Source organism: Anolis sagrei, chromosome 11 (assembly GCF_037176765.1).
Source record: "Anolis sagrei isolate rAnoSag1 chromosome 11, rAnoSag1.mat, whole genome shotgun sequence".
Taxonomy (NCBI): domain Eukaryota; kingdom Metazoa; phylum Chordata; class Lepidosauria; order Squamata; family Dactyloidae; genus Anolis; species Anolis sagrei.
This window is the reverse complement of record NC_090031.1, coordinates 31,992,547-32,064,635: the sequence shown is the minus strand read 5'-3', so window position 1 is coordinate 32,064,635 and position 72,089 is coordinate 31,992,547. Positions and strand designations below refer to the sequence as shown.

Here is a 72,089-nt window from a genome sequence, read left to right as displayed (position 1 = left end):
GTTTCAGGAAGAATTTTGGCTGGAGGGCCAGTGAATCAGAACGGCACCGCTTGAAAGCAGCCTACGAGGTCATCCAGAAGGAGTATCAGACTTTGGGGGCTATGAAGTTCTCTGAAAGCATCGTTTTGGGCCTCTTCGTGGTCCTGGTCCTTCTCTGGTTTACCAGAGAACCTGGTTTCATGCCTGGTTGGGCCGGAGTCCTTTTCAACAAAGGCGGGAAGAGGTCAGAAAGGGGTCTGATTAAGTGGATGGGTTATCGGAGGTTGTCTAGTCTAGTTGTGCCAATGGAGGAAGACTCAACCCAAAGCTTCATGGAGTCCTTCAAGTCGATGTTAATGGAGGTCTCTTAGAGGTCATTCAAGTCAATATTATTTAGCATTTCCACTTCTACATGTTCCTGGATTCCAGCTCCCAGCATCCTCAGTCACTGGCTTCCAGGCCAGTGAGAGGGATACTGGGATATGTAGTTCCATCCTTGGAATACACTCAGTTGACTAGATTCTAGGAGATGAAGTCTGAAACATTGCATTGAGGTCACTTTGAGTTCCCTCAAATCAATGCTGAATGATTCAGGGTTATCTCTTCTGACTCTGATTCCCAGCATCCCCAGTCACTGGTTTTCAGGCCAGAGAGAGGGATCCTGGGCGAGGAAGTCCAAAACATTGCAACATAGAGGTCCCTTTGAGGTCCCTCAAGTCAACGCTAAGTGATTCAGGGTTATCTCTTCCGAGTATTACCGGATTCCGATTCTCATCATTCTCAGTCACTGGTTTCTAGACCAGCGAGAGGAATACCGGGAGGTGGAGTTTCATCCTTGGAACAGACTTGGTTGACTAGATTCTGGGAGATGAAGTCAAAAACATTGTAACATAGATGTTTCTTTGGAGGCCTTCAAGTCAACGCTGAGTGATTCAGGGCTATCTCTTCAGAGTGTTACCAGACTCCGATTCCCAGCATCCCCAGTCACTGGTTTCTAGGCCAGTGAGAGGGATAGTGGGAGGTGTAGTTTCATCCTTTGAACAGACTCGATTGACTAGATTCTGGGAGATGGAGTCCAAAATATTGCAACATAGAGGTTTCTTTGGAGGCCTTCAAGTCAACACTGAGTGATTCAGGGTTATCTCCTCTGAGTGTGACCAGACTCTGATTCCCAGCATCCCCAGCCACTGGTTTCCAGGCCAGTGAGAGGGATACTGGGATATGTAGTTCCATCCTTGGAATACACTCAGTTGACTAGATTCTAGAAGATGAAGTCTGAAACATTGCATTGAGATCACTTTGAGGTCCCTCAAGTCAACACTAAGTGATTCAGGGTTATCTGTTCAGAGTGTTACCAGATTCCGATTCTCATCATTCTCAGTCACTGGTGTCTAGACCAGCGAGAGGAATACTGGGAGGTGTAGTTTCGTCATTGGAACAGACTTGGTTGACTAGACCCTGGGAGATGAAGTCAAAAACATTGCAACATAGAGGTTTCTTTGGAGGCCCGGTTTATTTGCTGACTCAGGGGTATCTCTTCAGAGTGTTACCAGACTCTGATTCCCAGCATCCCCAGTCACTGGTTTCCAGGCCAGTGAGAGGGATAGTGGGAGGTGTAGTTTCATCCTTTGAACAGACTCGGTTGACTAGATTCTGGGAGATGAAGTCCAAAACCTTGTAACATAGATGTTTCTTTGGAGGCCTTCAAGTCAACACTGAGTGATTCAGGGTTATCTCTTCTGAGTGTTACATTACTCTGATTCTCAACATCCTCAGTGACTGGTTTCTAGACCAGCAAGAGGAATACTGGGAGATGTAGTTTCATCCTTGGAATAGACTCGGTTGACTAGATTCTGGGAGATGAAGCCCAAAACATTGCAACATAGAGGTTTCTTTGGAGGCCTTCAAGTCATTGTTGAGTGACTCAGGGCTATCTCTTCCATGTGTGACCAGACTGCAATTCCAGACATTGGTTTCCAGATCAGCTGGGGGGAGATGGGAGAGGAAGTGCCATGCAGGAAGATACAACCTGACCATTTAGGCAATCTTAACAGACCCTTGGCCTTGAGGTCTTCTATGTGATGTCGTTTCAGATATTTACATCTCCATCTCTTCTTCGATTTTCCACAGTTATGTGACAGACGCCACTGTGGTCATCTTCATTGCGCTGCTGATGTTTGTCATCCCTTCTGAGCTCCCTCGTTGTGGTGCCTCGAGAACGGAAGGTGAGGAGGAGGAAAGGTAAGGCAGATGAAGGGACAGTGGGGCCGTGGTCCTTGTCCTCATCTCACAAAGGGTCTTTGGGGATTTCAGGGAGCCCCAGGGCCATTCCAGCCCTTTTGGATTGGCCAACTGTCCACAAGAATATGCCCTGGAACATCATCATCCTTCTGGGAGGAGGTTTTGCTTTGGCCAAAGGCTGTGAGGTCAGTGCCTTGCTTGTGAGGAGCCAGATATATCTATATCTCTATCTCTATTTCTGTCTCCATCTCTATCTCTGTCTTATAGCATTCCTATGATATCTGTTACATGTATTGCATTCCTAAAATATCCCTTACAAATATTGCATTCCTATGATATATACTATATATATATACTGCAATCTCACGACAAATGGTATATAGATTGCATTCTTATGATAAATATTATATAGAGTGCATTCCTATGATATATTGTGTATATATATTATACAAGCTTGCATACCTAGTGTTGCTCGGTTTATTTGAAAAAGTCAAGTTTTTTACAAAATGCATAAAGTTGTGGGTGAACTACAACTCCCATCATGCCAGGTTAACCCCGAGAATTTTCATCAGTACTTAAAGTTGGTAATGTTGGGCAATTTTGCTCTAGTCTAGATGCATCATTGGTGGGGTTCAGTGTACTCTCTGGCTTTAGGGTAAACTACAACTCCCACTATGGCAAGTCAGTCCCTTCAAAACCCTCAAATAGGTTGAGTCAGTCATGGAGTTCTGTGTGCCAAGTGTGGTCCAGGTCCATCATCAGTGGAGGTCATAGTTTCTCTGGTTGTGGGTGAACTACAACTCCCAGAAAGTAAGGTCGGTTCCCTCAAAATAATCCAGTAATCAAATTTTGGCATATCAGGTCTGTGTGGTGTTTGGGTTCACAGTGCTCTCTGGATGTAGGTGAACTACAACTCCCCTCAAGGTGAATTTTCCCTAAAGACCACTAGTATTTTTTGTTGGCCATGGGAGCTCTGTGTGCCAAGTTTGGTCCAGTTCCAAAACAACAACAACAACAACTTCCCGCTTTTGACTGAGACGCAACACGGCGCATGTGCCACCTTTCCCAACCACGAGGGGGCAAACCAGTGACACTGAATGGGAATATTCTACATGTCTTTGTATATGTTTGTATGTGTGTGAAGGACAAAAAATCAATTGCACTACATTGGAAAGAACACTACCAAAACCTCCTGAATCACAGCTCCAATGTGGCCAAAGAGGTTCTCTCACAAATCCCACAACAACAAGGCAGGGATGAGCTTGCAGGCACTGCCTAGTTTGGAAGAAGTCTGCAATTTTTTTTTGTCGTGTCAGGAGCAACCTGTGAAACTGCAAGTCGCTTCTGGTGTGAGAGAATTGGCTGTCTGCAAGTATGTTGCCCAGAGGACGCCTGGATGATTTGATGTTTTATCATCCTTGTGGGAGACTTCTCTCATGTCCCCGCATGAGGAGCTGGAGCTGATAGAGGGAGCTCATCCGCCTCTCCCCAGATTTGAACCTGCGACCTGTCGGTCTTTAGTCCTGTCGGCACAGGGGTTTAACCCACTATGCCACCGGGGGCTCCATGAAGTCAGCAATGTCATCAGCCAACAAAAAAATAACAAAGCCAGCGGACCTGATGGGATCCCTGCTGAAATCTTTAAAGAGGGAGGATCTGAGCTGTAGTGTGTATGCTTTGGATAGCCTAGGGAAAGGTTAACATCCCTGTGGAGATCTTCCAGGGATGGATTTCCCTTCTTTCCACGGGTAGATTTCTCTCCCTTCCTGTTGTCTCACCTCTGTTCTTAAGTATGAGTCGTTTGTAAGTTGGATGCTTGCAGCTGGGGGGATGGTCTGTATGGGGATGTGTCCATGTCTCGCTCCTTCCTGGTAGGTCTCTGGCCTCTCAGATTGGCTGGCGGGCCAACTCAGCCCGCTGCAGAGCATCCCACACCCGGCCATTGTCTTCCTGATGTGCCTCCTGATCGCTGTCTTCACCGAGTGCACCAGCAACGTGGCCACCACCACCCTCTTCCTCCCCATCCTGGCCTCCATGGTGAGTCCGGGGACCCAACACAGACAGACCACCAACCAGATGCTGTGTTGACGAGACTGACCTTCCTTTGGCTGTCTTCCAGGCACAGGCCATCTGCCTGAACCCGCTCTACGTGATGCTGCCTTGCACCTTGGCCGCCTCCTTGGCCTTCATGCTCCCGGTGGCCACCGCCCCCAATGCCATGGTCTTCGCCTATGGACAGGTCCGCGTCATCGACATGGTGAGCAGGCCCTTCCACATTGTGCCATTACAAGGCACCAATTGAGTTCAAGGCATTGAATATATCCGTTGAGTCCAATGGCTAAAAGATACTGATTGAGTTCAGTGCACCCATTGAGTTCAGTGCATCTCTTGAGTTCAATTTATTAAATGTACTCATTGAGCTCAAGGCATTAAGTGCATGCATTGAATTCAATGCCAAAAGTGTCTAATGGAGTCCAGCATCTAAAATGTACTCATTGAGTTCAGTGCACCCATTGAGTTCAATGCCAAAAGTATCGTAATGGAGTCCAACACCTAAAATGCACTCATTGAGTTCAGTGCACCCATTGAGTCCAATGCCAAAAGCATACTAATTGAGTTCTATAGCTAAATGTGCTCTTTTTGTTCAATGCACCAATTGAGTTGAATATCAAAAGTGTACTAATGGAGTCCAACATCTTTAATATGTACTCATTGAGTTCAATGCACCCATTGAGTCCGGTGCTTAAAGTTTACTGATTGAGTTCAATGAATCCCTTGAGTTCAATGTGTTAAATGCAGTCAAAGAGCTCAATGCATTACGTGCACCCATCGAGTTCAATGACAATAGTGTACTAATGAAATCCAATGTCTAAAATGTACTCATTGAGTTCAGTGCACCCACTGAGTTCAATGTACCGATTGTGTCCAGTGCCTATAGTTCACTAATGGAGTCTAACACCTAAATTGTATTATTTGAGTTCAGTGCACCCATTGAGTTCAATGTATTAAATCTACTCATAGAGGTCAATGCATTGCATGCACCCATTGAATTCAAGGCCAAAAGTGTACTAATGGAGCCCAGCACCTAAATTGTACTCATTGAGCTCAAAGGTACCCATTGAGTCCTACGCACAAAATGCACAGATGGAGTCATAGAGCTCAATGCATTACATGTACCCATCGAGTTCAATGACAATAGTGTACTAATGAAATCCAATGTCTAAAATGTACTCATTGAGTTCGGTGCACCCACTGAGTTCAATGTACCCATTGTGTCCAGTGCCTATAGTTCACTAATGGAGTCTAACACCTAAATTGTATTCTTTGAGTTCAGTGCACCCATTGAGTTCAATGTATTAAATGTACTCATAGAGATCAATGCATTGCATGCACCCATTGAATTCAAGGCCAAAAGTGTACTAATGGGGCCCAGCACCTAAATTGTACTCATTGAGCTCAAAGGTACCCATTGAGTCCTATGCACAAAATGCACAGATGGAGTCCAGAGCACCAACTGAATTCAAGACTACAAAGACCCCAATTTTCAGTAGTTCAGTGCGCAAAATGCGCACTATGGAGACCTGGGACCTTCTCTGGCCAAGAGTGGTCGGACGTCAGGCAACTACAAGTCCCAGGATCCCCTGGCATAGATGCGCCCCTCACTCTCTCGCTCTCTTCCAGGTCAAGGCCGGCTGTATGCTCAACCTTTTGGGCATCGTGACAGTCTCCTTCGCCATCAACACCTGGGCCATCCCCATGTTTGACCTCCACCGCTTCCCTTCCTGGGCCAATGGGACCAGTGGTCAATGCTGATTTCTCTGGTCATGGACTGAGACTGTTAGGACTCCCTTTTGGGAGGGGATTCTGAGTTCGAATCCAGCCTTGTAACAGCTGCAGATGACGTATCCGGACATACGTGCAGAGTGCAAATGGTTTCCATGTCCAGCTGCTGTGCTGTCTAGACTTCGGACAAACTACAGAGCCCATCCTCCTGTTTATTGGAAGGTTCGGGTTAGGTTCGGCGGGGTTTGGGGCAGGGGGATCTTGTAAGGGATGAAAGGAACCATATTTTGTATAATAAATATTATTTTGGACGACGAAGGTGGCTGAGACTTCTATGATTTGGGCTCCAGATTGTGATCTTGAGTTATTTATCCCTGCAAAAGTCCCAAAAAGATAACTTTGCCAAGCTCTGTTGTCTATATGAGACACAGTCTTGGATGCTTGTTTCAGCAACAAATCCCAGAATCCCCGCAACAGTTATGGAAAACTGCCCTTTGGAGCTACAAGTCATATACAAGTCCTATAATACCCATGCCAGCTAAGGAAATATGCTTTTATTCCACAGGTCATGCCAACAATAGAAAGTTAATTTCGGATTATAGATCCCAAAGTCCCTACATATGTATTACATGTGTTCATAGAGCTCAATGCATTAAATGCACCCATTGAGTTCAATGCACCCATTGGGTTCAGTGTCAAAAGTGTAGTAATACAGTCCAACGCCTAAAATATACTCATTGAGTTCAGTACACCCATTGAGTTCAATGTCAAAAGTGTACGAATGGAGTCCAACACCTAAAATGTATCCATTGCGTTCAATGTACCCATTCAATTCAATGTCAAAGGTGTATTAATGGAGTCCAATGCCTAAAATGCACTCATTGAGTTCAGTGCACCCGTTGAGTTCAATGGCAACAAACAATGTACTAATGGAGTACAACACCTAAAATGTATTCATTGACTTCAATGCACCCATTGAGTTATGTCAAAAGCGTAGTAATACAGTCCAACGCCTAAAATATACTCATTGAGTTCAGTACGCCCATGGAGTTCAATGTCAAAAGTGTACTAATGAGTCCAATGCCTAAAAAATACTCTTTGAGTTAAATGCACCCGTTGAGTTCAACATCAAAAGCGTACTAATGGAGTCCAACGCCTAAAAAGTACTCTTTGAGTTCAATGCACCCACTGAGTTCAATGTCAAAGGTGTACTAATAGAGTCCAACATCTAAAATGTATTCATTGGGTTCAATGCACCCATTGAGTTTAATGCATTGAATGTACGTATAGAGCTCAATGCATTACATGCCCCAATTGAGTTCAATGCCAAATGCGTAGTAATGGAGTCCAACGCCAAAAATGTACTCATTGAGTTCAGTGCCACCATTGAATTCAATGTCAAAAGCATACTAATGGAGTCCAACGCCAAAAATGTACTCATTGAGTTCAGTGCCACCATTGAGTTCAATGCCAAAAGCATACTAATGGAGTCCAACACCAAAAATGTACTCATTGAGTTCAGTTCACCCATTCATTGAGTTCAATGTCAAAAACGTACCAATGGAGCCAATGCCTAAAATGTACTCTTCTTGTTCAGTGCACCCATTGAATTCAAAGCCAATGAACCGTGTATTAATGGAGTACAACACCTAAAATGTACTCATTGAGTTCAGTGTATTAAACATACTCATAGAGCTCAATGCATAACATGACCCAATTGAGTTCAATGCCAAAAGCGTAGTAATGGAGTCCAACGCCAAAAATGTACTCATTGAGTTCAGTGCCCCATTGAGATCAATGTCAAAGTGTAATAATGGAGTCCAACACCAAAAATGTACTCATTGAGTTCAGTTCACCCATTGAGTTCAATGTCAAAAACATACCAATGGAGCCAATGCCTAAAATGTACTCTTCTTGTTGATCCCAAAATCCCTACAAAAGCTTTGAAAGCAACCATTGTGGACTATGGTTCCCATCATCCCCATGCCAGCTGTGTCAACATGGATTACAGATGCCATCACCCCCATGCCAGCAACAGAAAGCTGCTTGGCGTGTCGGGACAGCTCTGTCTCTTCCCCAACAAACCCCTTTCCGTGCCAAAAACCATCCGGGGCCCTGCCTTTGCTCGCGGGTGGGATCCAAAAGCACACAGCACTCCCCATCATCCCCGCCCCTCGGGGCCTGATCCTAATCGCGGCAGGTCAGACGAGTAGGAATCTGGCAGAGGGAGCGTGCCCAAAAGGGAAGAAACAGGTGCCTTCGCTTCCTCCTAATGTTCCTTGCCCGTTAGAAAACCTATTCCTTTGTCTCTTGACTCCAATAGCTGCCAGCATTGGCCTAGACAGGTTATAAACATCTGACTTACAAACAACTCACAGTTAAGAACAGGATTGAGACAACAGGAAGGGAGAGAAATCTAACCCTTGGAAGGGAAATCCACTCCTGGAAGAGTTATTATTATGGGGGGAAAGGGTCTCCACTGACACTGAAACTTTAATGGGATCCCTCGGAACTTCGCGGTTCGCTTTTCGCGGACTCGCTGTTTCGCGGTTTTTCAATATGGACTTAAGAGCTTTTGTCTGTACGGAAAGGCTGCCTCTGCAGACAAAGCCAGAGCCGAGGATTATGTAAACAACACGTTCAAGGAGGGTTATGTAGTGTGTAAGTGTGTGGGGAGGGTTTATAAAGATTTAAAATAGTGTATAACTACGAAAATCTATATAAATAAAAATGTAATGTTCGTTTGTGGGATTAACAGAACTCAAAAAACACTGGACAAATTGACACCAAATTTGGACACAAGACACCTAACAATCCAATGTATGTCCTTCACTTAAAAAATAATGATTTTGTCATTTGGGAGTTGTAGTTGCTGGGATTTATAGTTCACCTACAATCAAAGAGCATTCTGAGCTCCACCAATGATGGAATGGAACCAACCTTGACACACAGAACTCTAATGACAAACAGAGAATACTGGAAAAGTTTGGTGGGCATTGACCTTGAGTTTGGGAGTTGTAGTTCACCTACATCCAGAGATCACTGTGGACTCAAACAATGATGGGTCTGGACCAAACTCTACACGAATACTCAGTATGCCCAAATGTGAACACTGGTGGAGTTTGGGGAAAATAGAATCTTGACATTTGGGAGTTGTAGTTGCTGGGATTTATAGTTCGCCTACAATCACAGAGCATTCTGAACCCCACCAACGATAGAATTGGGCCAAACCTCCCACACAGAACCGCCATGACCATCAGAGTGGGCCACAGCAACGCATTGCAGGGGACGGTTAGTCTATATAAATAAAAATGTAATGTTCATTTGTGGGATTAACAGAACTCAAAACCCACTGAATGAATTGACACCAAATCTGGACACAAGACACCTAACAACTCAATGTATGTCCTTCACTCAAAAAAATTGATTTTGTCATTTGGGAGTTGTAGTTGCTGGGATTTATAGTTCACCTACAATGAAAGAACATTCTGAACCCCACCAATGATAGAATTGGGCCAAACCTCCCACACAGAACCCCCATGTGGGCCACAGCAATGCGTGGCAGGGGACGGCTAGTCTATATAAATAAAAATGTAATGTTCGTTTGTGGGATTAACATAACTCAAAAACCACTGGACGAAACGATACCAAATTTGGACACAATACACCTATCAAGCCAACGAGTGACCATCACTCATAAAAACACAGAAAAATATAGCAGAAGAGACTTAAAAGCCAAAAATTAAAAATACATTAGAATGCATGCGGAAAACCACAAACACACATATATGCAAACACACAAATACACATATACACATATACACACAGACAAAACACATATACACAGACTGGGCCACAGCAACGCATGGCAAGAGATTGCTAGTAATGTATAAATATTAAAATAAATATAACTTCCTACTTTGCGGATTTTCACTTTTTGTGGGTGGTCCTGGAACGTTACACCAGCGAGATATATATATATATGGGATGTGCAAATATTTGTTTTTAATTCGTTTTTTGGATCAAATTCGTTAGATTCGTCCAAGCCAAGAATGCACGACAACATTGGAAGGCTTGTTCTGATGGGCTTTCAAGTCGTTTCCGACTTCCTGAGACACTATAGTGGGCCTTGATTCGGTTTTGGGCACCCTCTGAGGTCGAGAGAGTGTGACTCACCCCTAAACCAGTCCTTCTGGGTGGCAAAAAGAAAAAGAGAGGACTTAACAGGCCTGATTCACACCGTTTTTACAGTGGGAAGGAGCCAAGGCTGGAGTGGCTAAACCGGCCGGCGGCGTGCCCTGATCCCGTGCCAAGGTGCCCAAAAATAACCCTCGCTTTATGGGCACTAATGAGTACCCTCCGAGCGGGGCCCTATTAAAAACACGCCTTGAAACGGGAGTCTTTCATTACAAATATATATATATATATATATATACACACACACACACTTCAAATTGTGCAGAAGTTGAGCTAAAAATGGCGACGAGCTCATGATGTGATGCTGAGGCAGAAGAGACCAAAACGATCCCATTTGGAAAATATTGCCGTCATAATAATAATTACACTGTATATGCACACATATATATACACATACACACATATATATTTCCATTCAAACTGTGCAAAAACTGAAAATGAGTGCATGGTGTGATGGAGTTTAGCCTCTTTTCATTTGCCCTCCTCTTTCTCACCATTCTACCCTTCCCTCCTTCTCTCTCTCCTTCCTCTTTCTCCTTCCCTTCCACCCTTTCGTCCTTGCTTCCTTCTCTCCCTCCTTCCTCCTTCCCTCCCCCCTTCTCCTTCCACCCTTCCTTCCTTCCTTCCTTCCTTCCTTCCTTCCTTCCTTCCTTCCTTCCTTCCTTATTCCCTCTTCCCTCCCCCTCCCTTCTTTCTTTTCTTCCTTCTCTCTTTCCTTCCTCCTTCCCTCCCCCTCCTCCTTCCATCCTTTTGTCCTTCCTTCTCTCTTTCTTTCATTCCTTCCTTTTCTCTTCGCTTCCTTTCTTCTCTCTTTCCTTCCTCCTCCCCTCCCTCCTTCTTCTTCCACCCTTTCGTCCTTCTTCTCTCCTTCCTTCCTTCCTTCCCGCTTCCCTCCCTTCCTTCTTTCCTTTCTTCCTTCTCTCTTTCCTTCCTCCTTCCCTCCCTCCTTCTCCTTCCATCCTTTTGTCCTTCCTTCTCTCCTTCCTCCCTTCTTGCTTTCCTTCCTTCCTTTTCTCTTCCCTTCCTTCCTTCCTTCCTTCATTCATTCTCTCTTTCCTTACTCCTTCCGTCCCACCTTCTCCTTCCACCCTTTTGCCCTGCCTTCCTTCCTTCCTTCCTTCCTTCCTTTTCTCTTTCCTTCTTCCCTTCCTTCCTACTTTCCTTTCTTCCTTCTTTCCTCTCTCCCTCCCTCCTCTCTTTCCTTCATTACTTCCTTTTCTACTTCCTTCCTTCCTTCCTTCTCTCTTTCCTTACTCCTTCCCTCCCACCTTCTCCTCCCACCCTTTTGTCCTTCCTTCCTTTTCTCTTTCCTTCTTCCCTTCCTTCCTTCCTTCCTTCCTTTCTTTCCCTTCCACTTTTTTGCCCTTCCTTCCTTCCCTTTTGTCTTTCCTTCCTTCCCTCTTTCCTTCCTCCTTCCTTCCTTTCCTTCCTTCCTTCCCTCCCTCTTTCTCCTTTCATCCTTCCCTTCCACCCTTTCGCCCACCCTTCCTTCCCTATTTCCTCCTCTCCATCCTTCCTGCCTTCCCTTTTGTCTTTCCTTCCTTCTCTCCTTCCTTCCATCCTTCCCTTCCTCTCTTTCATCCTTCCTTCTATATTTCCTTCCTTTTTTTCTTTCCTTCCATTACTGGGCAGACAGTCCTCCTTGCAAGGAGTCCTAGCATGCAGCCCCCAAGTTAGAAAGTTTGCCCAGGCCTGCTCAGGATGATGGGAGCTAGAGTCCAGGCCCAATATGGACAATTAGGTTAACTATATTGATACAGAAAGGTTTCCTTCCTAGCCGAAACACCCCCCACTCCACGCTAAGAATACCTGCTCCTGATGGGACTTGCAGGGAATTTGGGAGGGCTTTCCCCGCCGCTCTGTGTGTCCCCCGGAGCCACTTCCCAACAAGAGGGCATTCCTGCTGCGTGAAGCACTGCTGCCATAAATCTCCCTCACACCTGGTGCCTCTTCACCTGTCTTCTCAACCCCCCCCCCCCAACCCCAAAACAGCCCCTCAAGGGACCCTAGGTAGGGGAAAGGGGGGGGGGCCTTGGCACTGCAGGCCCCAGCATCCCCCTGACCCCGAGCCATGGGAACAGCCCCGAGGAGCCCTTTGTTGTGGGGAGCGCACCCCAAGAAAAGGGCGGAAAAGGGCAGAGTCTCCCCGCCTGGCACCACCAGCTCGGCAGGCCCTTAATCACAATAATTAACCCAGCCGTAAAAAAAAAAAAAAGGCATTTCACTGAGAAAGTTACAAATTGTGGCACCCTTTGAACCTGGCATTCGAACCCAGGGCTTGGCAAAGGGACAACATCCAGGCAAAGGGGTTCTGGAAGCTCCAAAAGTAGCCTGCTTTTTTCCCCTTCCACTCTTTCATCCTTTCTTCCTTCCCTCCCTCTTTCTTTCTTCCCCCTTCCTTCCTTCCCTTCCATCTTTCCTTCCTTATCTTTCCTTCCTCCTTCCCTCCCTCCCTTCTTTCCCTCTTTCTCCCACAGTTCAAAAGAGATATTGATGAGGGCAACTAAAATGATCAAATGAATAATCCCTATGAGGAGCGGTTTAAAGAACTAGTGATGTTTAGCCTCCAGAAGAGAAGGTTGAAAGGAGACATGTATAAGGATGTCAAAGGGTGTCCTAAGGAAGAGGGAACAGGCTTGTTTTGAGACTAGGTTCAAATGACAAGAAAGGAGATTCCACTGAACATTAGGAAGAACTTCCTGACTGTAAGAACTGTTCAACAGTGGAACTCTCTGCCTCAGAGTCTGGTAGGAGCGCCTTCCTTGGAAGGTTTGAAACAGAAGCTAGATGGCCATCTGTCAGGGATGCTTTGATTATACTTTTCCTGCATGGCAGGAGTTGGACTAGATGGCCCGCGAGGTCTCTTTCAACTCTAGGATTCCATTATAATAATAATAATAATAATAATTATTATTATTATTATTTTACTGGCACAAAAATACAGTATGTCACAGCAAACAAGACATATATGCTGGATTTCGTATCACAAAATCAAAAGTCGAACACTTACTTCCCAAGCGTCTAGGACTATGTGATATTATTATTATTATTATTATTATTATTATTATTATTATTAGAAACACAACAAGATGAGTCCACAGCAAACAAGATCTCTCTGCTGGCTGTTGTATTGGATCACATGTCAGACCCTTCCCAAGTGTCTAGGACTGTGTGATATATTGTTGTTGTTGTTGTTGTTGTTGTTGTTAGAAACACAACAAGATGAGTCCACAGCAAACAAGATCACTCTGCCGGTTGTTGCATTTGATCACACATCGGACACTTCCCAAGTGTCTAGGACTGTGTGATGTATTGGCAAATAATGCATGCAGATCTGAGTAGGGTGGCCTTTTGCAACTGACAGATGGTAATTTTGTCAGCGCCGATTGTGTTTAAGTGCAGGCCAAGGTCTTGAGGCACTGCACCCAGTGTGCTGATCACCACTGGGACCACCTTGACTGGCTTGTGCCAGTGTCTTTGCAAATCGATCTTTGAATCCTTGTATCGTATCAGCTTTTTTGGTTGTTTATCTTCAATCGTGCTGTCACCTGGGATTGCAACATTGATCATTATTTATTATTATTATTATTATTAATTAGTAATAATAATTAATTAGGAGTTCCCGGTGGCGCAATAGGTTAAACCCTTGTGCTGGCAGGGCTGAAGACCGACAGGTTGGAGGTTTGAATACAGGGAAAGCGCGGATGAGCTCCCTCTGTCAGCTCCAGCTACCCATGCGTTGCTCGAAGGCTGAGAAGGGCAGTATACAAATACAGTAAATAAATAAGTAAATGCGGGGTCATGAGAGAAGCCTCCCACAAGGATGGTCAAACATCAAAACATCCGGGCGACGTCCTTGCAGACAGCCAATTCTCTCACACCAGAAGTGACTTACAGTTTCTCAAGTTGCTCCTGTCACAAAATAATAATAATAATAATAATAATAATAATAATAATTTATTCTCTATATAGCCCTGATTCCACTCTTAATCAAGACTCACAGTACCAAACATGTTGCTCCTGACATGACAAAATATTAATTTATTATTCTTGACAGAAAAACACAGTATGTCACAGCAAACGAGATCTATATGCTGGATTTCATATGACAAAATCAGAAGTCAAACACTTCCCAAGTGTCTAGGACTGTGTGATGTATTTATTATTATTATTATTATTATTATTATTATTATTATTATTAAGCAGAAGCTGGACAGCCATCTGTCAGGGATCCTTCAATTGTGCTTCTCCTGAATGGCAGAAACGGGTTGGACTAGATGGCCCATGTGGTCCCTTCCAACTCTATTATTCTGTGATTCTAGATTTGGGAATTGCAGATCACTCACCTTTTCCCCTCTTCTCCTCTGTTCCCTCCCTCTATTATAATTCTCTCTCTCTCTCTCTCTTTTTTAATAGGAGGCAGGAGGGCCCCGAGGGCGAAAGGTGCTGATATCATAATCCACGGCTCTCCTGCCGCCCATCCAGAGGCCGGGAGCGCCTCCCAGGATGTGGAACGCACCTCCTTCTGCACTGCTTTGCCACGGATCTCGCATTTGCCACCAGCCACTTGCCAACACCGGTCTCCTCCGCTGCTCTGCTTAACCAGGTAAGGCAAAACCATCCCTAAACAGGTGTCACATTCGCACTCGGCACAATTCTCTTTCAGCCTCCCATTCGGCATCAGAGGTGAGAGCGAGGAATTCCACCTGAACATTTAGAAGAGCTTCCTAACTGTGGGGGCTGTTCAACAGAGGAACTCTCTGCCCTGGACAGGAAAGGAGATTTCCCCTGAACATTTAAAAGAGCTTTCTAATTGTGAGAGCTGTTCAACAGTGGAACTCTCTGCCCTGGACAGGAAAGGAGATTCCACTTGAACGTATAGAAGAGCTTCCTGACTGTGCGAGCTGTTCAATGGTGGAACTCTCTGCCCTGGACAGGAAAGGAGATTCCACCTGAACATTTAGAAGAGCTTCCTAATTGTGAGAGCTGTTCAACAGTGGAACTCTCTGCCCTGGACAGGAAAGGAGATTCTACCTGAACATTTAGAAGAGTTTCCTAACTGTGCGAGCTGTTCAACGGTGGAATTCTCTGCCCTGGACAGGAGAGGCGATCCCACCTGAGCATTTAGAAGAGCTTCCTAACTGTGGGAGCTGTTCAACAGTGGAACTCACTGCCCTGGAGTATGGTGGAGGCTTCTTCTTTGGAGGTTTTGAAACAGAGGTTGGATGGCCATGGCTTTTGTATTGGATCACACGTCAGACACTTCCTAAGTGTCTAGGACTGTGTGATGTATCAGCGAATAAAGTGCGCAGATCCGAGTAGAGTGGCCTTTTGCAGCTGACAGATGGTAATTTTGTCAACACTGATTGTTTTTAAGTGCAGGCCAAGGTCTTGAGGCACTGCACCCAGTGTGCCAATCACCACTGGGGCCACCTTGTGCCAGAGTCTTTGTAGTTTGTTCTTAAATTCCTCATATCGTGTACGTTTTTCTGGTTGCTTCTCGTCAATTTTGCTGTCACCTGGGATTGCAACATCGATGATCCATACTGTGTGTTTTTTCCATGAATGTGAAGTCAGGAAAATAATAATAATAATTATTATTATTATTATTATACAATTTAAATATGATTTAAGTCATCTGTCAGGGGTGCTTCGATGATGCTTTTCCTATGTGACAGGGGGTTGGATTAGATGGCCCATGGAGTCTCTTCTCACTCTATTATTATTATTATTATTATTATTATTAGATACACAACAATATTAGTACACAGCAAACAAGATAATTATAATTATAATTATAATTATGGCTGGATGGCCATCTGTCAGGAGTGCTTTGATTGTGCTTTTCCTACATGACAGGGGGTTGGACTACATGGCCCATGGAGTCTCTTCCGATATTATTACGATTATGATTGTGATTATTATTTGATACACAACAATATTAGTACACAGCAAACAAGACTATTATTATTGTTGTTATTATTGTTATTATTATGGCTGGATGGCCATCTGTCAGGAGTGCTTTGACTGTGTTTTCCCTACATGACAGGGGGTTGGACTACATGGCCCATGGAGTCTCTTCCCACTCTATTATTATTATTATTATTATTATTATTATTATTACTAGATACACAACAATATTAGTACATAGCAAACAAGATGATGATGATGATGATGATGATGATGATGGCTGTATGACCATCTGTCAGGAGTGCTTTGATTGTGCTTTTCCTACATGACAGGGGGTTGGACTAGATGGCCCATGGAGTCTCTTCCCACTCTATTATTATTATTATTATTATTATTATTATTATTATTATTAGATACACAATATTAGTACATAACAAACAAGATAATGATGATGATGATGATGATGGCTGGATGGCCATCTGTCAGGAGTGCTTTGATTGTGTTTTTCCTACATGACAGGGGGTTGGACTAGATGGCCCATGGAGTCTCTTCCTACTCTATTATTATTATTATTATTATTATTATTATTATTATTATTATTTATTTGATACACAATATTAGTACATAACAAACAAGATGATGATGATGATGATGATAATAATGATGATGATGATGATGATGACGGTTGGATGGTCATCTGTCAGGAGTGCTTTGATTGTGCTTTTCCTACATGACAGGGGGTTGGACTAGATGGCCCATGGAGTCCCAACTCTATTATTCTATGATTCTATGAAATAGGAGCACAACGGGCCTTTGGCACCTAGCGCTATATGTAGATGATATGGCATGGTTTGCACCAATATACAGGGTCCAATTTTGTCTCTGGAGCCTTTCTCTCATCTATGATTCTATGTAATCCGTTTCGCAAGGAAAGGAAAGATGGTATGAAGTGGAGAAAAAGAACAGAGAGATCCATTCGGGAGATACCGTTCCGGGGAGATTAGCAGCAGCAAGGCAGGGAGAGGTGTTGGCTTTGATACACCTTCCCTTCTCCCGGGGCCGGATCCCTGTGCGAATCCTCCTCTCCTCACATTCACAGGGTTATTTGGGCACCCCAGGTGAGTGTGGGAGGAATCATAGTGGGAAAGAGACTTGGGAGGACTGCAACTCCCAGCATCCCCAAAGCCATGGCCTCTGCACTCACTCGGAAAGCTGGGAAACTATTGTTTATTTTTAGATATTGGATTTAAACCTGGTCTTACCAAACATGGTTCCTTCTGCATGGGTTGGACTATATTTCCCATCGTCCCCAGCTTATTATTTACCCACTGGCTGTGAAAGTAACTTCTTTATGATACTATTTCTATTATTTTTAATGCTTTTCTTGTTTTCTTTGGTAGAGAAAGCTAAAGGTCTTGTAGAACTATAACTCCCATGGAGTTTTGCCCTTGCCTCTTTCTTTCTGAGGCTGAGAGAGTGTGACTCGCCGAAGGCCCACCTATTGACTTATAAGAGTTGTTCATCAATGGAATTGAATGGATGACCATCTTTGGAGAGCAACAAGATGATGATGATGGCTGGATGGCCATCTGTCAGGAGTGCTTTGATTGTGCTTTTCCTACATGACAGGGGGTTGGACTAGATGGCCCATGGAGTCTCTTTCCACTCTATTATTATTATTATTATTATTATTATTATTATTATTATTTGATACACAACAATATTAGTACATAGCAAACAAGATAATGATGATGATGATGATGGTTGGATGGCCATCTGTCAGGAGTGCTTTGGTTGTGCTTTTCCTACATGACAGGGGGTTGGACTAGATGGCCCATGGAGTCCCCTCCAATTCTATTATTCTATGATTCAGGAGCACAATGGGCCTTTGGCACCTAACGCTATATATAGATGATATGGGCATGGTTTGCACCGATATACAAGGTCCAATTTTGTCTCCCCAACACTTAATTTGGGGATTATGGGGCGGGCAATGACGCAGTAGGGGAAATGTAGTACAGAATAGGTAAAGAGGCAGTAAAAGAATGTCTGGCCATTATTATAGAAGTGGATTAAACTAGATATTTTTTTCAAGAAACTGCAAGTTGCTTCTGGTGTGAGAGAATTGGCTGTCTGCAAGGACATTGCCCAGAGGATGTTGCCTGGATGTTTTGATGTTTTCCCATCCTTGTGGGAGGCTTCCCTCATGTCCCCCAAATGGGGAGCTGGAGCTGACAGAGGGAGCTCTCCCCGGATTTGAACCTGCGACCTGTCGGTCTTCAGTCCTGCCTGCACAAGGGTTTAACCCATTCCTGGTTAGACTAAATGGTCCTTGGAGATACATTTGGGGAAATATAGTGCACAATAGGTAAAGAGGTAGTATGAGAATATTGGGCTATTCTCTATGGCAGCATATACAAGAATGGCTGGAGTCACTGAGTTGTTGTGTATTTTCTGGGCTGTATGGCCATGTTCCAGAAGCATTCTCTCCTGACGTTTCACCTGCATCTATGGCAGGCATCCTCAGAGAGGATGCCTGCCATAGATGCAGGCAAAACGTCAGGAGAGAATGCTTCTGGAACATGGCCATACAGCCCGGAAAACACACAACATACCTGGCGGTGACTGCAGATACAATATGTCCCTTTGAGTGTCCAACCCAAATGGGATGCCCCATGTTGCACATCCCATGTTGACCTTTGATGGCATGACATTTTAGGGGAAAAGCAGCATTATACAGGTAAAGAGGTAGTGCAAGAATATCTGGCCACTCTCTATGGCAGCATTATACAGGTAAAGGGGTAGTACGGGAATATCTGGATATCCTACGTGACCCAATGAATTTGGAGATACAGTATTTGCCTTTGATTATCCCAGCTAAATGGTCCTCTACAGACTGTGTGTGTGTATGTATATATGAGGTTGGATCAAAAAGTTTTGCCTCCTGTATAATTCAAAATTTTCTGAATGAACCTAGAACAGTTGAATTGGCTCCAGATCCTCGCCTGAACTGTCCTCGACACAAAACTACCATTCAGCATAGTCACCATCCATTTGGACACATTTGCACCATCGCTGAACCCAGGCGTCCAAATCCTTTTGGAAAAAATCAGGGTTTGGCTTCGCAACCCATGAGTTTGAAACTGACATTTAATATGGTTGTCCTTCAGTGGCCCAAACAGGTCAAAGCCAGAAAGGGCCAAATCATAAGCATGCTTCAAGCGATAATGGGATTTCCTGAAGTGCACAACTTTCCATTCAATGACAACTCTTTCTTTTAGCATGAGATTCATGGTTCTACTCGGTCAATTGGAACAAGAAAAGACTCTGTCAAGAGAGTAAGGTTCCCTCTATCATATCATGCAGAGATAGTCCAGTAGCTGGGAGAGAAAGAAAAGTTAGAGCCATGAAGGCGTAACTTTTTGACTCACCCATACACACACACATACATATACTGTATACACACAAACACACACACACACCAGGTATGGGCAAACCCAGGCCCAGGGGCCGGATGCAGCCCCTTGGGCTCTTTTCCCAGGCCCTCCTCTCTCTCACCATCCTATCCTTCCTTCCTTCTCTCTTTCCTTCCTTCCTCTCTCCATCCCTTATCTTCTTTTTTCTCCCTCTATCTTTCCCTTCCTTCCTTCCCCCTCTCTCTCCCTCTTTCTCCTTCCTTCCTTCTCTTTCCTTCCACCTTTTCATCCTTCCTTCCTTCCTTCTCTTTTTCCTTCCTCCCTTCCTCCCTCCCTCCCTTCCTCCATCCCCTCCTTTCTTCCCTTTCACTTTTCCCTTCCACCCTTCGTCCTTCCCTCCTTCCCTCCCTTTTGTCTTTCCTTCCTTCTCTTTTTCCTTCCTCCTTCCCTCCCTTCCTTCCCTCTTTCTCCTTCCATCCTTCCTTTCTTCCCTCTCACCCTCTTTCTCCTTCCTTCCTTCATTCCTTCTTTCCTTCCTCCTTTCCTTCCTCCCTTCCCCTTTGCCTTTCCTCCCTTCTCTCTCTCCCTTTCTCTTTCCAACCTTCCCTTCCTCTCTTTCATCCTTCCTTCCTTCTCTCTTTCCTTCCTCCTTCCCTCCCTCCCTTCCCTCTTTCTCCTTCCATCCTTCCTTTCTTCCCTCTCACCTTCTTTCTCCTTCCTTCCTTCCTTCCTTCCTTCCTTCCTTCCTTCTTTCCTTTATCCTTCTTTCCATCGTTCTCTTCCTCCATTCCTTCTCTTTTTCCTTCCTCCTTTCCTTCCTTCCTTCCCCGTTTGCCTTTCCTCCCTTCTTCTCTCTCTCCCTTTCTCCTTCCATCCTTCCCTTCCTCCCTTTCGTCCTTCCTTCTCTCTTTCCTCCCTCCTTCCCTCCCTTCCCTTTTTCTCCTTCCATCCTTCCTTTCTTCCCTCTCACCCTCTTTCTCCTTCCTTCCTTTATCCTTTCCTTCTTTCCATCCTCTTCCTCCATTCCTTCCTTCCCTTTTTCCTTCCTTCCCTTTCTCCCTCCCTCCTTCCTTCCTTCCTTCCCCTTTGCCTTTCCTCCCTTCTTCTCCCTCTCCCTTTCTCCTTCCATCCTTCCTTCCTTCTCTCTTTCCTCCCTCCCTCCGTCATCAGGAAGCCAGTCCTCCTAGCAGGACCGCTAGAATGCAGCCCTCAAGTTAAAAAGTTTGCCCAGGCCTGAGATATACATACACACATATATACATACACACACACATACACACAACAACAACAACAACAACAATTGTCTATCCCATGTTGATCTTTATGACATGAATTCAAAGGAGAAATGCAGCATGGAATAGGTAAAGAGGCAGTGTAAGAATATCTGGCTACTCTATATTGCAGAAGGGGTTAGACTAGATGACCCCTGGAGATCCCTTCCACGTTTATGATTTACGAAAGCCTCTTCCCCAAAGCCTCTTCCCACTCCTGGGGTGTCTTTTCTACGCCACCGTCTCCAGCCACCAATGTGGTTGGCAGATCCCTCGACAGATGTCTCATCCCAACGAGGCGCATAACCCACGACACCAGTGTGGCTGCCTGGCTTCTCACCGCCAATGTGCGCTCCCGTGCTTCCCTCGTTTTGAACTCCCACGCGTAGGGAAAATGTTTTCATCCTTCCACAGGCCGGTGGCTCCCAAATACAAGGCCTGCCAGGACAGGTCTCGACAACATGCCCGGCTATACAAGCGAAAAGGGAAGGGGGGGAAATCCCGAACCTGTTCTCCAGGAATACGACAAGTCACCTGAGGATGGATATTGCTCACCATTTTCATACGAGAAGATCTCGTCTTATCCATTTTGACACATAGAAGTAGTAGGAGCATAACAACCAGGAGCCCTTTCCTATGTTTTGTTCCCCTCAAGGAACAGGATTTCAAAGCAGAAGCTGGACATTCTCTGCAAACTCTGCATATTCAGAAGACTTACAACATCTGTTATAGAACTCCAATATGCTGATGATAATGTAGTCTGTGTGCATTCAGAAAAAGACCTAAAACGAATATTGAGTATTTGTGCCAAATTTGGTCCATCTGTTATAGAACATATGCTAATGATAATGTAGTCTGTGTGCATTCAGAAGAAGACCTGCAACCTCTGTTATAGAACTCCAATATGCCGATGATAATGTAGCCTGTGCACATTCAGAAGACCTACAACATCTGTTATAGAACTCCAATATGCTGATGATAATGTAGTCTGTGTGCATTCAGAAAAAGACCTAAACAAATATTGAGTATTCGTGCCAAATTTGGTCCATCTGTTATAGAACTCCAATATGCTGATGAGAACGTAGTCTGTGTGCATTCAGAAGAAGAAGACCTAAAACATCTGTTATAGAACTCCAATATGCCGATGATAACGTAATCTGTACACATTCAGTAGACCTACAACATATATTTATATACTGCCTTTCTCAGCCCATATATACATATAGTATTGATCATAACATTATAATACAATATAGAAAAAGACCTAAAACAAATATTGAGTATTCGTGCCAAATTTGGTCCATCTGTTATAGAACTCCAATATGCCGATGACAACATAGTCTGTGCACATTCAGAAGAAGTCCAACAAGCCACTCTAAACACCTTCCCAAAAGCATACAAGAAGCTCGACCTCTCATTGAACATCGAGAAAACCAAAGTGCTCTTTCAGCAGTCACCATCCAATCCCTCTGAAGGAACATTGTCCCAAAGTCCTAAGATCACTGTCTCCCAAAGCAGTTACTACACTCTCAACTCAAGAACGAGAAACGTAATGTTAGTGGACAGGAATAGAGATTGAAAGATGGGCTTAAAGCCAACCGCAGTGTGGCACAGACACTAAGAACTAGGAAGCCCTGGCCCTTGAGTGCGCTAACTGGAGGTCAGCTGTGACCAGCAGTGCTGCGGAATTTGAAAAGGCACAAATGGAGGGCAAAAGGGGAAAATGTGCCAAGAGGAAGAAGGCGCATCAAGCCAACCCTGACCAGCACTACCAAGACAATACACTTGGAGGGCCATCATCCTCGGGATACAAAGGATTTGCCGAGGGTAAGGTAAAGGGATTCTTGTCCTGCTCTTTTGCCTATTGTGTTCTGCGTTTCCACTCCATTATCTCTTTCGGGAGAAGATCGAGGCAATGAAATATTGAAAGTTGGGTATATGGGGAGCAATCTCCTATCCTTTTCTAAAACGAGTTTGTCTCCTGCCTCTGGTTCCAAAAGCCATTTGCAGAGCCCTTTGGTAATTACGGCCTAACTGGGACTCATTTTCTTTCACCTCTAAAACTGCCTTTCTGTAATCTTGATTAAATCAGTACTTAAGCTGCATCTAAGAAAACCCATTAAGATCCTTCCTCTTGATTCAGACTGGCTCAAAAGACAAAATCATCAGAAATCGCCGTTCCCCAAATCATTCCCTTGCGCTCTCTCACTCTCAAAACAAAGACTTCTTACACCAGCGTTTCTCAACTTGGAGGTCCCCTCTGTCACCAAAGACCATCAGAAAACACAGTATTTTCTGCTGCTCATGGGGTCTCTGTGTGGGAAGTTTGGCCCAATTCTATCGTTGATGGGGTTCAGAATGATTGTAGGTGAACTATAAATCCCAGCAACTACAACTCCCAAATGTCAAGGTCTGTTTTCCTCAAACTCCACCACTGTTCACATTTGGGTATATTGAGTATTCGTGCCAAATTTGGTCCATTAGCATAGCACAATATTAGTATTATATATTAGAAAATATATAATATTTTTGCTACCTTGGCAGCCCCCTCTCCACCAAAGTTAACACTGACACCGAAATACAACAGCACCTGAGCTCTGCGAGTGCAGCATTTTTCCGAATGAAGCAGAGAGTGTTTGAGGACCGGGACATCCATAGGGATACCAAGATGCTTGTTTATAAATCTATCGTTCTCCCAACCCTGCTATACGCCTGTGAAACGTGGACTGTCTATAGACATTTTTGCTACCTTGGCACCCACCTCTCCACCAAAGTCAACACTGACACCGAAATTCAACACCACCTGAGCTCTGCGAGTGCAGCATTTTTCTGAATGAAGCAGAGAGTGTTTGAGGACTGGGACATCCATAGGGATACTACGGTGCTTGTTTATAAGTCTATTGTTCTCCCAACCCTGCTATATGCCTGTGAAACGTGGACTGTCTATAGACATCACATGCAACTCCTGGAACGATTCCATCAGTGTTGCCTCCGGAAAATCTCTTGGGAAGACAGGCGGACAGATGTCAGCGTGCTGGAAGAAGCAAAGACCACCATCATTGAAGCGATGGTCCTCCACCATCAACTCCACTGGACCGGCCACGTTGTCCGGATGCCCGACCACCGTCTCCCAAAGCAGTTGCTCTACTCCGAACTCAAGAACATAAAAAAGAAAGTTGGCAGGCAGGAAAAGAGATTGGCTCAAAGCCAACCTTTAAAACTCTGGCATAGACACTGAGAACTGAGAAGCCCTGGCCCTTGAGTGCTCCAGCTGGAGGTCAGCTGTGACCAGCATTGCTGTAGAATTTGAAGAGCATGAATGGGGGGCGAGAAACGTGCCAATATGAAGGCACATCAAGCCAACCCTGACCGAGACCGCCTTCCACCTGGAAACCAATGCGGGAGAACATGCAGATCAAAAATAGGGCTCTACAGTCATCTATGGATCAGGATACTACACTTGGAGGACCATCATCCTCGGACAACGAGGGATCGCCTAAGTACATAAGTTCTCAACTTGGAGGTCGAGCCCCCTGCGGGGGTCGCAAGGAGGTGTCAGAGGGGTCGCCAAAGACCATCAGAAAACACAGTATTTTCTGTTGGTCATGGGGGTTCTGTGTGGGAAGTTTGCTCTTTGATTGTAGGTGAACTATAAATCCCAGCAACTACAACTCCCAAATGTCAAGGTCTGTTTTCCTCAAACTCCACCACTGTTGACATTTGGGTATATTGAGTATTCATGCCAAATTTGGTCCATTAGCATAGCACAATATTAGTATTATATATTACTATATCGTACTATACCACTATACTGCAATATTATTAGTAATAACACATGTATGAGGGTTGAATGAAAAGTAATGCCTCCACCTTCGTTACTTGGGTTTGGATGGGAATATTTTAATAAATCAAACGCGGAAATAATCCTTAGAATGTGCTCTTTAATACCACTATTCACTTTTCCACATAATCACCAGACAATTGGATACATTTCTGCCAACAATGAACAAGTTTTCTGAAGCCGTCACGGAAGAAGTCGACACTCTGTTTCCGCAACCAGCGTCTCACAGTTCTCTCAACGTCTTCATCAGAAGCATAATGATGTCCCCACAGATCTTATTTAATTATCGGGAACAGATAAAAGTCAGATGGTGCTCAATCTGGAGTCTATGAAGGATGTCATACGGTGGTGAGATCCACTCTCTGAAGTTCTGCTGTGGTGGCATGTGGTGGCATCCGACATTTCAGGCATCGACATCCTGGGTACCCATCGTGCACAGATCTTACAATAGCCAAGCAAAGCAATAATGTGACCCACATGTTCTTGTAAAATGCCCATTATGCTTGAAATTTCTCTCTGAGTGATACGACGATTGTCCTGAATCAATCTGTCAACCTTTTGCTTGTGAAACTCAGTGGTTGCTGTCACAGGACATCCAACTTTTTGTTTGTCACGCAAGTCAGATGTTCCCACCTCAAAATCTATAAACGTACTCACCCAACAATGCACAGTACTCACATCAACACAATCACCATAAACAACTTGCATTCTCTGATGAATCTCCTTTGGGGTGACACCTTCAAGTAATTCAATGACTGCACATTGCTTAAGTCGCATTGACTGACCGTCTGTGCAGGATTCCATACTTTGTACTTTAACAACACAACCAGTCAATGTGAATGCTTCCCGCCAAAATGGAACTGTAGAGGAGAGTCTCCTGAACAAGACAGTACCTGCTGCATACCAGTACTGGCATCTGTTGAGGAGTTACGAAGGTGGAGGCATTACTTTTCACTTTAACAACACAACCGTTCAATGCTAAGGCTTCCCACCAAAATGGAACTGTAGAGGAGAGTCTACTAAACAAGCCAGTACCTGCCGTATAGCAGTACTGGCATCTGTTGAGGAGTTGCGAAGGTGAAGGCATTACTTTTCACTTTAACAACACAACCATTCAATGCTAAGGCTTCTTGCTAAAATGGAACTGTAGAGGAGAGTCTACTGAACAAGCCAGGACCTGCTGCATACCAGTACTGGCATCAGTTGAGGAGTTATGAAGGTGGAGACATTACATTTCACTTTAACAACACAACCATTCAATGGTAAGGCTTCCCACCAAAATGGAACTGTAGAGGAGTCTACTGAATAAGCCATTACCTGCTGCATACCAGTACTGCCATCTGTTGAGGAGTTACGAAGGTGGAGGCATTACTTTTCACTTTAAGAACACAACCGTTCAATGCTACGGCTTCCCACCAAAATGGAACTATAGAGGAGAGTCTACTGAATAAGCCAGTACCTGCCGCACACCAGTACTGGCATCTGTTGAGGAGTTATGAAGCTGGAGGCATTACTTTTCATTCAACCCTTGTATAATGATAGCACTTTACAGTGTAAACAGATACTGACAATCACTCAATGCCTTCTTACAATATAGTGGGAGAAACAAATATATAATATACTTGGTGCTTGATTTGAGGCATTTCATGGATTCTTTAATTCTACGATTTTACGGAGAAGGAAATCAATCTACGACTTGGAAACGTCGAGACAATCCGAAAAGCATCTTGATTAAATCGGTCCTTTGGTTGTGTGGCTATGTTGACACCTCATTCTCGCAGTCAGGTGCTACTTTGCTGCGTTTATATTATTCGTACGATCATAAAAAAGAACCCTCTCTCTTTCTTTTTCGACCGGCTCATCCGAGTGCCATGCTGCACATATAAAAACCCTGGCAGATCAAATGAAGGTAATTAAAGCGCTTATATTGTGGGCGATTCCCGGTGGTGGGAGGGCAGGAGCGGCCGCAGGTGGGGCCCGAAAGGCGCGACCCGGAGCCGCACCCGACATAAAACAGGCCGCTGCCGCCGACGAAAGAAGAAACCGACGGGGTGGGGTCGCCCCTTCCCCACGCCCTTCCCTTGTAAAAGACGAGCCTTTTGCACCATCGCAATCGCTCGCCCTCGTGCGAGAAAGTCCCCCGAAAACCGAGCCAGAAAAAAAATTCAGGAGGAATTTAAACTTTCAGTGTCTCCTGGTTTGGCACAAGATCTCAACAAGGCCCTGAAATGAACATCATTGTGTATAGGTTCTTCACAGGTTTATTTATTTCATATCAAAAGCATTGCATAAATTAATATAAAACCGATAAAAATAGAAGGAGTGCAGGCGGCTAAATATCTTTTGACCAAAAACGGGCAACATCACAGCATTGTCTGTAGCCTCCAACAATTCTTCCTCTTTACATGAGGCAGGGCATAGTGGACAAGCATACAGATGCGGAGTTGTCTGTACATGAGGAAGGGCATAGTGGACAAGTATACAGATGCGGAGTTGTCTGTACGTGAGGCAGGGCATAGTGGACAAGCATACAGATGCGGAGTTGTCTGTACATGAGGAAGGGCATAGTGGACAAGCATACAGATGCGGAGTTGTCTGTACGTGAGGCAGGGCATAGTAGACAAGCATACAGATACGGAGTTGTCTGTACGTGAGGCAGGGCATAGTGGGCAAGCATACAGATGCAGAGTTGTCTGTACGTGAGGCAGGGCATAGTGGACAAGCATACAGATATGGAGTTGTCTGTACGTGAGGCAGGGCATAGTGGACAAGCATACAGATGCGGAGTTGTCTGTACGTGAGGCAGGGCATAGTGGACAAGCATACAGATGCGGAGTTGTCTGTACACGAGGCAGGGCATAGTGGACAAGCATACAGATGCGGAGTTGTCTGTACACAAGGCAGGGCATAGTGGACAAGCATACAGATGCGGAATTGTCTGTTCTGCTTCACAGTCACACAAAGTGTGGGATTCTTTTAGGTAGTGCCATTTTGCCAGGTTGTCCTTTGTTCTACCCACTCTGCTTCTGAGTCTGTTCAGGGACTTCAGAGTTGCCCATTCTTGGTTTGCGCCTGAAGGAAGACCCTCTCTTGTGGCGGGGCCATCCAGTTGGGATGTCCTGGTTTAGCTGCCCAGAGGGATACCCTTGCTGTTGTTGGGGGGATACCAAGAGGAGTGGTAGTTCCCATAAAACGTTTCCTTGATTGGAGTCTACTGGGAGGAGGCTGGTAGCCATGTAGTGGGTGGCTTTCACAGTGTTCAACCTTATTTCTCTCACATTTAGCAGCAACTTCCCATCGCACATCGGAGGGGCAATGCCAGCTAGTTTGTAGAGTTTATCAACAGATGTAGGTTTAAGACATCCTGTGATTATTCTGCATGTTTCATTCAATGCTATGATCACCTGCTTTGCATGGGCAGACTTATGCCAAAGGTTTAAGACATCCTGTGATTATTCTGCATGTTTCATTCAATGCCATGTTCACTTGCTTTGCATGGGCAGACTTATGCCAAAGGTTTAAGACATCCTGTGATTATTCTGCATGTTTCATTCAATGCTATGTTCACCTGCTTTGCATGGGCAGACTTATGCCAAAGGTTTAAGACATCCTGTGATTATTCTGCATGTTTCATTCAATGCTATGATCACTTGCTTCACATGAGCAGACCTATGCCAAACAGGGCAGGCATACTCGGCAGTTGAGTAAGACAAGGCTAGGGCTGATGTTCTTACTAATTTTGGGTCTTCACAGGTAACAGGTCCTGAATCATTGTTCCCTCTCATCGTCCACAAAGGACTATAGTTTCGACAACTGGTAGACATTTCTTTCTGTTTTCCCCTGCTTTCTCTTTATTTCCTTTCTGAGGTCCCAAGTGGTGCAATGGATTAAACCCTTGTGCCGGCAGGACTGAAGACCACCAAGTCAGAGGTTCGAATCCAGGGAAAGCACGGATGAGCTCCCTCTGTCAGCTCCAGCTCCCCATTTGGGGTACATGAGAGAAGCCTCCCACAAGGGTGGTAAAACATCCAGGCAATGTCCTTGCAGACGGCCAATTCTCTCACACCAGATGCGACTTGCAGTTTCTTAAAAAAAAATCCTTTCTCATCAAGACGTTTTCCACTGTGAATTAGCAAGGAGTTTCCAGCCAAGCACAAGTTGTTCTGATGGTACTGTTTTTGATTTGGTGTCTATTGAAGACTTCTATTGCATTCTTCTATTGCACAAATGGACCAAGCTGCTGATGACCACCGTTACCCCCAACTTCTCCAAACATCACACTGTGTTTACAGAATGCACCTTGTACATGAAATGAGTAGACCAACCTGGGCAATCTGCCGAAACATGTGGGCCGGAAACTTATGGGTCTCTTCTTATCCACAGGAAATACATATCCTGGCAATGGTGTCTATGGATTTTGCGCTAACTGAGTTTTCACTTGGCCATCAGAAGCAGACTTGTTTGTGTAAAGTCCAAGATCTAACAATGTCACAGCTTCTTCTTTTTTGCTCCTGTCTCATGGTTTCTTTGGCAGGGCTTGGTTTAGATCAGTGTTTCTCAACCCTAGAGAGGTCATGAGGGGGTTTCAAAGGGGTCACCAAAGACAATCAGAAAACACATATTTCTGATGGTCTTAGGAACCACTTTGACATAGTCGTTAAGAGGTCACAGTGCTCTCAGGATGTAGGGGAACTACATCTCCCCTAAATCACGGTCAATTCATCCCAATTCCCTCCAGTATTTTCTGTTGGTCATGGGGGTTCTGTGTGGGAAGTCTGGCCCGATTCTATTGTTGGTGGGATTCAGAATGCTCTTTGATTGTAGGTGAACTATAAATCCCAGCAACTACCACTCCCAAATGTCAGGGTCTATTTTTCTTAAACTCCACCAGTGCTTGCATTTGGGCATATTGAGTATTTGTTCTAATTTTGGTCCAGATCCATCATTGTTTGAGTCCACAGTGCTCTCTGGATATAGGGGAACTACAACTCCAAGATTCAAGGTCAATGCCTACCAGACCCTTTCAGTATTTTCTGTTGGTCATGGGAGTACTGTGTGCCAAGTTTGGTTCAATTCCATCGTTGGTGGAGTTGAGAATGCTCTTTGATTGTAGGTGAACTATAAATCTCAGCAACTGGAACCCCCAAATGACAGAATCATTCTGGGTTCTATGGCTGCATGGAAGAGCCCTGGGTGTCTGGGACTAAGAATCTGAAACTCAATCAGTTGTGCATCTGTTCTCTAACCACTTCTCCATATTGTTTTCTATGCCTAGCTGTGAGGTTGAAAAAGTGTGACTCTCCCAAGATTGAGTGAGGATTCAATCCCGAGTCTCTGAGGGCCCTTTCACACAGCCATATAACCCAGAATGTCAAGGCATATAATCCACAATAACTGCTTTGAACTGGATTATCTGAGTCATATAATCCAGCTCTAGGTAGGTCTAGATGACCTTTGGCTTCCCCTTTATGGTCCCCAACTTAGTAGTGGACCTCTAGGTTGGTTTAGATGATCTTTGGGTTTTTCTGTTATGGTCCCCAACACAACTTAGTAATGGACCTCTAGGTGGGTCTAGATGACCTTTGGCTTCCCTTTTATCATCTCAAACCCAACTTAGTAGTGGACCTCTATGTGGGTCAAGAGGATCTTTGGGTTTCTCCATTATGGTCCCAAAAGCAACTTAGTAGTGGATATCTAGGTGAGTCTAGAAGACATTTGGCTTCCCCTTTATGGTCTCAAACCCAATTTAGTATTAGACCTCTAGATGGGTCTAGATGACCTTTGGGTTGCTCCTTTATGGTCCCAAACCCAACTTAGTAGTTGATAACTAGGTGGTTCTAGAAGACATTTGGCTTCCCCTTTATGGCCTCAAACTCATCTTGGTATTAGACCTTTAGATGGGTCTAGATGACCATTGGATTTCTCTTTTATGGTCTCAATCCCAACTCAGTAGTGGATATCTGGGTGGATCTAGAACACCTTAGGCTTCCCTTTTATGGCCTCAAACCCAACTTAGTAGTGGACCTCGACGTGGGTCTAGGTGACCTTTGGGTTTCTCCGTTATGGTCCCCAATGAAACTTAGTAGTGGATATCTAGGTGGGTCTAGAAGACCTTTGGGTTTTCCTTTATGGCCTCAAACCCAATTTAGTATTACACCTCTAGATGGGTCTAGATGACCTTTGGGTTGCCCTTTTATGGTCCCAAACTCAACTTAGTAGTGGACATCTAGGTTGGTCTAAATGACCTTTGGCTTCCCCATTTATACAGCTGTGTGGAAGGGGCCTAAGAGTCCAAATTCTATAGTCAACCCCCGGTGACATGGAAGCATAGTGTTGGTTACCACGTCACTGGGTGATGCCTCAGTTTTGGTTTTTAGTCCGAACTGGATGCGAGCTCCCTATGGGAAAAGGGCAAGGTCCTCATTTGATGACCTAAGGAGAATGGGAAAGCAGTGCATGAGCACAATACATAAGAGGCGGCTTTCCCTGAGGTATGCAGATGTTTCCCAAAGATAGGCTCCGAGGCGTGTCTCTCGGCCGCGGGAATGATATCAGGATCTCTCTCTCGGCGGCCCACTCCTTGTTGCTTTGTTGAGCTCTTCCACCTCTTTGTCACCCCGGAGAGTTGCCAAAGAATGGAAGGAGAGGAAAACAGGCCACAAACGAGGGCCGATCTTAGCATCCTCTTTCCTATATTGTGTTGTCATTGAGTTGCATCGCGCAGTGGACCGATAACGGAAACAATCCTCTCTAATACCTTGTTATTATTGTTCCCCCACAATGAGAACCCTATCGTGGTCTTTCTTGGCAAGCTTTATTTCCCCTTTGAGGCCGAGAGAGTGTGACTCGCCCATCCCACGAGACTTAAGAACTCGGTCGCCCAAAATGTGACCTTTTCAGCCTTTTCCCTTTCCGTCATTCATGTTCTTCCAAGCTTTGATGGTCGCCGGCACAAGGCACCCTTTTGAGGTCTCCAACCAGACCGACTCTTGCCCCTGGCTTTGGCGACAGGCTTTGTTGAGACGGCGGTTTGTGTTTGTGTGTGATCAGCGTGGGAGGGAAGAGATAAGGCCTTCTTGGCAACCACATGAAGACGTTGGCTTCATGTTGTTTTTGCAGTCCTATCTAGACCGCATTTTGCTGTGGCATCAGCAGAAAAGTCAGGGCGACCCGGGTGACAGAAAAAAACTGGGATGAGATTTCCACCGATGGGATTAAATCAAATGGAAATACATTTTTAGAGGGTTTTTTTCTAAACATAGAAATATTGTATCCCTTCTCTGGATGGCCATCTATCAGGAGGGTTTTGATTGTGCCTTCCTGTATGTCCTAGGATTGGACTGGATGATCCTTGGATCCAACTCTAGGATTCTGACTTTGATATTGAACGACCAACTTCACATTTGTCAACTCAGCGTAATTTGGGGATACTTTATCGGCTATGGAATCATGGGATTTGTAGTTCAGAGATGCACTTTTTGGAAGACATTGCAAGGCTACAACTCCCGGGATCCCGTAGTACTCAGTCATGATAGTGAAGACAAAGACATTGCAAAACTACAACTCCAAGAAGTCCATCATGGTGCGATATGATAGAGAAGGCTAAACTATAAACTATAACTCCCAGGCTCTCATAATACTACTACTACTACTACTAATGATAATAATAATAATAGCCTTTATTTGTATGCCGTCCCATCTCCCCAGAAGTCCATTGCACTGAGCTATGATAGAGAAGGCTAAACCCCTTGTAAAACTATAACTCCCAGACTCTCATACCAACAACAATAATAAACTTGTAAAACTATAACTCCCAGGCTCTCATAATAATAATAATAATAACAATGACAATAACAACAATAATAAAGGTAGACTTTATTTGTATCCCACCCCATCTCCCTAGAAGGCCATTGCACTGAGCTATGACAGAGAAGGCTAAAGCCCATGTAAAACTATAACTCCCAGGCTCTCATAATAATAATAATAATAATAATAATAATAATAGACTTTATTTGTATCCTATCCCATCTCCCCAGAAGTCCATCACACTGAGCTATGATGGAGAAAGCTAAAGCCCTTGTAAAACTATAACTCCCAGACTCTAATAATAATAATAATAATAATAATAATCTTTATTTGTATGCTGTCCCATCTCCCCAGAAGTCCATTGCACTGAGCTATGGTAGAGAAGGCTAAAGCCCTTATAAAACTATAACTTCCAACTCTAATAATAATAATAATAATAATAATAATAATAATGTATTTGTTTCTTGCACCATCTTTCCAGAAGTCTTCCAACTCTAATAATAATAATAATAATAATAATAATAATAATAATAATAGAGTATTTGTTTCTTGCACCATCTTTCCAGAAGTCCATCACACTGAGCTATGATAGATAAAGCCCTTGTAAAACTATAACTGCCAGGCTCTCATAATAATAATAATAATAATAATAATAATAATAATAGAATTTATTTGTATCTTGCCCCATTTCCCCAGAAGTCCATCACACCTAGCTATGATAGAGAAGGCTAAAGCCCTTGTAAAACTATAACTCCCAGGCTCTCATAATAACAATAACAACAATAATAAAAAACTTTATTTGTATCCCATCCCATCTCCCCAGAAGTCCATCACATTGAGTTATGATAGAGAAGGCTAAAGCCCTTGTAAAACTATAACTCCTGGGCACTAATAATAATAATAATAATAGACTTTATTTGTATCCTGTCCCATCTTCCCAGAAGTCCATCACACTGAGTTATGACAGAGAAGGCTAAAGCCCTTGTAAAACTATAACTCCCAGACTCTCATAATTGTAATTGACCATAGGTTTGGTTAATGACTGACCCAAAGTATAGTATATCTTTAACCAACTTTAAATCCACCCACACCCATGTTTTAGTCTTGCTAATATTCAGCTTTGGCGCTTTCTGCCTTGACTTCCGTCCAAAATCCCGGCTATCGTTTGCCAATAATACGGTATCATCCACCAATATTACATTACTAATTCCTCTCATGTTTATGCCTCTTGCCTCCAAGCGGAATCTCGCTTTCCATATCAATGGAACAGATTAAAATGCAATCAGAAGCTGTTCGTTTTCTACGCCGTCTTTAAATCCTGAGTATAAATTACACGCTAAAACAATAAAAATATTGTGTGTATATATATATATACACACATAAGTAACATGCTGGAAATTCGAGGTGGAAATGTATAAATGCAGAAGCATGGCAAGGCTTTCCAAAGCAATGTGTTTTTGGCAGCCTGCGAGTCTGATGAGGCAGCAAGAAAAAGACAAAGGGCTTTGATGCTGAACGAAGAGAGGCTCACAAAGGGAATTATCTGACTTTGAGATAAGGATTAATTAGTCCTAAAGGAAAAGTTCCCAGCATTTTGTTTTCTGAAGAAGGAAAAAATCCAACTCCCAGGGTTCCCTAGCATGGAGCCATGGCATCGAACGTGCATTAATGCTACCACGTAGGCACATTCTGTGTCCAATTTTATTTAATAGTAGACCACTGCACTGGACTGGATAACCTTTGGGTTCCTCTCTCACTCTATTTACCTGTAGGTCTTTGGGTTGGTCTAGATGGTCTTTGGCTTCCCCTTTGACTTCACAGTCTCCAACCCAACTGAGTAGTAGACCATAGGTTGGTTTACATGACCTTTGGCTTCCCCAATGACACTATGGTCCCCAACCCAACTTGGTAGTGACGCTCTAGGTAAGTCTAGATGACCTTTGGCTTCCCCTTTATGGTACCCAACACAACATAGTAGTGGACCTCTAGGTTGGTCTAAATGACCTTTGGCTTCCCTTTTATGGCCCCCAATGCAACTTAGTAGTGGACCTCTAGATAGGTCTAGATGACCTTTGGCTTCCCCTTTATGGTCTCAAACCCAACTTAGTAGCTGACCTCTATGTGAGTCTAGATGACCTTTGGGTTGCCCCTTTATGGTACCCAACTCAACTTAGTAGTGGTCCCCTAGGTTGGTCTAGATGTCCTTTGGGTTTCCCCTTTATGGTCCCCAACCCAGCTTAGTAGTGGAACTTTATGATCTTTGACCTCCCCTTTAGGGACCCCAACCCAACTTAGTAGTAGGCCCCTAGGTTGCTCTAGATGTCCATTGGGTTTCCCCTTTATGGTCCCCAACACAGCTTACTAGTGGACCTTTAGGTGGGTCTAGATGACCTTTGGCTTCACCTTGATGGTCCCCAATGCAACTAAGTAGTGGACCTCTAGGTGGGTCTAGATGACTTTGGGTTTCCTCTATATGGTCCCCAACCCAGCTTAGTAGTGGACCTTTAGGTGGGTCTAGATGATCTTTGACTTCCCCTTTATGGTCCCCAACCCAGCTTAGTAGTGGACCTTTATGATCTTTGACTTCCCCTTTATCGTCCCCAACCCAACTTAGTAGTGAGCCCCTAGGCTGCTCTAGATGTCCATTGGGTTTCCCCTTTATGGTCTCCAACACAGCTTACTAGTGGACCTTTAGGTGGGTCTAGATGACCTTTGGCTTCACCTTTATGGTCCCCAACCCAGCTTAGTAGTGGACCTCTAGGTGGGTCTAGATGACCTTTGGCTTCCCCTTTATGGTCTCAAACCCAACTCAGTAGCAGACCTCTAGGTGGGTCTAGATGACTTTGGGTTTCCTCTTTATGGTCCCCAACCCAGTTTAGTAGTGGACCTTTAGGTGGGTCTAGATGACTTTTGGGCTTCCCCTCCTACTCCAGGATCCTTCAGCCTTTTTCCATGAACCCGCCGTGACTCCTTCTTTCCCATCTCCTCATCTTTTGCTCTTGTCGCAAAGAGGCATCAAAGGAGGAGAGAAAAAGATGATTTATGGCTCCGGGGAAAAGAAGGAGAAGAAAGGCGACGGATCAGATCAGAAATGTGTTTCTGGTGTCAAACTCCGATCACACCGATCCCCGGGGCGGAGAATGGAATTACGAATTGGGGATGTTCCAAGTCCAATCAAGGGACACCTGGCATCCGGATGGGAAAGCAACCGAGAGCGGGTTCCGCCACCATATATATTACACACACACACATATATTCATGCAATTTTGGGAAAATACAATAAGAGACAGGGGAGAGTGATACCTATTGCCATGCACCGTTTGCACAGCGCATGAAAAGCGAGAAGTTTTGGAAACTAGGATTTCAAATATCTGCTCTCTTATGAAAAGGCCTTTTATTCATTACTGGATTGGGTTTCTTTCCTATCCTTTGCTTGCAATCCATAAACATTTGCTTTTCTCCCTATGCGTTGATCCGTATCCGACAAAATATATCATTTCTAGGAATTTTCTAGGCCCGCTAGTGCAACCATACGACGTTCTTGGGTCCTTCATTTCAACAGGGTTCAGCATTAAATGTGCTTTCAAAGTGGTGTCAAATGACATTAATTCTACAGTGCAGATGCACCCAAAGCAAATAATTATTTGGTTCGGATAATCAATAATAATAATGAATGATTTCCTTGGGAGGGGGGGATTGTGCATTTGATTTCCATCCCTCTATATCTCGCTCTTCCCCTGGAGGGAACTCCATATTTCATCATAAAACATCATTTTTTATGCTCACTTTGAACTACAAAAAAGCATTTTAGATACACACACACACACACACATGCACATATACACACAGAGAGACATATATATTGCTGGGGGACTAAAAAGTAGAAAATAGAAACGTTCCTAATTTAACCCCTTTGGTGCAAAGTCTGTTTATCTCCAAATTCTCAATTTCTTTTTCACTTTGGAAAGAACAAGGATTTTTTAAAAAAAAAATTTTTTAATTTTAATTGTGTTGTTGGCAGGAAAGAGGTAGAGAAGAGAGGAAGGAGAGAAGGAAAGAAAAAAGAGAAGGAAGGAAAGAGGGAAGGAAGGAAGGAAGGAAGGAAGGAAGGAAGGAAGGAAGGAAGGAAGGAAGGAGAGGAAAGAAGAAAAAATAGGAGGAAGGAAGGAAGGAAGGAAAGAGGGAGGGAAGGAAGGAAGGAGAAAATGAAAGAAAAAAGAGAAGGAATGAAGGAAGGAAGGAGAGAAGGAAAGAAAAAAGAGGAGGAAGGAAGGAAAGAGGGAAGGAAGGAAGGAAGGAAGGAAGGAGAGAAGAAAGAAAAAAGAGGAGGAAGGAAGGAAAGAGGGAAGGAAGGAAGGAAGGAAGGAAGGAAGGAAGGAAGGAAGGAAGGAAGGAGAGAAGAAAGAAAAAAGAGAAGGAAGGAAGGAAGGAAGGAAGGAAGGAAGGAAGGAAGGAAGGAAGGAAAGAGGGAGGGAAGGAAGGAGAAAATGAAAGAAAAAGAGAAGGAAGGAAGGAAAGAGGGAGGGAGAGGGAGGGAAGGAAGGAAGGAAGGAAGGAAGGAAGGAAGGAAGGAAGGAGAAAATGAAAGAAAAAAGAGAAGGAAGGAAGGAAGGAGAGAAGGAAAGAAAAAAGAGGAGGAAGGGAGGAAAGCCGGAAGGAAGGAAGGAAGGAAGGAAGGAGAGAAGAAAGAAAAAAGAGGAGGAAGGAAGGAAGGAAGGAAGGAAGGAAGGAAGGAAGGAAGGAGAGAAGGAAGAAAAAAGAGGAGGAAGGAAGGAAAGAGGGAGGGAAGGAAGGAAGGAGAGAAGGAAAGAAAAAAGAGAGGGAAGGAAAGAGGGAGGGAAGGAAGGAAGAAGAGAAGGAAAGAAAAAAGAGAGGGAAGGAAGGAAAGAGGGAAGGAAGGAAGCAAGGAAAGAAGGAAAGAAAAAAGAGAAGGAAGGAAGGAAGGGAAGGGGGAGGGATGGAAGGACAGAAAGAGGTAGGGAAGGAGTGAGGTAGTTCACCCACAACCTTGTGCATTTTGTAAAATATGCAATCAACACACATACAAGACATAAAACCATCAATTCAATGAAACATAAATAAACAAAATTTGTATGCGTGTGTATATTTATGTGTGTATATATTCCTCCCAAAATATTGTTTCAATGTTGGAGGAAACAGAATGGATTGATTTGAGTATTGGAAAAAGGAAAAATTCTCCAACAATAAAAAATAAAGGTTAAAAAATGAAATAATAAAATGATGGGGTTTTCCGTGGGGAATTTTAGTCCATTTCTCCTAAATGTGCTCTACTATAAATAGCTTTCCTTGGTATAGTTGAATTGCTGAAAGGAGAGGTGGGTAAGAAGTAAATTATTATTATTATTATTATTATTATTATTAACACAACAAAATGAGTCCACAGCAGACAAATAACTCTGCTTGCTGTTGTATTGTATTGTTGTTGTTGTTGTTGTTGTTGTTATTGAGATCCCTTTCCCCAGAAAAGTCTACTTTATGGGACGATGAGCTGAGCCAAATGCATGATGCAGCGGCACAAAAACCCAATACAATTCCAAGGTGCCTCAATCGTGGCTTTTTGCGGCAGATCAATAGGTAAAAAAGGTATATTATTCTCACCTTTCTTCTTCCTGATTTTGTAGGATTTCTTGCTGGCCGCCGGGATGGTTTCATTACTCCAAGACCAAGCGAATATTGCGTTTTCGGAGAATCATCCCCATCGAGACCAAATGCAGAGCCACGAAGATGTGGGTTCCCCCATTCAGCAAGTAAGATTTCCATAGGTTCTTGTGGGTTTTTTCGGGCTATAGGGCCATGTTCTAGAGGCATTTCTCCTGACGTTTCGCCTGCATCTATGGCAAGCATCCTCAGAGGTAGTGAGGTCTGTTGGAATTAGGATAATGGATTTCCATATCTTACCAGAAACTGGAATGTACTCGAAGTCTTTAATAATAATAATAATAATAATAATAATAATAATAATAATAATATTTAGTTAGATACCGTCCAACCCCCTCAAAGGGACTCAGGACTGTGAATATATCCAACTCAGGAAGGAAATATGTCAGCTCTGGAGGTTGCTATGCACAGGCTAGATGGCCATCTGTCAGGATGGATTAGATTGTGTCTTCCTGTATGGTTTGGATGGGATGTCCCTTGCCATCCCTTCAAGCTCTGAGATTGTATGATTCTACAGTTTCTCTCCCCTGCAGCAGGGAATGTCCTAAACTACATTTCCCAGAATGCAGTGCTCAGCATCAGAAAGCCCTAATGGCACCAGCCATTTAGAATCAGTCCCAATAATAATAATAATAATTATTATTATTATTATTTATAACCCGCCCTATCTCCCGGAGGGGACTCAGGGTGGTTTCCAACAACAACAACAACAACAACAACAACAATAACAACAACAACAACAACAACAACGGCAAACATTCAATGCCAGAAATAAATAAACAATAGCCAATAAATCAATAAAATTATTGAATATTCAAAGAGGACTAAAGTAAGTAAGTAATAGTATAAATCTGTGCTAAGTTGAAGTTATATGGTTAATTGTGTGTCATAAAGACGGACAGGCATTCAAGGGGATTGCTGTTGTTGCTTGTAGATGTGTGAATCTTTCTGAAACTTTTGGATTCAGTGTTCTGGTTATCTTGTGCATTGCATATAAAATTCAAGTAGTATATACTCTCATTATAGGGATGAAATTTTTACCAACCATACTTTAGAAACACTTTAGAAATTGCAATTGAGTGAGTGGGGAAAATGGAGGGGCTCATTTCTCCCTCAAATTTAGAGCTATCATGATGAAACTTACTATAATTACACCACACATTTTCCACTGTTAGCCCACCAAATTTCAGAACATTACACTTATCCACTCATTTTAGGGGAATTTTTGAATATTTTGCAAACTATATGTATTGTTTGCAAAATATTCAAAAATCTCACTAAAATGAGTAGATGAGTGTAATGTTCTGAAATTTGGTGAGCTAACAGTGGAAAATGTGTGGTGTAATTATAGTAAGTTTCATCATAATAGCTCTAAAACTGAGGGAGAAATGAGCCCCTACACTTTCCCCACTTGCACAATTGCAATTACTATAAGGAAAAAGTAGCAAATTTTCATTACTCTCATTATAACGACGAAATTTTTACCAAACATACTTTAGAAACACTTTAGAAACGAAATGCCAACATCCCCGTTTTGTAATAACTTTTGAAACACTTTTAATTGATCGTATATGCCTAATATATGTTGTGTTTTTTGTCTCCCAGGAAGGACCAAATTTCTGCCACCAATCGCACGATGGGGACAATGGGGTCGAAAGGTCCCAATCCGAATCCTCCAGCCCGTCCTCTTCACCCCCTGAAAACAACCTTTATGGGGTCTTCCCGTCCGGGGCCCACCGCTATGGCTATGAGGACCCTCCTCGTGCCGGCTTCCTGCGGACCCCTTTCCAGGCCTTCAAGCGGCAATTCGCGGAGGAAGGGGACCCCCTTGGGGCAGCGGAAGGGGTCCCCCCTTTCAAGGCAGCCTCTATGGAGCAAGCCTATGAAGGACCTGAGGCTGAGATGTACCTCGCGGGCCCCCAACAAGGATGGGGCAAAGGGCTCCCTTACGGGCTCCCAGGACAAGGCCTGCCTCCCACTTCCATGGTGAGGAATGATGGGAGTTGCAATCCATACCATCATGATTGTTCTGAGCTACAAGGGGGATTCTGGGACTCGCAATCTGAAAGAATGGAAAGTGGGAGGGCAAACCGGGGGGGTATTATGGCCAAAAAGAGCATGCTTTTTCCATAATGAAAATGGTATTTATTTATTTCTATCCCTCAAAGTGGCTCACAATCAAACACATTACAACTTAAAATATACAAATACACAATAATAAAACAGTATATCATTATATATTATAACAGTAATAATATTTAATATATTTGTATTACTATATTACAATATTATTATATATTTTATTGTATTATTACAAGTATTACTGTATATACTCGAGTATAAGCCTAGTTTTTCAGTCTTTTTTTTAGGCTGAAAAAGTCTCCCTCGGCTTATACTCGAGTCAAGGTTTTTTTTATTATTTTACTCTATTATTATTATTATTATTATTACATTAATTATTTTACTCTATTATTATTATTATTTTATTCTTTATTATTGTTATTACTACATTTATTATTTTATTCTTTATTACTGTTATTATTACATTTATTATTTTATTCCTCATTATTGTTATTATTACATTAAGCATTTTACTCTATTATTATTACTACATTTATTATTTTATTCTTTATTATTGTCATTATTACATTTATTATTTTATTCTTTATTACTGTTATTGTTACATTTATTATTTTATTCCTCATTATTGTTATTATTATATTAATCATTTTACTCTATTATTATATTTATTATTTTATTCTTTATTATTGTTATTATTACATTTATTATTTTATTCTTTATTATTGTTATTATTACATTAATCATTTTACTCTATTATTATTACATTTATTATTTTATTCTTTATTATTGTTATTATTATATTTATTATTTTACTCTATTATTATTATTATTATTACATTTATTATTTTATTCTTTATTACTGTTATTATTACATTTATTATTTTACTCTATTATTATTATTACATTTATTATTTTATTCTTTATTACTGTTATTATTACATTTATTATTTTACTCTGTTATTATTATTACATTTATTTATTCTTTATTACTGTTATTATTACATTTATTATTTTACTCTGTTATTATTGGAAGGATATGTAAACACAATTTTACTGGAGAAGGTTAGAATAATGCTTTAATCAGAGGACAGTCTTATCTTATTTATTCAAAAACATTTAACCTACCGATACCTCAATTAATGCAATTTTATTGGTATCTATTTTTCTTTTGGAATTTACCTGTAGTGGCTGCATTTCCCACCCTTGGCTTATACTCGAGTCAATCTGTTTTCCCAGTTTTTTGTTGTAAAATGAGGTGCCTCGGCTTATATTTGGGTCGGCTTATACTCAAGTATATACGGTATATTGTATTATATTATAATATTATTATCAATATTATATGTAGATACAATATATGATATTATTAGCATAGCACAATATTAGTATTTTAGTCCTAAAGTTTTTTTTTTAAAAAAAGGAAACCCTATTGATTCTTTTCCTAGGATTCGGACATCAAACTGAAGCCCCCTTCGCTGGACGACCCGCCGGGTCTTTACTGCTACCAGCCCCAAATGCCCCCCATGTATTGCCCATCCCATCCCTTCCACCAGGTGAGTCCATCGGGTCTGAACCAAAAGGCGGTTGTCTTGCAGCTCAGCAGTCAGGGGCTGATGGGTTCACTGATGATTCAGAAGGGATTGTGGGATTTCCTGGAGTTCAAAGTGATGCCAATTCAGGCCAGTTTCAAAGTGTTGAACATTCAGGCCAGGGAAATGAAATTGACTCAGACTGTGCTGAGCAACAAGGTCAGTCACAGGAGCCAGGAACAACATCATTAGATAAGGTGTCGAGTGAAGAAGAATTAAGTGAAATGGAAAACTCTCAAAGGAAAGCACCTGGTATTATGAAGATAAGCAAAAATCTTCGTTTACAGATTAGAGCAGAGAATCGGCTCCATAGGTCCAAGAGACTTTGTGGGAAAGAAATAGAGAAAATTCGTGGGAAAATACATGATTTTATGACTACTTATTAACAGCCAGTGTTTACCTTAAAATCAGTTCAGACCCTAGTAATACAATGGGTTAAACCCTTGTGCCTTCAGGACTGAAAGGTTGGCAGTTCGAATCTGAGGAGTGGGATGAACTCCTGTCTGTCAGCTCCAGCTTCTCATGTGGGGACACGAGAGAAGCCTCTCACAGGATGGTAAACATCCGGGTGTCCCCTGGGCAACGTCCTTGCAGAAGGCCAATTCAATCACACCAGAAGCAACTTGCAGTTTATCAAGTCCCTCCTGACACGTAAAAAATAAAGTTCAGGCAACTTTGGCTTTCGATTTAGAAGCAAAGCCTGAGTCCCTGGTCGAGTCAAGTCTTGGTTTTGGATTCAAGTATCTTGGAAGCTTTCTATATTATTGTTTTATTATTCTTGCTCAAGTATTTCTAAGTATGGTTCTTGCTCAAGTTTTTTTCTAAGTATTTGGATTCCTGTGTGAACCTTTTTGGATTATTCCCCTTCTTTCTTTATTCCTGCTTTTTCATATATTTTATGTGTTTCTACAATAAACTCTTTGCTTATCCTCTGGTCTCTTGTGTGGTGCTGTGGCCATAGGTGGCTCAACATCTTACAGTTCGAACTGAAAACAGGAGCGTATTCTAAGGTCTCGAATATATATAAAGACTTTCAGGTTCAGGGTGAGACTAGATGGCCTCTGGGTGCCCCTTTTCGGCGCTTCCAGGTTGGCATCGTTGACCCGATTGCCCAAATCCGGCCAACCCGGTCAGACCGCTCGGACTCCCTCGCCCGTCATTGTCCTCCTTTCCCGAAAAAAATTAAATAGATTAGCCATAATAATAATAATACGACTAACGATGAAGGTGGCAGGTGCCGATGAGCCACTGAAACCCATAAAACCGAAATAGCCTTTTAAAACTGCCCTGCCTTTGCCCCTTACGTCCCGTGCTGCCAAGGAAAGAGCGAAACCAATAAAATCCCGAATGACGACACCAAAGGCACCATCGGCCTGGAAACCTCAAAGGAACTTGCAGCGGATTCACTTCCAATGCAACTCTATGATATTGTTGGGCCAAAAGTCCTTTATATTATACTAGCTGTACCCACCACATGTTGCTGTGGCCAACCTTCCCTCACACACACACTCTCCTTCCTTCTTTCTTTCTCTCCTTTCTTCCCTCCCTCTTTCCTTCCTTCCCTCTTTTTCTTTCCCTTCTTCTTTCTTCCTTCTCTATTTCTTTTCTCGCTTCCTTTGCTCATTGGTCCCATCCTTCCTTGTCTCTTTCCTTCTTCCCTCCCTCCCTCTTTCTCTCTTTCATTCCTTCTCTCCTTCCTTCCCTCTTTCACTTTTTAATTTCCTTCTCTCCTTCCTTCTTTGCCTTTCTTTTGTTCTTTCCTTCTCTCCTTCTTTCCCTCCTTCTCTCCTTCCTTCCTTTCCCTGTTCTGTGTATGTGTTTTGTATGTACATATATGTGTGTATATATTTCTGTATATATTTGTGTATATGTGTATATAGGTGTGTTTGTATATATATAAGCATTTATTACGGTCAATGACCAGCATCAAAGTTTGTGTACATATGTGGTTTTGCGCATGCGTTGTAATGTATTTTTTGGGGTTTTTTGGCTTTTAAAGTCTCTTCCACTGTGTTTTCCAGTGTTTTTATGAGTGATGGTCCCTCGTTGGCCTGATAGCTGTCTTGTGTCCAAATTTCATGTCAATTCGTCCAGGGGTTTTTGAGTTATGCTAATCCCACAAACGAACATTACATTTTTATTTATATAGATATCCTTCCAAACTCCGGAAACATGGAGTTATGGGCAGTATGCTTTGTACGTTTCTGTGTTCTATGACCAAAATAAGCATTAATAATTGCCCTTCTTTTCCGGTTTCTGTTTCTTCTAGTATCCCACGGGGAGTGGGAGCTACCCAGTGACCTACATCTCCAGTTCCCATTATCCTTACCAAAGAATCGCTCCACAAGGACCTCCGGAGCACCATCAGCCGCTCTTCCCCAAACCCATCTATTCCTACAGGTATCCCATTAGTTTGGAGTTTTTTCATTATTTTGGGGTTGGTCTAGATGCCCTCTGGGTGCCCTTCTATGATTCTACGCCCTTCTTATTGCCCTTTTGTAGCATCCTCATCTTCATGGCGCTCAGGAACAGCAAAACCGGAAGCCTCCCAGTCAGCGAGATCTACAACTTCATGACCGAACACTTCCCGTACTTCAAGGTGACCATTCGTTGCTCTTTAGTGCATTTTGACAGCCATTGACATTATCTGACTATCTTGAGTTCCCACCGGGATTGGAACCCAGGACTTTCGTGGGGATGGGAACCCAAGAAAACCCTTTAGGTCTCCGATTTTGGGCCCCTACCGGTGTTCTTTGTGTTTACCATGGGATCCCATTGCGGGAAGGAAGTCCCATGAAACCTCACCCAGGGCATTAATTGCAGCTCCTTGCGACGACGGCGATGGGGATGATGCAACCGGGTCGAGTTAAAACAGAAAAGGTGCGCCCAAATCCTGCACTTTGAAGTCACCTCTCCCTAAGTTTAAAAGCAAAAAAATATATAGATGGGGTTTCGCAACAGCCCCGTAACCTTCCAAAGCGGTTGCTACAGAACCAGAGGGAGGAATGGATCTGGAACTCAAGTTCCCAATAGGATAAATAACCTAGCTGGACCCCAATAGGATAAATAACTAATCAGGGAACCAATACTACAAATAGAGTTAAGAATCTAATAGGGTCAATGGGGGCATAAATAATCAGGTAAACAATACTACCAATAGAGTTAAAAATCTAATAAGATCAATAGGGGCATAACCAATCAGGGAACCAATACTACCAATAGAGTTTGGAATTCAATAAGATTAATCAGGGAACCAGTACTATCAATAGAGTTAAGAATCTAATAGGGTCAATAGGGGCATAACCAGTCAATGCTACCAATAGAGTTAAGAATCTAAAAGGATCAATAGGGGCATAACCAATCAGGGAACCAATACTACCAATAGAGTTCGGAATCTAATAGGATCAATAGGGACATAACCGATCAGGGAACCAATACTATCAATAGAGTTAAAAATCTAATCCGATCAATAGGGACATAACCAATCAGGGAACCGTTACTACCAATAGAATTAAAAATCTAATAGGATCAATAGGGGCATAACCGGTCAGGGAACCAATGCTACCAATAGAATTAGGAATCTAATAGGGTCAATATGGGCATAACCAATCAGGGAACCAATACTACCAATAGAGTTCGGAATCTAATCGGATCAATAGAAGCGTAACCAGTCAGGGAACCAATGCTACCAATACAGTTAAAAATTGAATAGGATCAATAGGGGCATAACCAACCAGGGAACCAATACTACCAATAGAATTAGGAATTCAATAGGATCAATATGGGCATAACCAATCAGGGAACCAATGCTAAGAATCTAAAAGGATCAATAGGGGCATAACCAACCAGGGAACCAATACTACTAATAGAATTAGGAATTCAATAGGATCAATAGGGGCATAACCAATCAGGGAACCAATGCTAAGAATCTAAAAGGATCAATGGGGGCATAACCAACCAGGCAACCAATACTACTAATAGAATTAGAAATTCATAGGATCAATAGGGGCATAATCAATCAGGGAACCAATACTACCTATAGAGTTCGAAATCTAATAGGATCAATAGGGACATAACCAATCAGGGAACCAATACTACCAATAGAGTTGAGAATCTAATAGGATCAATAGGGGCATAAACAACCAGGGAACCAATACTACCAGTAGAGGAATAGCCAGTTAGGAATCTAATAGGGTCAACAGTGGCATAACCAATCACGGAACCAATCCTATCAATAGAGTTAGGAATCTAATAGGTTCAATAGGGACAAAACCAATCAGGCAACCAATACTACCAATAGAGTTAAGAATCTAATAGGATTGATGGGGACATAACCAATCCGAGAACCAATACTACCAATAGAATTAGGAATCTAATAGGATCAATATGAGCATTGCCAATCAGGGAACCAATACTACCCATTGAGGCATAGCCAATTAGTGATTCACTAGGAGTAATATAAAACCCAATGCACCAAATATAAACATCTTATGGGATCCAATATGGGCATCACAGGCATCCAATACTCCTAATATACCATAGGTATAGCCCGATCAGGGACCCAAATTGGGGCAAGGCAGGTATAATCAATCAAGAAACCAATAATCCTAATATAGGCATATCCAGTTAGGGACCTCAAGACACCCAATAAAGGCATAGCAAATACGGGGACCAATAATCTCACTATGGGCCTAGTCTGTTAGGGGCCCTATAGGCAATATGGTCATATAGGCACGCTCAATTAAGGATTCCAAAACATCCAATGTGGAGTTAATTAGGAAACCAATATGTGTACTAAACAGGAAACATATGCACACAATATAGGTATAGCCAATTAGGGAAAGGATATAGATATGTTAGAAGTGAATTAATACCTCCCCCAACCTGCCCCCGAATATCTCAGAGTACAACATTCTTGATATCGCCCCAAATACCAATAAAATGCAGAATACAACCTTGGAAAATGGTTGAGAAAATCTGGGTTGTGTGTATGTAGCCTTCTGTGCCCATTTCCCTGACTAATCGAGTGTGTGATTAATTAATTATACAGCGAGATTCTCCCCGGAGGGGGAAAAAAGAGAGAGACAATGCCGGATCTCATTAAACGGAGAGAACATGAATGTAAAAAGAAGGGAGGGGAAGTTTTACGGTCGTAATTAAAAAGGTATTGTTCCATTTTGAAAAAAAAGGAGAGCACGCCTTCTGATTTTGAGCTTGGGCTTATATTGGATTCCATTGTTAAAAATTAGTAGATTCCCAAGCGAGACAAATGCCTCCATGATATAGCTTTGCAAATGTATGTACGTATATGTATATGTAGGAGCCTCTGGTGGCGCAGTGGGTTAAACCACTGAGCTGCTGAACTTGCTGACCGAAAGGTTTCCAGTTTAAATCCAGCTAGCGGGGTGAGCTTCTGCTGTTAGCTCCAGCTTCTGCTAACCTTGCAGTTCGAAAACATGCAAATGTGAGTAGATCAGTAGGTACCGCTTCAGTGGAAAGGTAGCAGCACTCCATGCAGTCATGCCGGCCACATGACCTTGGAGGTGTCTATGGACAACGCCGGCTCTTTGGCTTGGAAATGGAGATGACCACCACCCCACAGAGTCAGATGCGACTAGACTTAATGTCAAGGGGAAACCTTGACCTTCACCTTTAGGCCATTCTGCCTTTCCCGCCGAAGCGCTACCTATTGATCTACTCACATTTGCATGTTTTGAAACTGCTCGGTTGGCAGGAGCTGGGCTAACAGTAGGAGCTCACCCCATCCCGCAGATTTGAACTGCCAACCTTCAGATCGGTAGTTCAGCAGCACAAGGGTTTAACCCATTGCACCATTACAGCTCCCGGGGTATACGATTAATATGTACACAACTGGACTTAATGTCAAGGGATAACCTTTACCTATATGTATATGTATGCATGTATGGGTGTATGTATGGCTCCATTTCACCCTCCACAACAATGTGGCTGCCCTGAGATTTGCAGTTTGCTGTGAGTAAACTATAACTCCCATGTTGTCACCTGAGCTTCGCAGGTAAGATCTACCTGGCCTAAAAATGGCCTCCAGGTGACCTTAGTGCTCATCATCCCTAGAAAACAAAATCCATTTCTAAATACAACCTTATGACAGGATGTGGTTTTTCTAAAAATACCAATCATTAGATGACATCCCGTCGGAGAATTGCAGTTCCATAAATGACGGCAGATTTTTATTGAGGCCTATAAAATCCACAGCACCATACATGTCCTAAATAACAACAACAGCAAGAACTGGACTACAATTCTGATCAGAGTTGAAATCCAATATACCTTTAATCCTGATTAATATCTACTGAAACATGCTCAGACCTCACAACGTCTGGGGATGCCTGCCATAGATGCAGGCGAAATGTCAGGAGAGAATGCTTCTGTAACATACAGCCCGACAAACTTACAACAACCCAGTGATTCCGGCTATGAAAGCCTTTGACAATAAAATTTCTTTTTATTTTTCCAGACAGCTCCGGATGGCTGGAAGAACTCCGTCCGGCACAACCTCTCTTTGAACAAATGCTTTGAGAAAGTCGAAAACAAGTCTGGGAGCTCCTCCCGGAAAGGCTGTCTCTGGGCCTTGAACCCGGCCAAAATCGAGAAGATGCAAGAAGAGCTGCAGAAATGGAAGAGGAAAGACCCCATCGCGGTGCGGAAAAGCATGGCCAAACCAGGTCAGGATTACATAATCCACTAGAAGCTTTGGGGTGTGATTCATAATGGCTGGGAAAGGGGATGCTGGGAGTTGTAGTTCCCACAAAATGTCATGTTTTGAAACTCTAATAAATTTTATAGCCAACCTGGGAGCTGATATCAATGGTCAGGAAAACCCATTTGGGTCTAGCCCAGTGTTTCTCAACCTTCCTAATGTCATGACCCCTTAATACACTTCCTCATGTTGTGATGACCCCCAACCATAAAATTATTTTTGTTGCTACGTCATAACTTTGCTATTGTTATGAATCGTCATGCAAATATCTAATATGTAGGATGTATCTTCATTCACTGGACCAAATTTGGCAAAAATACCCGATACGCCCAAATTTGAATACTGCTGGCATTGGGATTGAAGATTGGTTCTGACATTTGGAGTTGTAGTTGCTGGGATTTATAGTTCACCTACAATCCAGGAGCATTCTGAACTCCACCAATTATGAAATTCAACCAAACATGGCACACAGAACTCCCACGACTATCAGAAAATACTGGAAGGGTCTGGTAGCCACTGACCTTGAGTTTGGGAGTTGTAGTTCACCTACATTCAGAGAGCACTGTGAACTCAAACAATGATGGATCTGGACCAAACATGGCACGGATACGCCATACGCCTAAATGCGATAACTGGTTGAATTTCAAGATAATAGACCTTGACATTTGGGAGTTGTAGTTGCTGGGGATTATAGTTCACCTATAGCCAAAGAGCATTGTGCACTCCACCAATGATGGAATTGAACCAAACTTGGCACACAGAACTCTCACAAACTTCCCACATAGAACTCTCTGCTTCCCTGGAGAGTAGGACGCAAAACAATGGCTTCAATCTACAAGAGAGGAGATTCCACCTGAACATGAGGAAGAACTTCCTGACTGTGAGAGCTGTTCAGCAGTGGAACTCTCTGCCCTGGAGTGTGGTGGAGGCTTCTTCTTTGGAGGCTTTTAAACAGAGGCTGGATGGCGATCTGTCAGGGGTGATTTGAATGCAATATTCCTGCTTCTTCGCAGGGGGTTGGACTGGATGGCCCATGAGGTCTCTTCCAACTCTTTGACTATGATTCTCTATGAAAAGAAAATACTGGAAGGGTTTGGTGGCCACTGACCTTGAGTTTGGGAGTTGTAGTTCACCTACATTCACAGAGCACTGTGAACTCAAACATTGATGAATCTGGACAAAATTTGACATGGATACGCAATATGCTTAAATATGAACACTGGTCGAGTTTGGGGGAAATAGACCTTGACATTTGGGTGTTGTAGTTGCTGGGATTTATAGTCCACCTACAATCGAAGAGCATTCTGAACACCAATTATGAAATTGAACCAAACTTGGCACACAGAACTCCCACGACCAACAGAAAATACTGAAAGGGTTTCATGGCCATTGATCTTAAGTTTTGGAGCCGTAGTTCATCTACATCTGGAGATCACTGTGGACTCAAACAATGATGAATCCGGACCAAACTTGGCATGGATACTCAATATGCCCAAATGTGTCAATCAATCAATCAATGATTTATTATGGTCTATGACCAGCACACTATAGAATGATATGCCCAAATGTGAACACTGGTGGAGTTTGGTGAAAATAAACCTTGACATTTGGGAATTGTAGTTGCTGGGATTTATAGTTCACCTATAATCAAAGAGCATTCTGAACCCCACTAATGATAGAATTGGGCCAAACTTCCCACAGAGAACCCTCATGACCAACAGAAAAGACTGTGTTTTCTGATGGTCTTTGGCGACCCCTGTGACACCCCCTCATGACCCCCTCAGGGGTCCCGACCCCAAGTGGAGAAACACAGAGACTGTGTTAGAGTCTCGAAAAACGCAATTGGCTTTTTCGTTTCACTTTTTCTTCCACTCCCTGACCATGTTTTATCTTGTATTTGGTCTTTTTAGAGGAACTGGACACATTGATTGGAGGCAAGTCAGAGAAGCCAAGGCCCCCCTTGATGGCCGGCGGCAACCCCAGCGGAGTGGGGTCCCGGCAGGTGCCCCTCCTGCACCCTTCTCAACGTGAGTCTTCCCGTCTTTTCTAAAACACTTAATTGCACAGCTCCTTGCACCTCTTGACCCTCAACCTTTCCTTTCTTCTGCAGATGGGCCTCAGAGACAGGACTCCCCCGTCCCGGCCCAATCCCCCAAGGTCCTGGCAGGGCCCCGATCCGTGCAAGACGTCCTTGTCCCCGACGGCGACCTCAGCAGCGACATTGACGCCCTCAACCCCTCCCTCACCGACTTCGATCTACAAGGTATCCCGTTTGAGAAAAACACATCCATGTTGGGCACTGGGTTCGAATCATCTCTCGGCCACAAAGCAATGAGTCCCTAATCGACTCTGCCTATATGGTGGTGCATTGATTTCCTGATTTGACTCTGCTCCTGTTGGGTCCGTAATTGTCTGTGCCAATATTCCATGTTAGGGATGTGCAATCTATTAAAAAAATTGTTCAGGAGTCATTACAAAACAGGGGGAAGGCCATTTCTAAAGTGTTTCTAAAGTATAATTAGTGAAAAATCAGTTACTATAACGAGAGTAATGAAATTTTGTTACTATTTCACTCTAGTAATTGCACATAATTAATTACTATAATTGGAACCCCCGATGGTGCAGTGGGTTAAACTGCTGAGCTGCTGAAATTTCTGACCGAAAGGTTGCAGGTTCAAATCTGGGAAGCAGGGTGAGCTCCCGTTGTTAGCCCCAGTTTCTGCCAACTTACAGGTTCAAAAACATGCAAGTGTGAGTAGATTAATAGGTTACCTTCTGCAGGAAGGTAATGGCACTCCATGCAGTCATGCCAGTGGCCACATGACCTTGGAGGTGTCTATGGACAACGCTGGCTCTTCGGCTTGGAAATGGAGATGAGCACCAACCCCTAGTCTGAAGTTAATGTCAAGGGAAAACCTTTACCTATATGTATGCATGCATGTATGGCACTCCATGCAGTCATGCCAGTGGCCACATGACCTTAGAGGTGTCTATGGACAACACTGGCTCTTCAGCTTGGAAATGGAGATGAGCACCAACCCCCAGTTGGACATGATTGAAGTTAATGTCAAGGGAAAACCTTTACCTATATGTATATGTATGCATGTATGGATGGATGGATGTATATATGAGGTCCTCACAACCTCTGAGGATATTTGCCACAGATGCAGGTGAAATGTCAGAAGAGAATGCTTCTAGAACATGGCCATATAGCCCGAAAAACCTACAACAACCCAGTGATTCTGGCCATGAAAGCCTTCAACAATACATAGATGGGATATTCATTGGGTTATGTATGATGATGGCCATATTGTTTAAGTGCTTGGCTATGAAAGCGCCAAATAGAGTCCTCAATGATGACTAGAGCCTCCAAGCTTTTTCTTGTTCTTGCAGGAAACCTTTGGGAGGAACTGAAGGATGACAGCTTGACCACGGACCCTTTGGCCCTCGTTTCCGCATCTCCGTGCTTTCCCGGACAGATGGACGACAACGGTGCTTCTACTGACAACAACAACAATGGAGGCAACAGCCACTGCAATGGCCAGCATCACGGCCTGCCAGAAATCCAGCTCACCACCCTCTATTCGGCCTTCATGGAACTGGATACGGGATCGGCCCCTTTCCTGAACAGCCTAGGAGCCAAACCCATTGCTCTGGTTTAAAAGCTGCTAAAATCCTGAGCGAGGGTCCAATTTAAATGACATTGCCCATCATCACCCCTACAACTTCTACCAATGCCTGGCTTGCAATAAGAAATACACATTTCCTCCCATGGAATTGCCAGGTGAAAGGAAACCAGTCCCGATTCGCGAGATTAATCCTCCAATGTAACTCGATGGCTGGTAAACCCAGTTGAGATTGTGAGATATTCCAATTCAGTCTCATACATCTAAAATCCATACATCTTCAAATGCAAAACGTGGGTTTGGCCCAAAATGAACCCATTTCCGAAATTAGGTTGGTGGGGAAAACAGCAAAACGGTGAAAATTATAGGAGAAGAAATAAAGATGCTTTGCTTTGAAAAGATGACGTAGGCTCCTTCTGTAATTGGGTGTTTTCTGAAAAAACTGAAAATTGAGTTGTTGTAAGTTTTTTGGGCTGTATGGTTGTGTTCCAGAAGCACTCTCTCCTGACGTTTCACCTGCAACTATGGCAGGCATCCTCAGAGGTTGTGAGGTCTGTTGGAAACTAGGCAAATGAAGTTAATATATCTGTGGAATGGCCAGGGTGGGAGAAAGAACAAGAAACAAACAGGGCCAGCTAATATCCTCCCAACAAAGGACTCCCCCAGGCAGTAAGAAACCAGACCTTGAAACTGCTAGACCAGTGTTTCTCAACTTGGGGGTCGGGACCCCTGGAGGGGTCGCAAGGGGGTGTCAGAGGGGTCAGCAAAGACTATCAGAAAACACAGTATTTTCTGTTGGTCTTGGGGATTCTCTGTGGGAAGTTTAGCCTAATTCTATCGTTAGTTGGGTTTGGAATGTGATTGTAGGTGAACTATAAATCCCAGCATATTGAGTATTTGTGTCAAGTTTGGTCCACATCCATCATTGTTTGAGTCCATAGTGTTCTCTGCATGTCGGTGAACTACAACTCCAAAACTCAAGGTCAATGCCCATCAAAACCTTTTAGTATTTTCTGTTGGTCATGGGAGCTCTGTGTGCCAAGATTGGTTCAATTCCATCTTTGCTGGAGTTCAGAATGCTCTTTGACTGTAGGTCAACTATAAATCCCAACAACTATATCTCCCAAATCACAAAATCAATCTCCCTGCAACTTCACCAGTATTCAAATTTGGGCCTATTGGGTATTTGGCCCAAATTTGGTCCAGTGAATGAAAATACATCCTGCATATCAGATATTACATTACTATTTGTAACAGTAACAAAATGACAGTTATGAAGTTGCAATGAAAATAATTTTATGGTTGAGTGTCACCACAACATGAGGAACTTTATTAAGGGGTCACGGCATTAGGAAGGTTGAGAACCACTGTGCTAGACTATTAAATGCTAATCAAGGTGGTCAACTGTAACATTCACACCTACCTCAAACAGACAAGACTTCTTTCTCCCACCCTGGACATCACTCCACAGATATATAAACCCCATTTTCCTACTTTCCAACACACCTCACAACCTCTGAGGATGCCTGTCATAGTCGCAGGCGAAACGTCAGGAGAGAATGCTTCTGGAACATGGACATACAGGCCGAAAAACTTAGAACAACCTGGTGATTACGGTCATGAAAGCCTTCGACAATACATAGCGAAAATTGAATTTGTCCATGTGTCGCTTTTTTGCCCTCTAGAGGAAAAGAAGGGAAATGCTGACAGGTTCAAAAACAACTCACAGGTTGGCCTTTGATGAATGGGATTGTAATAACAATATAATACACTTTATTTATATTCTGTTCTATCTCAGAGCGGATTACGGTATACACATTTATAGGGAAACATTCAATGTCTTGTATACAGTGAACAATGGCATACAATACACAAACAAAGACAAAGGCCTCCTTTTCCATCTCCGGCATTTGGAGGCAATGCTCAACTCTGGCCATGGGGAGGTGCTCTTGTTCCATTTTCCATGGCGAGAAGCCTGTTGTCCATAGACCCTCCTGTTGTCCGTAGACCCACCTTCCTATTGATCTACTCACATTACATGTTTCCGAACTGGGTAGGGAGGAGCTAGGTCTGACAGCGGGAGCTCACCCCAACCCGTGGCTTTGAACTGCCAACCTTCCGGTCAGCAAGTTTTTTCCCCGGCAGCTAGCATTTTAACCCGCTGAGCTACCACTCCTGTGATTATGCATTATTCTACTACTGTAACTAACAACATATGAAAAATGTTTTATTCCTGGTCTGAAAGTGTTATTCCTGTTTCATTGTGTAGTCTTTACTTTGAAAAGAGTTGTTATACTCCATGAACTCCATTTTTGTGGCTAGTTGAGACCCTACGACAGCATTTCTCAACCTGGGGGCGGGACCCCTGGGAGGGTCATGAGGGGGTGCCAGAGGGGTCGCCAAAGACCATCAGAAAACACAGAATTTTCTGTTGGTCATGGTGGTCTCTGTGTGGGAAGTTTGGCCCAATTCTATTGTTGGTGGGGTTCAGATTGCTCTTTGATTGTAGGTGAACTATAAATCCCAGCAACTACAACTCCCAAATGTCAAGGTCTATTTCCCCCAAACTTCACCAGTGTTCACATTTGGGCATGTTGAGTATTCGTGCCAAGTGCCAAGTTTGAACCAGATTCATCATTGTTTGAATCCAAAAGGCTCTCTGGTGAACTACAACTCCAAAACTCAAGGTCAATGCCCACCAAACCCTTCCAGTTCTGTGTGCCAAGTTTAATTCAATTTCATCATTGGTGGGGTTCAGAATGCTCTTTGATTGTAGGTGAACTATAAATCCCAGCCACTACAACTCCCAAATGACAAAATCAACCCCCCAACCCTACCAGTATTCAAATTTGGGCATATTGGGTATTTGTGCCAAATTTGGTGCAGTGAATGAAAATACATCCTGGATATCAGATATTTACATTACGATTCATAACAGTAGCAAAATTACAATTATGAAATAGCAATAATAATAATAATAATAATAATTATTATTATTATTATTTAATGGTTGGGGTTCAGCACAACATGAGGAACTGTATTAAGGGGTCACAGCATTTGGAAGGTTGAGAAATATTGATCTAGAGCAGGCATGGGGAACCTTCGGCTCTCCAGGTGTGGTGGACTTCAACTCCCACAATTCCTTGAGGCCAAGGTAAGCCTTTGGGGTGAATGCCGAGCCTCAAGGAATTGTGGGAGTTGAAGTCCACCACACCTGGAGAGCCGAAGGTTCCTGACCCCTGATCTAGAGGATACTCACTGAAAAAACTAGAGCAAAATGTGATGCAGGATGATGTCCCTCCCACAAAAACAAAGTTTGTGCATTTTAATAAACTTTCCCCATGTTTTGATGATAGAACCAATTAGGAATTGACATCTATATAACTCAGGAGCAAAGTTCATGTTACGTAGTGTTAACATTGCTATTATTTTTTGATATCACTTCCCATCCTTCCTCGATTCGCAGGGCCACAACTCAGAATAAGGAAAGGAATCAGCATCTGAAGGGTGGAGTGCTGAGTTTGAGATCAAAAAGCAAGGAACGCCCCAAAATGGTGCAATCCCCGGAAAGGAAAAGGAGGAGAAATCTTTCACAACCGACACTGAAAGGCCTTCTAAGAAACCGCATCTGCCAACGTTGGCATAAATTCGGCGCTTGGGAAAGTCTCCTTTTGGGTGGGGTAGGAGGTTCGAGTCCCATCATCCACTGCGGATATATTCGTTGGTGGGGATTTCAAATCCCAGAATCACCCCCCCCCCCCCAAAAAAAAACCATTGTATTTTTGGATGAAATATTTATTATTTACTAGCCGTCCCCTGCCACGCATTGCTGTGGCCCAGTCTGTGTATATGTATTTTGTATGTATATATATGTGTGTGTGTGTGTGTGTTTGCATATGTGTGTGTGTGTGTGTGGTTTTGTACATGCATTGTAATGTGGTTTTTGTTTTTTTGGCTTTTTAAGCCTCTTCTGCTGCACTTTTTAGTGTTTTTATGAGTGACTAGCTGCACCTGCCACGTGTTGCTGTGGCCAAACTTCCCTCCCTCTTTCTCTCCTTCTTTCTCTCTCTCTCTCTCTCTCTCTCTCTCTCTTTCTTTCTCTCTTTCCTTCCCTCTTTTTCTTTCCTTCTTCTTCCTTCTCTAGCTGTTTCTTTCCTCCCTTCCTTTGCTCTTTGGTGCCATCCTTCCTTGTCTCTTTCCTTCCTTCTCCCTTTCCTTTCCTTCCTTCTCCCTTTCCTTTCCTTCCTTCTCCCTTTCCTTTCCTTCCTTCTCCCTTTCCATTCTTTTCCTTCCTTCTCCCTTTCCTTTCCTTTTCTTCCTTCTCCCTTTCCTTTCCTTCCTTCTTTCTTCCCTTCCTTCTCCCTTTCCTTTCCTTCCCTTCCCTTCCTTCTCCCTTTTCTTCCCTTCCTTCTCCCTTTTCTTCTCTTCCTTCTCCCTTTCCTTTCCTTTCTTCTCCCTTTCCTTTCTTCTTTTCCTTCCTTCTCCCTTTCCTTTCCTTTTCTTCCTTCTCCCTTTCCTTTCCTTCCTTCTCCCTTTCCTTTCCTTCCTTCTCCCTTTCCTTTCCTTCCTTCTCCCTTTTCTTTCCTTCCTTCTCCCTTTCCTTTCCTTCCTTCTCCCTTTCCTTTCCTTCCTTCTCCCTTTCCTTCCTTCCTTCTCTCTTTCCTTTCCTTCCTTCTCCCTTTCCTTTCCTTCTTTCTCCTTTTTCTTTCCTTCCTTCTCCCTTTCCTTTCCTTCCTTCTCCCTTTCCTTTCCTTCCTTCTCCCTTTCCTTCCTTCCTTCTCTCTTTCCTTCCTTCCTTCTCTCTTTCCTTTCCTTCCTTCTCCCTTTCCTTTCCTTCCTTCTCCCTTTCCTTTCTTCTCCCTTTCCTTTCCTTTCCTTTCTTCTCCCTTCCCTTCCCTTCCCTTCCTTTCCCTTCCCTCATTCTGTGTATATGTGTTTTTGTGTGTATATATATGCATATATGTATGTATATATTTGTGTATATGTGTATATATGTGTATTTCTGTGTATATATGTGGTTTTGCGCATGTGTTGTAATTTTTTGGGGGGTTTGCTGTGTTTTTCAGTGATTTTATACGTGATGGTCACTCATTGGCCTGATAGGTGTTATTGTGTCCAAATTTGGTGTCAATTTGTCCAGTGGTTTTTGAGTTATGTTAATCCCACATACATTACATTTTTATTTATAGAGAATAGCCATCCCTTCCACACATTGCTGTGGGCCACTCTGTGTATATGTGTTTTGTGTGTATATATTTGTGTATATATGTGAGTTTACGTGTATATATATGTGTGTGTGTGTGTGTGTGTGTGTGTGTGGTTTTGTGCATGCGTTGTAATCTGATTTTTGTTTTTTGGCTTTTTAAGCCTCTTCCATTGTATTTTTCAGTGTTTCTATGAATGATGGTCACTTGTTGGCCTGATAGGTAGATTGTGTCCAAATGTGGTGTCGATTCGTCCAGTGGTTTTTGCGTTATGTTAATCCCACAAACAAACATTTTAATTCATAGAGACTAGCAGTCCCCTGCCATGCATTGCTGTGGACCAGTCTGTGTATATGCACAACAACAACTCTCCAAAGCAAGGACTACACAATTAAACAGCTGTACATTCCACATACACACAATGGTTCCATCGTTCCATCACCTTACCTAATGTCTCTTTGGTACATTTGGGATTTCTTTCCTCTGGCAGGGAAACCTATTGCGACAGCTGCACATGCGACATTTTGGTTCCAATTCGCGAAATCTCGTCCTGTTCGTTTTGTACCAACTTGTAAATTCCAAAGCGACTTACCCAAACAGCAAAAGTCCAGAGAGGTTGAATGTTGGAGTCCTCTGTTGAAAGATATTTCAGGCCTGCATTCTTTCCCACTAGGCCTCAAAGCCTGTTTCGCCATAGAATCATAGAATCAAAGAGTTGGAAGAGACCTCATGGGCCATCCAGTCCAACCCCCTGCCAAGAAGCAGGAATTTTGCATTCAAACCACCCCTGACAGATGGCCATCCAGCCTCTGTTTAAAAGCTTCCAAAGAAGGAGCCTCCACCACACTCTGGGGCAGAGAGTTCCACTGCTGAACGGCTCTCACAGTCAGGAAGTTCTTCCTCATGTTCAGATGGAATCTCCTCTCTTGTAGTTTGAAGCCATTGTTCCATTGCGTCCTAGTCTCCAGGGATGCAGAAAACAAGCTTGCTCCCTCCTCCTCCCTGTGGCTTCCTCTCACATATTGATACATGGCTATCATATCTCATCTCAGCCTTCTCTTCTTCAAGCTAAACATGGCCAGCTCCTTAAGCCGCTCCTCACAGGGCTTGTTCTCCAGACCCTTGATCATTTTAGTTGCCCTCTTTCTGGACACATTCCAGCTTGTCAATATCTCTCTTGAATTGTGGTGCCCAGAATAGGACACAATATTCCAGGTGTAGCTTGCACTTCGCCTCCTTCAGGGAGAGCCTTGTTGTCGTGGCAATTACACACTCTTCCCAAGATGAGATGTCCCTATATAGATAGATAATTGAGGCCTAAACTGAGGCCTTGTTGAACTTGAGAGGCTTCAAAGGGCTGCCTCTTTCCCCACTAGGCCTCAAAGAATGTTTCACCTCAGTTTGCGCTTCCCTCCGCCATTTTGCACAAGATGGGATGTACCTATATTGATAACTGAGGCCTAAACTGAGGCCTTGTTGAACGTGAGAGGCTTAAAGGGCTGCGTCTTTCCCCACTAGGCCTCAAAGCCTGTTTCACCTCAGCTTGCGCTTCCCTCCACCATTTTGCACAAGACGGGATGTACCTATATAGATAGATAATGGAGGCCTAAACTGAGGCCTTGTTGAACTTGAGAGGCTTCGAGGGCTGCCTCTTTCCCCACTAGGCCTCAAAGCCTTACCTTGCGCTTCCCTCCGCCATTTTGCACAAGACGGGATGTACCTATATAGATAGATAACTGAGGCCTAAACTGAGGCCTTGTTGAACATGAGAGGCTTCAAGGGCTGTGTCTTTCCCCACTAGGCCTCAAAGCCTGTTTCGCCTCAACTTGCGCTTCTTTCCGCCATTTTGCACAAGACAGGATGTAACTATATAGATAGATAATTGAGGCCTAAACTGAGGCCTTGTTGAACTTGAGAGGCTTCAAGGGCTGCCTCTTTCCCCACTAGGCCTCAAAGCCTGTTTTGCCTCAGCTTGCACTTCCCTCCGCCATTTTGCACAAGACGGGATGTGCCTATACAGATAGATAATTGAGGCCTAAACTGAGGCCTTGTTGAACTTGAGAGGCTTCGAGGGCTGCCTCTTTCCCCACTAGGCCTCAAAGCCTTACCTTGCGCTTCCCTCCGCCATTTTGCACAAGACGGGATGTTTATTTATTTATTTATTTTTTGCATTTATTGACCGCCCCTCTCAGCCCGAGGGCGACTCGGGGCGGTGAACAGCAACATAAAAGAGCAGTGTACAATACATTCCGACAGTACAGACCAGACAATACAAACATAACATATACTTATACTAAAAATCCGCTTCGTCAAGTCCTGGGGTCATAGCCAAAATTCATAGTCCTAGTCCATTCCAGTGTCGTTTCAGAGTAACTCAGTTGAAGGCCTGCTCGAAGAGCCAAGTTTTCAGGCCCCTACGAAAGGCCATCAAGGAGGGCGCCTGTCTAACTTCAACAGGGAGGGTGTTCCACAGCCGGGGGGCCACCACCGAGAAGGCCCGCTCTCTCGTCCCCGCCAGACGTGCCTGTGAGGCAGGCGGGACCGAGAGAAGGGTCTCCCCGGATGATCTCAAGGCCCTCGTGGGCTCATAGGCCGAGATGCGGTCTGCAAGGTATTTTGGGCCGGAACCGTTTAGGGCTTGTACCTATATAGATAGATAACTGAGGCCTAAACTGAGGCCTTGTTGAACATGAGAGGCTTCAAGGGCTGTGTCTTTCCCCACTAGGCCTCAAAGCCTGTTTCGCCTCAACTTGCGCTTCTTTCCGCCATTTTGCACAAGACAGGATGTAACTATATAGATAGATAATTGAGGCCTAAACTGAGGCCTTGTTGAACTTGAGAGGCTTCAAGGGCTGCCTCTTTCCCCACTAGGCCTCAAAGCCTGTTTTGCCTCAGCTTGCACTTCCCTCCGCCATTTTGCACAAGACGGGATGTACCTATATAGAAAGATAATTGAGGCCTAAACTGAGGCCTTGTTGAACTTGAGAGGCTTCAAGGGTTGCGTCGTTCCCCACTAGGCCTCAAAGCCTGTTTCGCCTCAGCTTGCGCTTCTTTCCGCCATTTTGCACAAGACGGGATGTGCCTATACAGATAGATAATTGAGACCTAAACTGAGGCCTTGTTGAACTTAAGAGACTTCTAGGATTGCGTCTTTCCCCACTAGGCCTCAAAGCCTGTTTTGCCTCAGCTTGCGCTTCCCTCCGCCATTTTGCACAAGACGGGATGTACCTATATAGATAGATAATTGAGGCCTAAACTGAGGCCTTTTTGAACTTGAGAGGCTTCAAGGGCTGCCTCTTTCCCCACTAGGCCTCAAAGCCTGTTTCGCCTCAGCTTGCGCTTCTTTCCGCCATTTTGCACAAGACGGGATGCACCTATATAGATGGATAATTGAGGCCTAAACTGTGGCCTTGTTGAACCTGAGAGGCTTCAAGGGTTGCGTCTTTCCTCACTAGGCCTCAAAGCCTGTTTCGCCTCAGCTTGCGCTTCTTTCCGCCATTTTGCACAAGATGGGATGTCCCTATATAGAGAGCTAATTGAGGCCTAAACTGAGGCCTTGTTGAACCTGAGAGGCTTCAAGGGTTGCGTCTTTCCCCACTAGGCCTCAAAGCCTGTTTCGCCTCAGCTTGCGCTACCGTCCTCTTTGCAGAAGACACACACCTCTCTTCCAAAGAGTTGTCCTGACACGACAAATAAATCTGTGTAGGTATCTATGTATGTATCTATGAATCTATGTGTGTATCTATCTATCTATGTATGTATCTATGCATCCCCATCAGGGAGATAGGGTGGGATTCAAATAATAAGTAAGGTAAAGGTAAAGGTTTTCCCCTGACATTAAGCCCAGTCATGCCTAACTCGGGGGGTTGGTGTTTATCTCCATTTCTAAGCCAAAGAGCCGGTATTGTCCATAGACACCTCCAAGGTCATGTGGCTGCATGACTGCCGGAGCGGTACCTATTGATCTACTCACATTTGCATGTTTTCGAACTGCTAGGTTGGCAGAAGCTGGGGCTGACAGAGGAAGCTCACCCCACTTCCCGGATTCGAACCTGCGACCTTTCGGTCAACAAGCTCAGCAACTCAGCAGTTTAACCCACTGTGCCACCAGTGACTCCACAAATAATAATAATAATTATTATTATTATCTATGTATGCAGGTATGTATCTATGAATCTATGTATTTATCAATTTATGCACCTATGCATATATCTAGTTTACTATCTGTCTATATTTTTTTCTATGTATCTATCTTCCTATGTGACTATCTATGCATCTATGACCCTATGTATCTATCTAGTTTCCTACCTATGTATCTATCTGCTTTCCTTTTTATCTATGTATCTATGCATCTGTGTATCTATTTATGCATCTATGACTTTATGTTTCTTATCTAGTTTCCTACCTATGTATCTATCTGCCTTCCTTTTTATCTATGTACCTATCTTCCTATGTATGTATCTACCTATGCATCTATGTATCTATTTATGCATTGATTTATGCATCTATGTATCTATTCATGCATCTATGACTCTATGTATCTATCTAGTTTTCTATCTATCTGTCTTCCTTTTTATCTATGTATCTTCCTATGTATGTATCTATGCATCTATTTATGCATCTATGACTTTATGTATCTATCTAGTTTTCTATCTATGTATCTATCTATCTCTTCCTTTTTATCTATCTCTATCTTCCTATGTATCTATCTATGCACCTATTTATGCATCTATGACCCTATGTATCTATCTGCCTTCCTTTTTATCTATGTATCTATCTTCCTATGTATCTATTTATGCATCTATGACTCTATGTATCTATCTAGTTGCCTATCTATCTATCTATCTATCTATCTATCTATCTATCTGACTGTCTTCCTTTTTATCTATGTATCTATCTTCCTATGTATCTATCTATGCATCTATGACTCTATCTATGTATCTATCTAGTTTCCTATATCTATGTATCTCTCTGTATTCCTTTTTATCTATGTATCTATCTTCCTGTGTATGTATCTATGCATCTATGTATCTATTTATGCATCTATGACTCTATGTATCTATCTAGTTTCCTATCTATGTATCTATCTGCCCTCCTTTTTATCTATCTTCCTATGTATGTATCTATCTATGCATCTTTCTAGTTTCCTATCGATTTTCCTTTTTTCACTATGTATGTATCTATCTATGAATTTACCTAGGTATATATCTCTCTATGTATCTATCTCTCCCAAAAAGGGAAGGCATTTCTTCCAAAATGTATTTATTTATTTATGTATTTACAACATTTCTACCCCGCCTTTCTCACCCCGGAGGGGACTCCTGTATATGTATGCTTATATATGTGTGCGTAGTATGTATGTGTGTATATATATATATATAGTATGTGTATATTATGTTTGCATATGCGCGTGTGTGTGTGTGTGTGTGTGTGTATATATATATATATATATATATATATGTCTAGTATATATGCATATGTGTGTATATAGTATGTGTATAGTATGTATGCATACGTTTGTGTGCATATATATGGTATGTGTGTGTGTATGTATATATGTGTGTGTATACACATACCAGATATCGGTATCTATTCTATGGTGTGTGTGTGTGCATGTATACACACACACACACACACACTATATATATATATATGTACACACACATACACCAGATAGAGCTACATACACACATCAAGTGAATACACACACATACACCATATATAAATAAGATACCATTTACACACACACACTTATCAGACAACCATACAATTCATACAAACAAAAAAGGTTTCATCATAATCTTATTTAATTTCTTTTTCTGTACATTTAGGATTTCTTTCCTCTGATATAGAACCCCATTTCGCCAGCTGCGAATAAAACCCTTCTGTTCTGATTTATTAAATAGCATCCTATTAATGTGGACCAACTAGAAAACAAAATTCAACGCTATCTCTGGAGAGTCCTCTGTCTCAATGGGAAACCGTTCAAAAATGATGGGACTACAAAACCCATCGTCCCCATGTCCAATCGTTTTATGCACAGGAAGGGAATTTGCACTGAAAAGAAGGGTCTTTCTAGCTCTCTCCCTCTCACAATTTTGGGAGAATTTCTGGTGAAAGGACATTCAGCCTAGACGTTTTGTTTGGACCCACACAAATGCAGATACTGAGCCAAAACACACAGGAATACACACAAAAAGAAAAATTAAACTGAGTGAAATTGCCTTCCCTTAATCTCCATTCGAAGGGCCAACTATTTACTCTAATTGGAAAGGAAAGAGATAAATAATAAAACCTTGGAAAGTAGGTTTGCACTCTTGGGTCAATGGAAGAGCATTTTGGAGGAAGCCCCCTCGTAAATTACGAATATATGATGAATACACCGCAAATCGGGGATAACATCAGCTTATCAGACCGTTCGAGGTGCGAGGAAGACGAGAATGAATACGACATTAACATACGGACCCCTTATCCTTCCAACAACATCAACGGGGATCTCGCGTTTTCACAGTAATGGAGAAGTGCTCCCCATAAACCCCCCAAAATGAGAGATCTATTCGGTCCCCGGACAAGACTTTTTGAGTCTCCCCAACACCCCATAGGCTACCAAGTCAATGGGTTATTTTAGTACTCCTCCTTGTGCTTTGTGTTCAAAGAGTGAAGGAATCCGAATCCAAAGTCTCTGCTCCGGGGAGCCTCCAAGGAGCTGAAATCCGACAAAACGAGGGGAGGGGGCATTGTGTCCCAAAAGATCCGAGACTCGAAATATACCTTTGTCCTACACAGTGCTATGATTTTCGAGGACGATGGGAGAGGCGGGAAACGGGGTCTTTCCTCGTGAAGCTCAGACTAAACGCAAAACTCCCATTTCCGCGCCGCCGATGTCCTCTGTGACGCCGATGCGCGGGACCCGGGGCCCGTTTCCTACAGGGAACTACATCTCTCGTGGGTCACGGCCCGCCGCTGTAGGAATAGTCGGCTTTGTTGTGCATGACCAATTTGTTGTCCACAAAGTAGAAACTGTCCGACTGGGTCTCGTAGGGATGGATGATCATTTCTTGGACTGGGAAGGAAAAGAAGAAATATGATTAAGGGGGACGGAGCATTGCACCCGCAGCTTTGTTTGGGGTTCTAGGGACTGAATGGTGCTACTCACTGAGGTCTTCAGAGAGCTGAGGGAACTCATAGATGTGCTCGCAAGTGTTCTTGCTGCTGGGGATGCAGAAGCCGAACTCAAAGTCGAAGCTCTTGAGGAGCTGGTCCCGGAAGTAGTGCCGCTCGATCATGCGGAAGTTGTTGATAGGCTTGTCACCCACCGTGAACTCCACCCTGGGAAAAAGGGAAGTAAAGGCGTGAGCAGACCACTGATTTGTCATTTGGGGGGGGGGGGGGGAGAGAGTAAAACACACATGTGAATTCCTCCTCTCATGATCTCCTCCAGTTGTGCAATGGGACTGACCGCCTCCAAGGCAAGCCAAGACAAGTTCCTACCTAAGACACTGCAGAGTCTTGGTCACAGCAGAGATTCATATCCCACCTCTGACCTTTTTTAGTAGGTCACCGCTTGGATAATAACATTCCTTTATTTTATTATTATTTACGACATTTGATATCCTGCCCTTCTCACCCTGAAGGGAACTCGAAGCAGCTTACAAGTTATATGTACATACAATCTATATAAATAAAAATGTAATGTTTGTTTGTGGGATTTAACATAACTCAAAAACCACTGGATGAATTGACACCAAATTTGGATACTATACACGTATCAGGCCAACGAGTGACCATAAAAACAGTGAAAAATACAGCAGAAAAGACTTTAAAAGCAAAAAATAAAAATACATTATAACACATGCGCAAAACCACATATATAAACACAAATACACATATATACACATATACGTAAATATATATATACACACACAAAGCACATATACACAGACTGGGCCACAGCAATACATGGCAGGGGACAGCTAATATATTATATTATTAGCATAGCACAATATTAGTATTATATATTACTATACTGTACTATACCACTATACTGTAATATTATTAGTAAAATTACATGTAATAACCAATTTTTAGTTACTTTTTCGTTAAGTAACTGTGCCAATGGGGAACCTTAGGAGCTCCTTTCCCTCCTCATCGTTACAGCTATTGGCTACACCAAAGATGTGCGAATGTTTCTGAAACTTGGGGGGAACAATGCCCTGGATACCTTGTGTCATTGTGTACAAAATCAAATAGAAACGTTATTTATTTATTTATGACATTTATATCCCACCCTTCTCATCCCAAAGAGGACTCAGAGCTACTTACAAGTTATATGTACATACAATATATTATATTATTAGCATAGCATATTAGTATTATATTTTACTATACTGTACTATACCACTATACTGTAATATTATTAGTAATATTATATGTAATATAAAATATATATTATATTGTATTATTAGTATTCTATTATATTACATTATAATATTATTATCAATATTATATGTGTATACAATATATTAGATTAATCCACTGAGCTGCTGAACTTTCTGACCAAAAGGTCACCAGTTCAAATCCAGGGATTGGGGTGAGCACCCGTTGTTAGCCCCAGCTTCTGCCAACCTAGCAGTTCAAAAACCTACAAATGTGCGTAGATCAATAGATACCGCTCCGGCAGGAAGGTAACTGCTCTCCATGCAGTCATGCGGCCACATGACCTTGGAGGTGTCTATGATCAACGCCGGCTCTTTGGTTTAGAAATGGAGATGAGCACCAACCCCGAGAGTTGGATATGACTGGACTTAATGTCGGGAAAACCTTTACCTTTACTATACAATATATTATATGATTAGCGCATCACAATATTAGTATAGTGTCCTATACCACTATACTGTAATACCTAGACTCCTTGGGAGGTTTACTCTTCAGTCATTGCTACTTAGAACTATTTACAGGTCTGCTATCAGTATACAGAGATACTCACAAGCATAGCAAGACATGCTGTGGACCCACAGGGTGAGAACCACTGCTCTAGGGTCATTCCTTTCATAATCCTTTCAGTGGAATGTGCTGTGACCACATGTTCATTAGAACTGTATTTTTACACAATGGAATTATATACAATGCATTTTGATCTAATACAGAATTTTCTACCTGGCACGAGTTGTGCTGGAGGACCTAGGAAATGCCTAGAGATGACCTATTTTAGAACTGTGGATCCTATTGGAAGGAAGGACTTCCGGACTAAGACTGCTATAGCGTTGCACTAAGAAAGCCTTTAAAGGCATCCCGGCGACTTACGTGGCTCCAACTTGCCGCAGCCGAAGGAAGGCCGGCGTGAACTGGTAGCGCACAAACCGCCCAGCGTTGGGGTCGATGTCCTTCTTGTTGCTGTGTTCACGCTCTGGAACATAAAATAGATAGATATCAACACAGAGAAAGACATCCCCTTGAGCAGAGAGACTCCATCCACTGCTCTCAAATGCATTGAATTTATATTCATCAAAATGGGAGCAAAAACCAGACCGAGCTCACTTATTATGAGGATTGATGGCCGGAAACGTACCTGAAGCTGAGGGTTTGGTGATCTCAAACAAGACGGTGCCGGACTCCATGTCTCTGATTTTGAAGCGAGTGAAATCTATCTTGTACACATTCTCCTCTGGGGTGCATAAATAATCTGGAAAGAGGGGGGAAACAGCCTCGTTAAGGAAAAATCCTACAAATTCATAGAGTTAGAACCCACAAAAGCTATTGAGTCTGACCTTGCGCCAGGCCTTGAGTCCCAATTTTGACAGGTTCATATGAATTATATCAATATTAACATATAATATTCTATTAATACGAATATAGTATTATTATTTATTAATTTATGACACTTATAAGCCGCCCTTCTCACCCCAGAGCGGCTTACAAGATATATATACATACAATATATTATATTATTAGCATAGTACAATATCAGTATATGTTGTAATATTATTAGTAATATTACATCTATATAAATAAAAATGTAATGTTAGTTTGTGGGATTAACATAACTCAAGAACCACTGGACCAATTGACATGAAATTTGGATACAAGACACCTATCAGGCCAACGAGTGACCATCACTCACAAAAACACTGAAAAACACAGTGGAAGAGATTTAAAAAGCCAAAATTTAAAAAAAATACAACTCATGCGCAAAACCACATAATAATAATAATAATAATACTTTATTTGTACCCCACTATCATCTCTCCAAGGGACTCGGACATATATACACAAACACACATACACATATACACAAATACACACAAAACACATATACACAGACTGGGCCACAGCAATGCGTTGCAGGGGATGGCTAGTGTAATATAAATATATAATTATAATATATTAATCAATAAAATCAAATGTTAAAATATAATAATAAATATTATACTACTATTAAATAATGACATTATTATTAGTAGTAGTAATAGTAGTAGTAATATCCCATTCTTATATCTTAATTCAGACCCTAATGCTATAAATAATGACTGGAGGGCTATATAAACACCCTATTATTATTATTATTATTATTATTATTATTATTATTATTGGCATCATTATTTATATCCACTCTTGCCTTTTAATTGAGGCCCTAATGCTATTAATAATGACAGGCAGGAATATATACACACACCTCCTCCTCCTATTATTATTATTATTATTATTATTATTCACTCTTATTACTTGATTGAGATCCTAATGCTAAGGAGGGCCTGATTCTGGCAGCCTAAGAACAAGCCATTAGAACCAATGCCATCAAAGCCAGAATTGAAAAGTCAACGACAGATCCCTAGCGTAGACTCTGCAAGGAAGCAGGCGAAACAATCGATCCCATCCTCAGCTGCTGCAAGAAGATCACGCAGACAGACTACAAGCAGAGGCACAACACCATTGCTCAGAGGATTCATTGGAATTTGTGCCACAAATACCATCTGCCTGCAAGAAAGAACTGGTGGGATCACAAGCCGGAAAGAGTTACAGAAAATAAACATGCCAAACTCCTCTGTTATTTCATCACAATTTTGTTCTGGATTCAGACAGACAGAGTTTTGGAGCATAATACTCCTGACCTCACAATCGTGTTAAAAAACAAAGTATGGATCGTTGATGTTGCAATCCCAGGTGACAGCAGGATTGCAGAGAAACAACTGGAAAAGCTGACACGTTATGAGGATTTGAAGATCGAACTGCAAAGACTCTGGCACAAGCCAGTCAAGGTGGTCCCAGTGGTGATCGGCACACTGGGTGCAGTGCCTCAAGACCTTGGCCTGCACTTAAACACAATAGGCGGTGACAAAATGACCACCTGCCAGCTGCAAAAGGCCGCCTTACTGGGATCTGAACACATTATTCGCCGATACATCACACAGTCCTAGACCCTTGGGAAGTGTCTGACATGTGATTCAATACAACAGCCAGCAGAGTGTCTGCTGTGGACTCATCTTGTTGTGTTTCTAATAATAATAATAATACATCACACAGTCCTAGACCCTTGGGAAGTGTCCGACATGTGATTCAATGCAACAGTCAGAAGAGTGTCTGCTGTGGACTCATATTGTTGTGTTTCAAATAATAATAATAATAATAATTATTATTATTATTATTTATATCCACTTTTATTTCTCGATTGAGACTCAAATGATGATAACGATAATACTAATAAAGGCAGGCAAATGGGCAGGCAACTTCCTTTTCGGTGGAAGTTGCAACCGCAATGCCATTTCAATGCACTGCGCTGAGCAGAAGCATAAGTAATGCAAAGCAGGCATGCCCATTTGCCTAATTTATGCACGGCCTTTGGGTCGCTGCTGCCGTGCTAAGAGGCTTTGCCCTCTGACAGCCAAAGTGATAAGCGGCTTTGCGGGCCAGAAATGGCCTTTTGTCAAAATGGGCCAGGGACGGGACTTTCCCTCCGCATCCTGAGTTGCCCACTTTGCGACGGCCATTGGGTTTGGGGATTCTGGGATCTGCAGTACATAGATTGGCCATGCTATTCCAACCGGGGATCCTGGGAGATGGTCCAACCATTGCCATGGCAGCAATACTGGGCCAGGGTTGCCGTGGAGTCCATGTCACTGATGTGGATACGTTCGTGTGTGCAAGGCTAGAAGTGCTTTGGTTTGGGTTTTGGAATATTGGGACATCTATAATGCATACGACAGTTAGAGGAAAGTTTCACCTTGTCTTCTGTGCTATATAATATAATATATTGTATATACATATAATATTTATAATATTACAATGCAATATAATAATAATATATTATAATTATATATTTATAGTACATGTAATATTACTAATAATATTACAATATAATGATATAGTACAATTTAGTAATATTTAATACTGATATTGTACTATGCTAACAATATAATATATTGTATGTATATATATCTTGTCATAAATGTCATAAATAATGAAATATAATGAGACACAAGTCGAAATAAGACACTCATTATGCTCATCATACAATGCTGCTCCATGCATCCTTTGGGGACACATGTCCAAACTGTAATAATAATAATAATCTACATGGATACGTAAAACCCACAAGCCATTAAAACAAAGGCCTTCCACTGATGTCACAAAGGGCCACTTCACCTAGCCTTTCTGGAGCAAACATATATGCAAACAGATACACATACGCATGATGAGGTTATTATTATAATATTTATTTTTAAATATTATTATTATAATTCTCAAGAGATAGAAGTTGGGGAATGTGACTTCGGCTCAGATTCTTAGGGTTGGAAGGGGACCCCCAAAGGTCATCTAGTCCAACCCAATTGCATGGCTGCTGCTGATTATTACTGTTGTTATTATTATTGGAGAAAAAGGAAGGGATTAACACGGTGCAAAAGCCCCATCTGCACCTTTCTCCACAACGCGGTCACCGAACAAGTCTGTTGCTTAACCAGCTTTGGTTGAGTAACCGACCGGCGAGGTCAGCTGCTCTCTTAAAAGACGTCAGGTCTAAGACGAAAACGCTTCTGGAGCCATAGAGAGACCCAGAAAGACCTAGAAGGTGAAGGCATGCATCCAAAAGTAGGCCAGGAAGAACTTCCCTGGACAGCCCTTGTGAAGAAAGGCAGTTTTTCTAAGGCTGTGTCCATGCTACATCCAAAAGCACAGAAACCAGGAGCTAAGGAATACTGAATATTGAAACAAAACTGAATGGTGAGAAAGAAGTTTTGAGTTTCAACGGTTGGAAAATGATGCATCAAACACACACACACACACACACACACACACATATAGCCCCATGGTGGTGCAGCGGGTTGAATCACTGAGCTGCTGAACTTGCTGACCGAAAGACTGGAGGTTCAAATCTGGGGAGCAGGATGAGCTCCCACTATTAGCTTCAGCTTCTGCCCACCTGGCAGTTCAAAAACATGTAAATGTGAGTAGATCAATAGGTACTGCTCCGGCAGGAAGGTAAGGGCGCTCCATGCAGTCATGTCGGCCACATGACCTTGGAGGTGTCTACGGGCAATGCCGGCTCTTCAGCTTAGAAATGGAGATGAGCGCCAACCTTCAGAGTTGGATATGACTAGACATAATGTCAGGGGAAAACTTTCCCTTTACATCTCTCTCTCTATATATATATACACATATATTCGTGGATGCAGAATCTGTGGATAGAGAGGGACAACTGGGATGATACTGTTATCATTTATTATTGCTATTATATTTATGGACGCTGAATCCATGGATACGGAGAACCAACTATAATTATTTTTAATAATAATATCAGTGGATGCAGAATCTGTGGATACAGAGGGAAGATTGTAATGCCTTTCAATAAGAAGAAAATCCATGGATGCAGACAGCTAATGGTAATGATTTTCTGTAATAGGCAGTAAGAGTACCTAAAGCTTCGGAGAGCTTCTGCTCAACCATTTCAAAGCTCCCTGCTTGAGCAGTGATGGCACGTTCGTCAGCATAGATTAAACATGTACGTGTTTTGGATGGATTAGGAATCAGCTGGTTTTCCCTGTAATAGGCAGTAAGAGCACCTAAAGCTTCAGAGTTTTTGTTCAACCATTTCAAAGCTCCCTGCTTGAGCAGTGATGGCACGATCGTCAGCATAGATCGTTTCCTCAGAGCTCGAGATGCTTGTCTGTTCTTAAGGTGGAAAGCATATGTCTGCGTTTTAGATGGATTAGGAATCAGCTGGTTTTCCCTGTAAGAGGCAGTAAGAGCACCTAAAGCTTTAGAGAGCTTCTGTTCAGTTATTTCAAAGCTCCCTGCTTGAGCGGTGATGGCATGATCATCAGTATAGATCGTTTCCTCAGAGCTCGAGATGCTTGTCTGTTCTTAAGGTGGAAAGCATATGTCTGCGTTTTAGATGGATTAGGAATCAGCGGGTTTTCCCTGTAAGAGGCAGTAAGAGCACCTAAAGCTTCAGAGAGCTTCTGTTCTACCCTTTCAAAGCTCCCTGCTCGAGCGGTGATGGCACGATCGTCAGCATAGATGAACCTCTCTGTCCCTTCTGGCAGTGGCTGGTCATTTGTGTAAATGTTAAACATTGATGTAGCAAGCACGGTCCCCTGAGGCAGGTCGTTCTTCTGTTTTCGCCATCTGTGTCTCTGACCCTGGTACTCAACAAAAAAGCTCCTGTTACTCCCCCTTATTTCTTTAGGAAGAGCGCTGACTAGCCAAAACTAACACAACAAGGACAAATGTAAGAT

The 72,089-nt window shown here is 42.9% G+C and overlaps 3 protein-coding genes across 3 annotated transcripts in view; 2 read left to right on the top strand and 1 right to left on the bottom strand.

The window, feature by feature from the left end:
* SLC13A2 (solute carrier family 13 member 2) overlaps positions 1-6,284 on the top strand; it is a 16,773-nt gene extending 10,489 nt beyond the window's left edge. Inside the window, exons 7-12 of the mRNA XM_060757725.2 lie at positions 2-223; positions 2,110-2,204; positions 2,293-2,405; positions 4,096-4,257; positions 4,340-4,477; positions 5,902-6,284. Coding sequence (XP_060613708.2) covers positions 2-223; positions 2,110-2,204; positions 2,293-2,405; positions 4,096-4,257; positions 4,340-4,477; positions 5,902-6,033 — 862 coding nt within the window. The 3' untranslated portion in view covers positions 6,034-6,284. The remainder of the gene's footprint in view (position 1; positions 224-2,109; positions 2,205-2,292; positions 2,406-4,095; positions 4,258-4,339; positions 4,478-5,901) is intronic.
* An 8,388-nt stretch (positions 6,285-14,672) lies between these two features.
* On the top strand, positions 14,673-52,555 carry FOXN1 (forkhead box N1). The gene is made up of 10 exons (XM_060757726.2): positions 14,673-14,806; positions 38,087-38,212; positions 39,729-40,109; positions 41,648-41,755; positions 44,061-44,191; positions 44,294-44,390; positions 48,288-48,495; positions 50,441-50,557; positions 50,641-50,793; positions 51,924-52,555. Exons 2-10 carry the CDS (start codon positions 38,108-38,110, stop codon positions 52,190-52,192), a joined length of 1,569 nt encoding a protein of 522 aa, XP_060613709.2. The 5' UTR covers positions 14,673-14,806; positions 38,087-38,107; the 3' UTR covers positions 52,193-52,555.
* A 10,594-nt stretch (positions 52,556-63,149) lies between these two features.
* The window catches only part of UNC119 (unc-119 lipid binding chaperone), a 20,031-nt gene continuing 11,091 nt past the window's right edge, over positions 63,150-72,089 (bottom strand). Inside the window, exons 2-5 of the mRNA XM_060756772.2 lie at positions 66,929-67,042; positions 66,664-66,766; positions 64,517-64,689; positions 63,150-64,423 (exon numbers count right to left, since the gene is read on the bottom strand). Of these exons, the coding sequence (XP_060612755.2) occupies positions 64,311-64,423; positions 64,517-64,689; positions 66,664-66,766; positions 66,929-67,042 (503 nt within the window). The 3' untranslated portion in view covers positions 63,150-64,310. The remainder of the gene's footprint in view (positions 64,424-64,516; positions 64,690-66,663; positions 66,767-66,928; positions 67,043-72,089) is intronic.

Coding starts and splice junctions, on each gene's coding strand:
- FOXN1 (XM_060757726.2), top strand. CDS start 38,108: ATGGTTTCATTACTCCAAGACCAAGCGAATATTGCGTTTTCGGAGAAT. Junction 40,110..41,647: donor GCCTGCCTCCCACTTCCATG/GTGAGGAATGAT, acceptor TTCTTTTCCTAG/GATTCGGACATCAAACTGAA. Junction 41,756..44,060: donor CATCCCATCCCTTCCACCAG/GTGAGTCCATCG, acceptor TGTTTCTTCTAG/TATCCCACGGGGAGTGGGAG.